Source organism: Marmota marmota, unplaced genomic scaffold, assembly GCF_001458135.2.
Source record: "Marmota marmota marmota unplaced genomic scaffold, marMar, whole genome shotgun sequence".
Taxonomy (NCBI): domain Eukaryota; kingdom Metazoa; phylum Chordata; class Mammalia; order Rodentia; family Sciuridae; genus Marmota; species Marmota marmota.
The window spans coordinates 3,997,932-4,068,478 of NW_026000164.1; the positions used below are offsets into that span (position 1 = coordinate 3,997,932).

The 70,547-nt window shown below is 45.3% G+C and overlaps 3 protein-coding genes and 1 non-coding gene across 7 annotated transcripts; all 4 read right to left on the reverse strand.

Annotated features, from left to right (window-relative positions):
* Positions 1–11,564: 11,564 nt before the first annotated feature.
* On the reverse strand, positions 11,565–11,636 carry Trnac-gca. Its single transcript has one exon. It is a non-coding gene; the product is annotated as a tRNA-Cys (tRNA).
* Positions 11,637–20,483: 8,847 nt separating this feature from the next.
* LOC107148966 (zinc finger protein 282-like) lies at positions 20,484–35,004 on the reverse strand. 3 transcript variants are annotated; one of them, XM_015493723.2, is made up of 6 exons: positions 34,594–34,729; positions 31,660–32,013; positions 30,389–30,515; positions 29,327–29,422; positions 26,124–26,240; positions 20,484–25,212 (listed from the first exon to the last, which is right to left on the reverse strand). In XM_015493723.2, exons 1-6 carry the CDS (start codon positions 34,609–34,611, stop codon positions 24,086–24,088), a joined length of 1,839 nt encoding a protein of 612 aa, XP_015349209.1. In that variant the 5' UTR covers positions 34,612–34,729; the 3' UTR covers positions 20,484–24,085. The 3 variants fall into 3 exon arrangements, with proteins under 3 accessions (XP_015349209.1, XP_048642701.1, XP_048642702.1); XM_048786744.1 differs by lacking the exon at positions 29,327–29,422 and having other exon boundaries at positions 34,594–35,004; XM_048786745.1 differs by lacking the exons at positions 29,327–29,422; positions 34,594–34,729 and having other exon boundaries at positions 20,484–25,207; positions 31,660–31,851.
* A 115-nt stretch (positions 35,005–35,119) lies between these two features.
* Znf783 (zinc finger protein 783) lies at positions 35,120–47,167 on the reverse strand. 2 transcript variants are annotated; one of them, XM_015493724.2, is made up of 6 exons: positions 46,422–47,163; positions 46,208–46,334; positions 45,927–46,055; positions 40,205–40,333; positions 39,055–39,165; positions 35,120–38,028 (listed from the first exon to the last, which is right to left on the reverse strand). In XM_015493724.2, exons 1-6 carry the CDS (start codon positions 46,797–46,799, stop codon positions 37,193–37,195), a joined length of 1,710 nt encoding a protein of 569 aa, XP_015349210.1. In that variant the 5' UTR covers positions 46,800–47,163; the 3' UTR covers positions 35,120–37,192. The 2 variants fall into 2 exon arrangements, with proteins under 2 accessions (XP_015349210.1, XP_048642705.1); XM_048786748.1 differs by lacking the exon at positions 40,205–40,333 and having other exon boundaries at positions 46,422–47,167.
* A 9,486-nt stretch (positions 47,168–56,653) lies between these two features.
* LOC107149077 (zinc finger protein 212) lies at positions 56,654–60,921 on the reverse strand. Its single transcript, XM_015493855.2, has 4 exons — positions 60,273–60,921; positions 60,022–60,148; positions 58,724–58,813; positions 56,654–57,964 (listed from the first exon to the last, which is right to left on the reverse strand). The coding sequence occupies exons 1-4, from the start codon at positions 60,522–60,524 to the stop codon at positions 57,102–57,104; spliced, it is 1,332 nt and encodes a 443-aa protein (XP_015349341.2). The 5' UTR covers positions 60,525–60,921; the 3' UTR covers positions 56,654–57,101.
* Between the last annotated feature and the right edge of the window lie 9,626 nt (positions 60,922–70,547).

Sequence of the window (70,547 nt, forward strand, 5' to 3'; positions counted from 1 at the left end):
CAAATAAAGTCATTTGGAGGCACTGAGTGTTAGGACTTCAACATGTCTTTGGGGGGCTGGGGAGTCACGAGGAATTAGAGGAAGACTGAACAGCCTGGAGGAAGTCCCTCAGGGAGCTACTGCCATCCTAGTCTCGGGGAGTCAGGAGAAGAGGTTGGGCCAAGGGTCCAGGCTCCCAAGGAGGTGCAAGTGTCCCTGAGCAGACGTGATGCAGGTAGTCCTGTGAGCCCTAAGCTGCAGTCTGCAGTCACTATGGATGCTGGGATGAGCCGTCTGCCAGGGTACTCTGATAGGAGCCTGAAGCAGGCCAGAGGAGGAAGGGCCTCTCCCTGCTCGGCCATTCCTGTCCCTTCACCGCCCTCTTGGCAGGACCAGTCAGGAAGCTGTGAAAGGAGGAGCATTGTTCACAGTGTCTTTGACCCAGGGTCCCAGATCGGAGCACAGAAGGCTGGACTTGAAGTTTAGAGAAAATCACCTCTTTGATGTTTTTTCAGAGGGTTGATCTTGCCCAGTAGATTAAAGGGTTGAATCTTGCCCGGAGCTCTGGGGCAACAGGAGAGTGACAGCCTGCATCCTAGGGTGTGGTTTTGTGGAGAGAGCTGTGACCTGGTGCCCAATGGTACAGGTTCTGTCTTTGAGGTATTTGCAGGGTTGGCCAGCCCAATGGGCATTCACATCTCTGCTTTGGGGTGCTCAGCCTGCCCTCACCCAGGGACAGAGGCAGAGGTCCCCAGTTCAAATCTGGGTGCCCTCTAGATTTTTGGCCCTTAAAGTTGGTAAAAAGAGTTCCAATTTCTCTCCCTTAATGAATCCAGGGGAGTCTTCCTGCAAAGACAGAAAAGTCAGAGAACACCCTTCCCGCCTCCTCAGAAGCTCCTGCTGCCGTGATCTTCCCTCTTTCTCCTTCCCTGAGCCCTGAGCTCTGCAGTGTGTACTTTCATTTCCTGTCTGAGTGGGAGGATTCAGCCCTTTGAAGGTAGCCAGAGAGAAATCTGCAATCCCCAGCTGCTGGCCAGCTCCTCAACAGTGGTGAAGGAAGCCAGGGTACAGTGCAGTCGAACACTGGATGTGTTGAAAGGAAACAATGGTCAGCTTGGAATTCGATTCCCAGCAAAACTATCCTTCAAGAGCAGTCAAAAGCTGAGAGAATCTACTACAATGGACCTTAAAGAAAACTCCAAAATATAGTTGTCCCTCAGTATTCACGTGGGACTGGCTCCAGGATCCCCACAGACACCAGAAGTATATGCATAGTATTTGCAGATAATCTATGTACACCTTCCTATATTCTTTGTTTGTTGCATGGTACTGGGGATTGAACCCAGGGGCTCACTTATGCTGGGTAAATACTCTTCCATGAGCTGCCCCCACCTCCTATATACTCTAAATCATCTTGAGATTACTCATAATACCTAGCACAGCAGAAATGCTATTTAGAGCAGTTGTCTTACTGTATCAGTTAAGGAGTGATCACAATAAAATGAGTCTGTACATGTTCAGTACAGATAAAAAAAAAATTCCAAATATTTTCCACTTGTGGCTGGTTGGATCCACTGATGTAGATCTCATAGATATGAAGGACTGACTGTTCCTACTTTAGAAAAAATGACAACGATCCCAAATGGGAGGAAGAGGTGTTTAACAAGGAAATTGGCAGATATGTAAGTATATTTAAAAATCATTGGTCATTTAACACACTATTATTGTCTTGACTATATTTTTTAAAGATAAAATAAAATACTGGTCAATGATAATATATAAGGAAAGAAGTCATCAAAGTTAAAATCTTCTAAAGTTTTTTTTTTAATAATTTGGGAGAAAGCCAAAGATATTGATTAATTTCACTTTTTAACTTTGCCTGCAAAGATTTCTAGTGTATCATTTTGAAAGTTGTGGTTTAAAGGGAGGTGAGGGACTGGGGATTGTAAATAAATCTGCTAGCAGATGTAATATACTAAATAAGAAAAAAATCCCCATGAATCCAAAAGGCAGGAAATGAACAATGGAAGAAATATGAGACAAATGAAAATAAGTCCCGATAGATCAGTTTACCCGGTATTCATTTCCTAGAGCTGATGTGACAAAGTACCAAAATGGGTCACTTAAAACTACAGCTGTGTGCAAGTTGCTCAGGGAACCCATGCACAGCTGCCTGCCCAGGAAGATACAAATGTATCTGATAGCACTATGCATCTACTTTTTTTATGTTAATACCATACAAGGAATATATATATGTGTGTGTGTGTGTATTGTATATACAATATACAATATATATTACGTACACACACACACACACATTTGCTTGTTGGTTGGTGTCAGGGATCCAACCCAGGGCCTTGCATATATCTTTCCATCTTTTTACTTTCACTCTTTCTGTGTCTCTAAGTTTTAGAGACACTTGTTCTTTTTTTTTTTTTAGTCATACATGACAGTAGAATACATTTTGATATATAATACATACATGGAATGTGCATACATCAATCATATTGTCTATTCTGTTCTGCTGCCCTTCCTATCCTCCCTACTCCTCCCCTCTTCTCCCATCCTTTCTCTCTATCCAATCTAATGTGACACTTTTTTTTTCTTTTTCTCATTACAACATCATATATGTATTCTGTATAACAATGAGGTTCTCCTCCCATCTTCTGTGCAACTCCCCTTCTCCCTCTTTTCCCCTCCTACCTCTCTTCCCTATTTAGTAGTAGTCTTCTTCTCATGCTCTTCCTACCTATCCCATTTTGAGTCACCCCCCTTATATCAGAGAAGACATTCAGCATTTGTTTTTTTAGGGATTGGCTAACTTCACTTAGTATAATCTGCTCTAATGCCATCCATTTGCCTGCAAATGCCATGATTTTATTATTTTTTAGTGCTGAGNGGTGTCATCATTTCCATTTCAGAGAATTTGTCACTGATATACAGGAATGCCTTTGATTTATTGGTATTGATTTTATATTCTTCCACTTTGATGAATTCATTTACTAGTTCTAGAAGTTTCTTGGTTGAATTTTTTGGGTCTGCTAGGTATAGGATCATGTCATCGGCAAATAGTGCTAATTTAAGTTCTTCTTTTCCTATATTTATGCCTTTAATTTCTTTCATCTGTCTAATTGCTCTGGCTAGTGTTTCAAGAACTATGTTGAATAGAAGTGGTGAGAGAGGGCATCCCTGTCTTGTTCCAGATTTTAAAGGGAATGCCTTCAATTTTTCTCCATTTAGAATGATGCTGGCCTGAGGCTTAGCATATATGGCTTTTACCATTTTGAGGTAATTTCCTGTTATCCCTAATTTTTCTAGAGTTTTGAACATAAAGGGATGCTGTATTTTGTCGAATGCTTTTTCAGCATCTATCAAGATGATCATATGGTTCTTTTCTTTAAGTCTATTGATGTGGTGAATTACATTTATTGATTTCCGTATATTGAACCAGCCTTGCATCCCAGGGATGAATCCCACTTGGTCATGGTGCATGATCTTTTTGATATGTTTTTGTATCTGATTTGCCAGAATTTTATTGAGGATTTTTGCATCTAAATTCATTAGGGATATTGGTCTGTAGTTTTCTTTCTTTGAAGTGTCTTTATCTGGTTTGGGAATCAGGGTGATATTGGCCTCATAGAATGAATTTGGAAGTACTCCCTCTTTTTCTATCTCCTGAAATAGATTGTAGAGTATTGGTATTAGTTCTTCTTTAAAGTTCTTGTAAAACTCTGCTGTATACCCATCCTGTCCTGGGCTTTTCTTGGTTGGTAGTCTTTTAATGGCTTTTTCTATTTCCTCACTTGATATTGGTCTGTTTAGGTTGTTTATATCATCCTGACTCAATCTGGGTAGCTCATTGCCTTAAGGAATTTATCAATGTCTTCACTATCCTCTATTTTATTAGAGTATAGGGTTTCAAAATAATTTCTAATTATCTTCTGTATTTCTGAATTGTCTGTTGTGATGTTGCCTTTTTTATCCCATAAGCTAGTAATTTGGGTTCTCTCTCTTCTTCTCTTTGTTAGTGTGGCTAGTGGTCTATCAATCTTATTTATTTTTTCAAAGAACCAACTTTTAGTTTTGTCAATTTTTTCGAATGTTTCTTTTATTTTGATTTCATTGATTTCAGCTCTGATTTTAATTATTTCTTGCCTTCTACTGTATTTGCTGCTGATTTGTTCTTCTTTTTCTAAGACTTCGAGGTGTAGTGTGAGGTCATTTATTTGTTGGCTTTTCCTTCTTTTAAGGAATGAACTCCATGAAATGAATTTTCCTCTTAGTACTGCTTTCATAGTGTCCCAGAGATTTCGATATGTTGGAGACACTTGTTCTTTGTAAACAGAATTTAGTTGTTTGATTGTTCTAACCCAATAAGATGATTTTTGTCTTTTAACCTTGGGTATTTAATTTATTTATTTACTTAAATTTTTATTTGTTCTAATTAGTTATGCATGACAGTAGAATGCACTTTGACATATCATACATGAATGGAGTACAACTTCTCATTCTTCTGTTTGTACATGACGTACCATCCCACCAGTCGTGAAGTCATATATGTACACAGGGTAATAATGTCCAATTCATTCTACTATTCTTCCTCCCCTATGCCTCCTCCCCTCCTTTTACTCCCCCTACCTAATCCAAAAGTATTCTTCCCTAGCCCCTGCCCCTTATTGAATTAGCATCAGTATCAGAGAAAACATTCAGCCTTTGTATTTTGGGGATTGCCTTATTTAGCTTAGCATGATATTCTCTAGCTCCATCCATTTACTGGCAAATGCCATAATTTAATTCTTCTTCAATAGTAATATTACAATATATATATATATACCACATTTTCTTTATCCATTCATCTGTTGAAGGACAGAATAGAAGATAGAATAGAAGACACAGAGACAAACCCACATAGATACAATTATCTCATACTAGACAAAGGTGCCCAAAACATTCAAGATAGCCTATTCAACAAATGGTGCTGGGAAAATTGGACATCCACATGTAACAAAATGAAATTAAAACCATATCTCTCACCCTGCATAAAATTCAACTCAAAGTGTATCAAAGACTTAGGCACTAGAACAGTGACCCTGTGCCTAATAGAAGGAAAAGAAGACCAAATCTTTACCATGTCTGCTTAGGACCTGACTTCCTTAACAAGACTCCTAAAGCACAAGAAGTAAAATCAAGAATCAATAAATGGGATGGATTCAAACTAAAAAGCTGCTTCTCAGCAAAGGAAAAAATCAATAATGCAAAGAGAGAGCCTACAGAATGGGAGAAAATATTTACCACATCCACCTCAGATAGAGCGTTAATCTCCAGGATATATAAAGCACTCAAAAAACTTAACACCAAGGTCTGGAGTTGTGGTCAGCGGTAGAGCGGTAGCACGTGTGAGGCCCTGGGTTCTATCCTCAGCACCACATAAAAATAAAATAAAGGAATTGTGTCCAACTACAACTAAAACAAAATATTTTTAAAAACAAGTTAAAAAAAAACTTAACACCAGAAAAAACCCACAAATAACACAATCAATAAATCGGCCAAGGAACTGAACAGGCACTTCTCAGAATATACAATCAATCAAGAAATATATGAAAAAAAATGTTCAACATCTCTAGCAACTAGAGAAATGCAAATCAAAACTACTGTAAGATTTCATCTATCTCCAGTCAGAATGGCAATTATCAAGAATACAGAAAACAATAAGTGTTGGCGAGGATGTGGGGAAAAGGCACACTCATACACTGCTGGTGGGACTGCAAATTGGTGCAACCACTATGGAAAGCAGTATGGAGATTCCTCAGAAAACTTGGAATGGAACCACCATTTGACCCAGCTCTCCCACTCCTTGGTTTATACTCAAAGGACTTAAAATCAGCATACTACAGGGACACTGCCACATCAATGTTCATAGCAGCTCAACTCACAATAGCTAAATTATGGAACCAACCTAGGTGTCCTTCAACAGATGAATGGATTATTTAATTACTTTCAATGTAATTGCTGATGTGTCTGTATTTAAATATACCACCTATATTTGTACTTTCAATTTGTATCATCCATGCTTTTCCTCCTTTATTCTTTTTAAATCTGAGATAATTTATATTTCATTATTTTATTTCTCCTTGCTAGTTTGAAAACTATCAATGCTATTCTGTTCTGGTGGTTACGCTAGAAATTCAGTTTTCATAGTTACTCCTCAAAATTTGGGTTTAACCAAGAATTTTACCCTTGTTTCAGTTAATTTGAACATCCTAGAACTTTTAATTCCATTTTCTTATATAAAATTTGTGTTTTTTTACATTATTCCATTCAACTTCATTATTTTTGCTCTATGTAGGCAATGCTTACTTAGATTTATTCGCACTTACTGCTTTTGCTCTTCTTTCTTTCTTCCTGCATCTCTGTTCTTCTAGATAATTTCCTTCTCCTGGGAATACACCCTTTGGAAATTCTGTTAGTGCCTGATGCTTTTGATGAATTGTTTCAGTTTTTGTTTGTCTGAAAGATTTTTATTTCACCCTTACTCATGAAGAATATTTTACCTGGGAACCCAATTTCATGTTGAAATGTTGAAATCAGTTTTCACAGTTCCACTGCTTCCTAGCTTTTATTGTTATTCCTAAGAACTTAGTTGTCAATCTAATTGTCACCCCATTGAAAGCAGTATGTATGTGGGGGGGTTGTTATTTGTTTTGTTTTTGCTTTTGCTTTTCCTGAGAATTTCTTGCTGTCTCTGGCTTTCTGCAAGTTTGCTACAGTCACTCTAGGAATGAGCTTAATTTTGTTCATCATGATTGAGATTCATGTCTTTCATGAGTTGCAAAATAGTCTCAGCCATTGTCTCCTCAATCTTGCATGCATTCATTCTCTTTCATCTCTTCTCTCAGGACTCCAATGATATGTACCTGAGACCTTCTCACTATGTCCTCTACATTTATCGCTCTCTCATCTGTGTGTGCCTTGCTCTCCTTGCTTTATAAGGGATTGTTTTTCCTCCCAACTTTCTAGCCTGTTGACTTTTCTGTTTGGATTAACGTATTCATTACATAGAGCATAGCCCTATTCATTGAGTTCTTAATTTTAGTTATTGTATTTTAAATTATAAAATTTCCATGTTGCTTTCTTTTCAAATCTTCTTGGTTGCATTTCTTGCTTTCCAATTTCCCATTGAACTTTTTGAGCTTGGCACAGTTAGCATTATTATTTTACAGTGTGTTTCTAGTAGTTTGTTGTTTGTTTGTTTGTGATATTGGGTATCAAACCCTGAGATAGGATCTACTTGTGAACATTCTCACTGAGGAATTGCTGACCCAGGCAAGGCACATAAAGTGGCAGAAGAGAAGGAAGAAGGGAGAATCAAGTGGCCAGAGTCTGAAGGAGAGGTGGCACCCTTCTGAAATTCCAAGACAAAGATTGCATTTTTCTTTTAAACCGGGGATCAAACCCAGGGGTGCTTTACCACTGAGCTATATCTCTGGCCCTTTTTAGTTAGCTATTTTTTGGAAACAGGGTCTCCCTAAATTGCCCAGGCTGGCCTCAGACTTGCAATCCTCCTACCTCAGTCTCCCAAGTCACGGGGATTCCAGGCCTGCACCACTGCACCTGGCCACGGACTGCTTTTGATGTGGTCTTCAAGTCATGACGGCCTCTGGGCAGCAGGACGAGGCACACATTCCTCCAAACTTCACAGAGGGCAAGAACAAAGGGACAGCTGTGCTTGCCTTCTGGACATGGTGGTGAGGTTCAGGAAATGAGATGTCAAGAAAAAGAAAGTGAAGTCTCTGGGAAGGTCATGGAGGGTGGGGTCTCCAGGTAGCCAAGGGCTGTGCAGCCTATTGGAAATGTAGCTTTGCCTGGAGTTAGTCAGGAGAGGCCAAGTCCAACAGTGAGATACCTGAGCCAACTAAATGAATAAACGGAATGTTTATTTAGCTCACAGTCTAAGGGATTCAAGTTCAAGATCAGGCAGTCTCATGGGTTTGGGCCTCTGGTGAGGGTCCTGGATAGCAATGGCAGGATCACATGTTGTAAGAAAGGGTCTCAACTTGAACTAGGAAGTCGAGAGAGAATTGTCAGGGTCCCAAATTCTTTTCAAGTGCATTCCTGCAATGACCTGAGGACCTTCCCCAGGGTATGACCACCTTCCAATAGCAGCACTCTAGGGACAAAAATTTTAACAGACCTTGGAGGCACTTTCAACATCCAACCCATTGCAGGAGGATTCCTGGAGCTTGTCCTAACCTAAACCGGACAAAGGACCAATATTAATTCAATGGTCCAATGTGGGAAGAAGTAGCAGAAATTCCATCATCTACTTCGGTGATTAAAAGGGGTAAAGAAATACAGAACACCTGAATTTGAACCAGAGACCTCTGGCTCTACAGTCAAATGCTGTGCCCAAGCTATGCCCCCACTTACGTGGAAGCTCTCGGTAGCGCCCTTCCAGCCGGGCACCACACCCAGGCTACCTGTGGTCTGTAATCCATTGTTTCTCTGCATGCCCTGGGAACGGCCAGCTTTCTCCACTGTAGTCTGCCCTCCTCTCTTCATCTCCAGCCTTAACCAGCCCCTCTCAGATCCCGTCATCTCTCAGACTGTGCTGGGGGCACGACCTCTGCACCTGGAAAGGACACGTGATTCCAGCGTTTCCCTAAGTCCAGTGATTGGACGAGCGCTGCTGGTCCGGGAAGAGCCTTCTCCATGCTCCAGGGCCTCGAGGAGGAGGCTTGTTACTCTAGTCCATCACTCATTCATTCAGCAAACACTCATTGAGCTTTCTAGACACTGGGCCCTGTCATCCATGTTGAGGGTACAAAGACAGGGAGGACGTTGTCCTCATTCCTCAAAGTGTCTTAGTCCATATAGGAGACAAACCCATGAACAAAATATTTCCACAGAAGGGGCAGGAGCCTAAGCAGAGGCTTGAGGGAACAGGAAGTAAGCAGGGATCCAGGAGGGGCTTCCTGGAGAGGTGACAATCCTGGAGATATGCCAGAGGAAGAAGTCCCCTGAAAGTCCACCCAGTGAGGGGCCTTTGCCTTGGAGGACAGCCTGTGCCATAGTATGACACAGAAGTGTCCTGAACAGAACCCAGAGCACAAGGTGAACACATTGCCGTTCATGCCCAAGGCACCACTGGGGATCAAGGGCCCATGTGGATGACGTGTGTCATCATGTAGAGACTCCAGCAAGGGGCCATCTGGATTTGAACCCAGGACCTCTTGATCTGCAGTCAAATGCTCTACCCCAAACCTGTCTTTGCAACCTAATTGCACCAACTGAACTGTGCAATAGACCGCCAGCCTCCCTGCAGAGCAGCAGCCCTGCGACAGCAAGGTCCCCACTGCCCTCACTCACTCTCTGAACTATAAACACCTGCTGCGTCTCCCACCTGCCAGGCACAGCCTTCCTCACCTCTGCGGCCCTGTTGGGTCTTCCTCATAGTGGGCAGGCATTAGCTTTAAAGCTTAACAGAACCCTGCTCCCTCCTCTGCTCCTGCACCAGGGTTCTGAGGGGCAGAGAGGACTCTGCGTGGATAGAGGAGGGGCTCTGTTAATCTTCCAAGAATTCCAATTCAGAAAATAGAATTCTTTCTGAGGTCGAGGGCTGGTGGTATGATTTTGAGTTAGGCAAAAATGTCTCAGATAGGACAGCAAAAACTGTTGCTAAATTGAACTTCATGAGAATCAAGAACGTTTGCGTTTGGAAAGCTATTATGAAAAGAATCAAAAGATAAGTCACAGACTGGGGAAAAAGTATTTGCAAACCATGTATCTGACACAATGCTGGGTCTTATAACAATGTAAAGAATTTCCAAGACTCAATCATAAGAAAACAAATGATCCCAGTTTAAAAAAAATGACAAAAAGATCTGGACAGACACCTTCCAGATAAGATAGTGATAGCAATAAGCCCATGAAACTCTGCTCAACATCATTAGCAATTAGGGAAATATGAATTAAAACCACAATGAAATACGACCATACGTGGCAGTAGATGTCAGTCAGGAAGATCATCCATAGCAAGCGCTGGTCAGGGTGCACAGCCATGGAACCCTCGGGCTGGTGGTAACTTAAAATGCTGTAACCCTGCTGAAAATGGCTGGCGGATTCTCAAAGGTGAACTACCTACCGTATGATCCAGCTTCTCCAATTCCAAGTATTTACCCAAGAAAAGTAAAAAGTTTATTCCCTGCACTTGTGTGTGAATGTTCACAGGAGTTTGATTTACTGAAGCTAAAAACTGGTAACAATTCAAGTGTTTTCAATAGGTGAAAGGATAAACAAATCATCATCTGTGTATGCACTGAATAAAAATAAATGAGCTTTTGGTACAGGCAACAGTAGGAGTAGATCTCAAATCGCTAACTTGAGAACAACAAAAACAAATCCAGGACTCAGGTACAATGCTATTTACATAAAATTTTAGAAAATGTGGTTGGGGTGGTGGCTCAGTGGTAGCGCACTTGCCTGGCACGTGTGAGGCACTAGGTTCGGCTCTCAGCACCGCATATAAATAATTAAAATAAACGTCTACCGAGAACTAATAACAATTTTTTTTAAAAAAAATTAGAAAATGCAAGCTGATCTGTGGTGCCAGAGAAGATCAGTGGTCCCTGAGAGGACTTGCGTTTTACTTGGAGAGAAAAGGCAGAGGAGTGGGAGACACAGAGCTCCATTTCCTATCTCCCCTCCTCCCTCCCTTCTCACCACCTCACCCTCCCCCAGCTCCACCACCCCGTGGCTTCCCATCCCTGGTCCTCCATCAGTGGCTTTCCCTGCTGGAAGGGGTGTTAGTGGTTCTGGGTCCTTATGGGGGAGAAGTGAAGAATGCAGAGCTTCCCATTAGCTCCAGCCCAGGAAGCCTGGCAGCTTGAGATCCAAATCCACATTTCCTGGCTGCGAACCCTGCACCTTGGCCAGCACCCTGCCTCTGGGATCTGGTGTCCCTGCCTCCTTCACCCCCTTCACCTCCTTCACCTCTTGCAAGGAACTCTGAGGGGCCGGCCAGCTGACAGGTGGAATCAGCAGCCTGTGGAGGGATTTGTCAGTCCACACGTCTCGCATTTGCCTCACTCCCAGCACTTTGTCCCGGGGCCTGTTTCCCTGCCTTCTCATTCACACAACCCCTCCCTAGGCTCATCATTGTCACTGTGCAGCTTCCAGGTATCTCCTGAAAAGTTCAGGGTTCTACAGATTCTCATTCCTCAGAGCCTGGTGCTCACCAACTAGACTATGAAAATCCCACGTGCCCACCCTGTCCCTGAGCTGCTTGGAGAAGGACTTCCTGGATTATGGAGCGCTGCTAATGGGTGTGTGGCCCTGAGTTCGATCCCTCACTGCAGAAAAGAGAAGGGCCTTCTTTTCATCACTGGACCTAAGAAGAGGTGGGGAGGGGGCCTTAGGAAGAGCAGAGGGAAGGTGAAAGTGACTGTGGAGGTCATAGAAACACAGAAAGAGGAGGTGGGTGGGATGAGGAGGTGTAGTAGTTAGTTCAAGCATTTGACAGATATTTACTAAGCCCCACCAGTTCAGTCTGTGTCGGGGACCATCTCCAGCTGCAATTGCAAAAGACAAGGGGGCACCCGGATTTGAACCAGGGACCTCTTGATCTGCAGTCAAATGCTCTGCCACTGAGCTATGCCCCCTGCTGGCCCCAGGGTGCTTACTAACATCATTTCACTTTAGAAGCATGCTGTATTAACAAAGGCTATAAGTGGCTGTGATTAAATTCCAATTGATAGAAAATAAAAGGAGTTCATTGGGCCGCAACAATGAAAATATCAGACAAGAAGCTGACTGCCAAGAATTCAAATGCTATCAGAATTTACTCTTTCCTGCTTTCTTTGGTTCCTCTTAAGTCAGCCATAATGTACCAAAGCAGCCTCTCTGGGTGCAACCTGCCTCCAACATTTGTAGGCTCACATCTCCACACTTGTTTCCAGAGAGAAAAAGGCTTGAATCTGAAAAACCTAGGGAAGGACTCTAGTCAGCTTGGTCTGGGCCACGACCCAACATTGCAATCAGAGGACAGGCTACAAGCAGTAGAGCCATTTCAAGAGTGAAGTCTTGTAAGTATACACCTACTCCTATTCAGAATATGTGTCTATAGCATGGACAGGAAAGGTGGTTCTCCTGAAGAAGTCCAGGATAGCTAAGACAAGACCACAGAGGACCATCCCTGCAACCTAGTGCCTTCTCCATTGAGACCACCATGTTAAGGGAGACTATGAATCTACTGCTTCTGCTGTACAAGGTCATCAGAGCCCTACACATCCAGGTTCCCTGGTGCTTTTCATTCATCCATCCAAAAAGCACTTAGTGGGCTGGGGCTATAACTCAGTTGATAGAGTGCTTGCCTCACATGCACAAGGCCCGGGGTTCAATCCCTAGCACAATACACACACACACACACACACACACAAGCACTTAGTATGTGCCTACTATGTGCTTGGTCCTAATAACCAAATAGTTCCTGGCCTTGGAAGCAAACAGCCTAGTGGAAGTGCCTGACACAACAGGCATTATGATAATATGGTGTGTGCTAAGGGAACGTGGAGGAGAGAGCATTCATTATAAGTTTGCCTGGAGACTCAGGTAATGACCCGGCTCTTGCACTGTGAGGAGCTTACTTAATAAACAGGGAGGTGGAAAGGAATCTCAGCAAAAGTGAATCTGGTGCAGTCATGGTCCCAGCGAAAGGTGGGAGAGGAGCCTAGAGATGAGGTGACAAGGCCCAAGGGCTATTTGTAATACAGCAGGGCCCCCAGGCAGAATCAGTGAGCACTGTGAGCCCTGAGTGTGACTCCCCTGGAGAACAGGGAGCAGCAGAACTGCCAATGCACTGGCGGCAGTTTAGGGCACTGACTGCGGGCAAGAAGCGGGAGCCCAGGCCAGATGGTTTCTCTCTATTCTGGCTTTCGCTGAGTGTCCTCGTGCTTTATTCACATGCTAACCTGCTTGGGAGCTGACCTCTGTGCTCGGGGGTGTCTTCACTGTGTGTGCTCTCCAAGAAACAAGGTCTCTATTACGGGTTGAATTGTATCCCCTAAAAAGATTGGTTAAAGTCCTAACCTCTAGTCCCTGTGAATATAATCTTATTTGGAAATACGGTCTTTGCAGATGTGACCAAGTCAAGATGAGGACGTTAGGGTGATCCCTAGGACAAATATCCTTGTAAGAAGAGTACGGACACAAACATAGGATGTCATACGATGAAGGAGGTAGATTGGAGAGCCAGGGAATTCCAAGGAGGGACAGCCACCACCAGAAGCTAGGATTCTAGCAAGAAAGATTCTACCCGAAGTCTGAGGAAGCAACCTTACTGACACCTTGATTTCAGATTTTATTCTCAAGAAATGTGAGAGAATAAATGTTTGCCGTTTTGAGCCCCTAGTCTCATGGCACTATGTCCTGGAAACCCTAGGGAACTAAGACAGTTCCCATGCCCAGGGTTATGTGGGTCCTGAGTCCAGGGCAGGGACTTGGTCTGCCTCAGAGGGAACAGTGGAGAGGTCTCTTGGGGCCTCGGAACCTCCAGAAAGTACCAGCTTCTTCAGCTTCACCAACCAGCTCAGACGTGGGGCCGCTGGGATTGCTGGGGCTGTGGCCTGTCTGGCCAGGAAATAGCTTTCCCTGGAGACACTTACTCCCCAAGGTGATGGCAGGGCTGAGAAGCAAAGGAAAAACTCAACTCAGACGAGGAAAAATCGAATTGCATCCTTAGCCTGTAGAGAGCATGTGGTTCCCTCCTGAAGGGGAGAACCACCAACTCCCATGGAGTCCACAGCTCGCACACTGCACAAAGCCCAGAGGGCTCCTGTTCACCCCCACCCCCACCCACCTGCAGGAAGAAAGCAAGTGAGCAGGAGGCTGCAGCACCCTGGGAAGATGGGGGAAGGGGTGGGTCAGCAGGGCCTGTTTCTGGATGGCTGCCAGGATGGCCCAGTGGAGAGGTGTGGTCACATCCTCAAACAGTTAACTGCAGTTTCCTGTCTAGGCCTCCATCCCATCATCTCATAATGAATGAGACCCTTTAGAGCAGGGACTGGCAAACTATGGCAAACTATGGCCTGCCAGGGGTGTACAACTCTGTGAGCTAAGAATGGGTCTTACATTTTTTATTTCCCACTTTTTTGTGTGTGCTGGGGATTGAACCCAGGGCCTTGTGCATGCAAGGCAAGCACTCTACCAACTGAGCTATATCCCCAGCCCTATTTCCCACTTTTATTGGTACCTTACAGTTGTCCATAATGGTGGGATTTACTGTTACATATTCATACATGCACACATTATGATGATGTAATTTGACCAATGTCACTCCCCTGCACTTTCAGGGTTTCCATTTTTAAATGAAAGAAGATGGGACCTCCTACTGAAAGGAAAGTGACGACGACACTCAGAGCGACCAAGAGATCTTTTGGTGGTGGTGTCTGATCAACAGGAAAAAGAGGAGGGGGGGGAGGGAGTGGGGAGGGAGGGAGGAAGAGAGAGGGGAGGGGGCTTGGCAGGAGAGAGTTTTTATAGCCAAAATCTAATGGGGTCTCTGGGTCTGCAGGCTGCCTTGTTGGTGCACAGTGATTGGATCACACAGTAGTTGCTAAGGGTGTCATCTTCTGCCTTCGGGTAGACTGGGCAGGGGCTAGATGAGGGTTTCGGTGGCACCAGACCGGTGGGGGTGGAGTGTTCAGCCCACTCTGCAGCTAACACCTACAATTTTGGAAGAAATAAATGAAACAATGTTTTAATGATAGAGAGTATGTGCTCATATTAAATTCTGCTTTATAAAATTATTTTATGGCACAAGAAAATAATATGAAATTCAAAAGTCAAAGTCCTTGTCTCATTGGAACACAGCTTTGCTTGTTCTTTCTTTGTACTCTACAGCTGCTTCCCTGCTTCAAGGGCAGAGTTGAGTGGCTGTGACAGAGACTATATGGCCCTAGAATTTTTTTAAAATACATGTACAAACTGGTGTTTTTCAGAAAGCATGCTGTCTCTGGGCTTGGAGTCCAGCAACAGCTTGACAAGCCAAGCCCAGGGTTGGAGCGCAGAGCGCAGAGAGAGAGCACAGAGGCCCCCCACCCCCACCCACCTGCAGGAAGAAAGCAAGTGAGCAGGAGGCTGCAGCACCCTGGGAAGATGGGGGAAGGGGTGGGTCAGCAGGGCCTGTTTCTGGATGGCTGCCAGGATGGCCCAGTGGAGAGGTGTGGTCACATCCTCAAACAGTTAACTGCAGTTTCCTGTNCCCACCCCGCAGCTGCACCCTCCCCTGCACCTTCCCGTTTCCCAGCATCATCCGCAGCTGCAAATCCTGCTCTGTGTCTGGGCTTCATTCTCCAAGACCTCCAGGGAAACACTTCTCATTAAGATGCTGAAAGCAATCGAGTCTGACCGTCCACTAGGGTGGCGTGGGCATGCCGGAACAGCTGTTTCTGCAATGGCAATAGCTCTCATAATTAAAGAACGTAACTTTGACCCAACAATTATGCTTCTACGAACTTGGAGGGATATGAAAACATTTGTGAAATCATGTTTGTATAAAATTATTCCATGGTTACATTATTCTTCATTATAAAACATTGGAAAGAACCCAAATGTCTGTAACTTGAGGACTGGTTAAATAAATTATACAGGCAGCTATTAAGAAAATGGTGAGGGGCTGGGGGCATGGCTCAGTGGTAGAGCTCTGACTGGCCTAGCATGCGCAAAGGTCATGGGTTCAACCCCAGCACTGTGAAAAGAAACAAACAGTGGTGGTGCTATTGATGTACTGCTATGAACAGATTGCCAAGAAAGAAAGACAATACTTATAGACCATAGCATGCTACCATTAGTGGGATAAAAAAGAGAAATATATTTACTTATTTATGTGAAAACTTCTGCAAAGATACATAGGAAACTGGCAACCTTAGTTGCTTACAGGGAGGGGGCATGGATGACGGGGGGAGGACAGGAGGGAGAAGGGGTACCACTGCATATGCCCTGTTGTACCATTTGAATTTTGAACCATATAAATATTATTTTTTATACTTTATTACCTATCCAAAAAAGGAAGAATGTGTAACAAGACAAAAATCTAAGAAGTGCCACTTGTGTGACATGGTGATACCTTGTCCTTCTCACATCTGCCCCTTCCTACTGGGCTTCCATCTTCCCCTGTACATAATGATCTTTTTTTTTTTTTTTTTAGAGAGAGAGCGAGCGAGCAGGAGAGAGAATTTTGTTAATATTTATTTTTTAGTTCTCGGCAGACACAACATCTTTGTTGGTATGTGGTGCTGAGGATCGAACCCGGGCCGCACGCACGCAAGGCGGCGCGCTACCAGTTGAGCCACATCCCCAGCCCACATAATGATCTTTTAGTACAGAAAATAAATACAGAGCCAGGCACAGTGGTGCACATTTGTATTCCCAGCTGCTTGGGAGGCTGAGGTGGTAGAATCCATGAGCCCAGGAGTTCAAGACCAGCCTGGACAAGGTAGACCCCATCTCAACAACAAAAGTAAACATAAAAGTTATTGAAACACAAAATGTTTTAGAGACACTAGGAGTCTAAACATTTCCCCAACCTAGTTGTTTGTAAATTATAATAAAATACAAGACAACATACATACTGGTAACTTCTAAGCACTCTGGGTTAAATTTGCTGACACGCTGGCTCTAGCTGGAGAGTAGTCATCTGTTGACTTACAGAACACCCAGCTGAAGCAAGCACCCCAACGGCACCACTCCAGGCCTTATTTGCTTGTGTTGCTCCATCATCTAACAGAGAGTTTGCCCACGACTTGGGTTCAGCAAATAGTTCCAGAACCACAGAAGCTAGTCCTGGTCCTGGTGGAGAGCCCTCTGCAGCCCAGCAGGCAGAGGGAGACAAGCCTGGGGGCATCTGCAGGGAGCGGAGTCCGTCACCTTCTCCTGCCAGCCTGCAGCCCACTCACTCTGCCCATGAGCCACTCACCCCACCTGCTATCAGAGTTGACCAGGACTGGGTGGCTGCACATCCAAGACCCAGGTGTCAGCAGGCTTCGTTCCTCCTGAGGTTTTTCCTCACAGCTGACAGATAGCCTCCTCCTCACTGTTCTCAGGTGGCCCTTTCTTGGTGTATGTGCATCCCTGGTGTCTCTTCCTCCTCTGAGAAGGACACCAGGTCCATTCTACAGCCTCACTTTAACTTCATCACTTCTTTAAAGACCTTATCTCCAAATGGAGTTATGTTCTGAGGTGCTGAGGTTTGGGATTTTGATGACTTTGAGGGTGGGAAACACAAATTCAAGCCAACCAAACACCTAAGAAACGACTGGTTATATGTTCCTTCCCAACTCTACTCTTGGTCAATGGCACGGACTGTTTCTATACCCCCAAATTCATGTGGAAATCCTAATACTCAAAGTGCTGGTATTTGAAGGTAATTTGGCTAGATGACTATGTGATCCCCATAAGATGAGTGCTCTTATTAGAAGACAGGAAATACCAGTGCCCCCCTCACCTCCACCCACGAGGACACAGAGGGCAGCCTTCTGCTAGCCAAGAGCAGAGTCCTCATGAGGAGCCACCTGTTGGCATCTTGACCTTGGACCTGCAGCCACCAGAACTGTGAAGAACTTCCACTGGTGAAGCCACCTGGTTTTTGGCATTGTTACTGCAGCCCAAGCTGACTAATAAAGTGCACTAATTAGTTTTTTGGTTTTTTTTGGTTTAGTTTTTATAATCTACTGCTGACATTTTAAGATGAAGGCTAGAAACAAGGGACTTCCCACATATTTTGCCCTGCACATCTCTTCCAGAACAAAACCATATTTATTGACTCATCATTCCACTTCTGAGAATCTGTTTCAAAGAAATAAACTAAGCTGGGTGCAAAAGGTGTGCACCTGTAGAATTGCTTGAGCTCAGGAGTTCAAGACCAGCCTGGAAAAAAATAGTGAGACCTCTTCTAGGGAGGGGTGGGGGGAGAAACAAAGGAAAAAAGAAAGATCCACAGAAAATAATAAGTATCATCACAGTATTACTTGTAATTTAAATTTTTTTTACAAAGCCCTAACTGTCCAGTAATAGAATGGTTAACAACATTCACTCAATAGAATGCCATGTAGCCATTTTACAAGATCATTAAACTTTTATTAAGTACCTGCTAAATGCCAGGCACTGTGCTAAACAAGACAGATACAGAGATAAGAAAAACAATGCTTGCTTTCAGAGAATTTACATTGTTATTCAAAACGAGAGAGAAACCCTCTGGAGAAACCTAAATATATCTGGGAATGAACAGGAATTATAATCTAGGATCTGTGCACAATGAGATCATAGGAATATCCAAGGAGGTGAGGGCAAGGCAGAGCTTATTAAAGCAGGAAGTTGACACCCACTGTCTGGAAACAAGTTTATCAGTCAGAAAGGCTCCCCACAGGGGCTGGTTATTAGTCACAGGCAATGCTAATGGTTTCTGGGAAGTTGTCTTCACAGAAGCAGCTCATCTGGAAATGTTTCATGCTGTCAGACAGTCCGTGCACTAGTTCTTATCTCAGGTATATATGTAGAAAGGTACCGCAATACTTCTTCTCTGTCACACATGCGTGAGATCCCCTCTCATGACCTCCTGGCTCCACTGTGGTTTGTAGTTTGGGTCTGATGTGACTCCACATTGTCTTCAAGAGCCTTCACATTATCCCCTTTTGATCAAGATCTGTACCCAAAAGCATCATCACCAATAGTTTAACTTGTGGTTAGGTTTAGATTGTCCCTCAGTGCTGAGATGGACCAGTCCCAGTTGGTCTGATATGAAGCTGGGGGAAATGACCAATAGTTATGTTGATGTCAAGACAAGTCACTGTTAGCCAGTTTTGAATGACAAGGAGATTTAGAGGGAGTGGCTCTCCGGCTAAGTCTGCCTAGAATTTACTGATAGGTTTAACTTTGTTCCACAGGCACTGGCTGTCATCTCTCAGTGCTGGGCCAGCATTATTCTGTTAGAAGTTGTATTTCTACCAAAATTGACAGGCAACAGGTTTGTATTTCTACAGAAATCTGTCAGGAAGCAAAGTTTTTAAAATAATACAAAGTAATAATAATGATCCTATGATGATTCAGATTGCATAATAGTTTTTAGATCATGAACGCAAGCCTGAAGGTAACTGACTAAACAAATTGAATGATCTTAGAGAACTGGGAGAGACTTAGATATTAGGGGAAAGTAGAATTTATCATCTATTCCAATCAGGTAGAAAATAACTCAAGATCAATGAACAAAGCTACAATCTAATGAAGTTTTCATTTGAAACATAATTTTTCTGTCTTCAGTTCCCCCATAAGTGACTCCATCTTGCTATCAGCAGCTTTCACAGCATTTTAGTAGAGACACAAAACATTTATCCAATCACTCAAACATTTTGTAAGCATCTACTATATGCCAGGCACTATTCTAGGCACTGAGCAGGAACAAAATAAAAACCTAATCACATGGAGCTGACTTTCATGGAGGAGGGTAGATAATAAATGATTATAGGTCAGATGAATACCTATGAAGAAACATGAGGCAGAGTGAGGGGAATAGACAGGGCCAGGGAGGCAGGGGACAATTGCTATTTTAGGCCCAGTGATCAGGGATGACATGTGAAAAACCACTTAAAGTGCCTAGGGAGCGAGCTGTGTAAACATATGGGGGTGGGGGCTTCTGGGTGGGCCCAGAGGCAGAAGCATGGCTGAGCATGGCCAGGTAAAGAGGATGATCCCTTCATCCTGATCACAAGAGGGCCCTGGCTGGGCAGCACAGACTAGAGAACTGCACAAGCTCTTGCTGTTGTGTGACATTGGATGCCGTGGGGAGGGTGGGTGGTAGCAGATGGGCTTGAGGGGGGCGGGCTGGTAGTTGAGGACTTAGGACATTATTCACACCATGGGGAGTCAACGAATATTCAAGCTGGCGGTAACACCGTCCCCTTTCACTCCAACCCATCATTCTGATAGATACATAAAGGAGGGAAGAGAGTGGGCAAATTTATGAGAAGCACTTAAACATGGAAGGTGGGATACTTAATTGCTTATATTTTATATGTGCATGTACAAAAACACGAGCAGAAAAGGCTAGAAGAAATGACATCAAAATTACAGTAGTGGGCTGGGGTCGTGGCTCAGTGGCAGAGCGCTCGCCTAGCACTTATAAGGCACTGGGTTTGATCCTTAACATCACATGAAAATGAAATAAAGACATTGTGTGTCCAATAAAACTGAAAAAAAAAAAGAAGAACAGGCACTCTGCTGGGCACAGTAGCACACACCTGTAATCCCAGCAGCGGGAGGCTAAGGCAGGATCTCAAGTTCAAAGCCAGCATCAGCAAAAGCAAGGTGCTAAGCAACTCAGTGAGACCCTGTCTCTAAATAAAATACATAATAGGGCTGGGGATGTGGCTCAGAGGTAGAGGGCCTCTGAGTTCAATCCCAAGTGGCCCCCACCCCCCCCCAAAAAAAAAAAGAGAGAGAGAGAGAGAGAGAGAGAACACTTCGTCTGAAACTTTATTTGGCAGTGCTTGGAACAGGTGAAGCAAAAACCTTTCAAACACCATTAGGACCACTTTGTGGGCATGGACCTGTGCAGTAGCACAGCCCTCAATGAAGGGCCTACATTTGGCTTAGTTCTCTACCGTCACCATCTTGAAACTTGAAATCTTAAACTTGTATCTCTTCTCCAGATGTGCCTCTAGAACCTCACTTACCCCAGGCCAATGACCAGTCACACCTTAGAAATGATTTATGTGCCAAAGAAATGTGGGACCTTTACCTCTCTAGGGACAAAGTACCACAAACCAGGGAGCTTGCAACAATGGAAATGTATTCTCCCACAGTTCTGGATGCCAGAGGTCTGAAATCAAGGTGTCAACAGGGTCATGCCCTATGAAGGCTTGAGGAAACAATCTGTTCTGGTCATCCTCTTAGTTTCTGGACTGGCTGGCAATCACTGTCATTCTATGGCTGGTAGACACATCACTCAAACTCATTCCATTGTCACATGATTGCCCACGTGTCTGCATCTTCATGTTTTCTCTTCTTAGAGGGATACCAGTCTTACTGGATTAAGTCTCTTCCTACTCCAGTATAACTTCATCTTACTGAGACCTCAATTATATCCACAAAGACCTTATCTCCAACCTAAGTTACAATCAAGATCCTGTACTAGGACAGAACATATCTTTCAGTGACATAATTCAACCCACAACAATGTGCCATCAACAATTGGAGCCAACCACTTGGGTGGAGATCATCAGGGAGGGGGTAACTATAAGGCTGGATAGGAGGAACTCTTGACATGACACCCCCACCCATGACTTGGGATTCTACCTTCCAGCAAGGAGACCTGGGACCAGTCTTAATTATTTGCTGAAATGGCTCCTTAAAATTTGGCCATGAAGACAGCCTAAAGTAAAAGGAGTGGAAAGTTTAGAAAGGTATAGTAACAAGGAAGGAATCCAGAAGCTTTGGGGAGGAAGGTGTCTTACTCAGCCCTGGCTGCCATAGACTGCAGAGCCTAGACAATAGGAATTTACTTCCCACAGTTCTGGAAGCTAAAGGCTGAGATCACATTGCTACACAGTTGCGTCCTGCTGAGGCCTCTTCTTCTGTCTTGCAGACCTTCTCATCCTGTCCCCACCTGGCACAGTTCTGATCTCTTCCTATAAGGCCATTAATCCTACAGTGGGGACCCCATCCTTGTGATCTCATCTAAACCTAATCACCTCATCCAAAGGCCCCATCTCCAAAAACTACACTGGAAGTTTGGGCTTTTAACACATGAACTTGAAGACACAATTCAGTCCACAACAGAATGTTAGATGAATTTACTATGTGAGCCCAGAGAACCCACTACCTTTACTGTCTGAAGGTCCAGAGAACCCACCCTGCAGTCAGTAAGTATGCACTTAAGGCCAGCGAGGGTTATTGTTGTCTGCAGCCTGGAGCTGGTGGTAGGAGTTGCTGCCACAGAAATGAACTTCCTGGTGCCAAAAGAAACAATGGGATTCCAGATGGAAGAGGCAGAGTCAAACTCAAGAGCAGTCCTGGGTTGCAATTATTGGTAGCCCATGCTGACAGAACCCAATGCTGTTGCTGGTTCACTTTTATACATTTAGGCTCTTTGTCTAAAAATAAATCTTCTGACCTAGCATTATCAAGAATAAACGAGTGACAAACATTCAGCCACCGAGCTAGCAACCAATTCTTAAAAGGACACCTGACACACATGTATTTTTCCCAACTTAGGGACATGTCTCTCATGGGACACACTTAACATCCTGCATTAGTAACAGAGTCAAAATGAAATGGGTGTGTTTTTTTTCCCTTGCTTAGTGAAACAGAAAATAAAGGTGTGTCTTACAATTGATGGATTTTAGATTTGATGACATAGTAATGTATAAAAATTATTCAAGGTGGGAAATGGTAAAGCAGTGCTAAACTTTGCATTTCAGGTCCACAGCATTATAATTGGGCATCGTGCCACATGTGGGTCCACTCATTCACCCCACAGACACAAGGCTTTCCATGCACAGACCCAGGGCTAAATGCTGAGGCCCCGCCCTCCATGCCCACTTCCACTCTGCCTTCCTTTGGAACCCTGTCCTGGACTGTTGTCCATCTGGGACTTTTCTTCAGAACTTCAAAATAGAAGCACAGTTGAAAATAACTGTAATTCACCACTGCTCACCAGAACCCGAAGTCAAAAGAGTTACAACATCACAAATAAGAATGATGTCCAGCAGAGTCAGGAGGGGAGGGGCTTACAATCCCTCATACACGTCTTTACAGAGGTTTTAAAATTGTGGTAAATTTAGAACTCTCCAAAAACCCAACACCAGATGGAGACATGGAAGCCAGAGAGCAGTACAGGAGCTGCCACACTCGCCTGAGTGCAGCCTCTCAGAGTTCAACCACCTCTGCTCCCATGCACCCCAAAGTGAGTCCTCAGGAACACACATGCCTACATTCCAAGTACTGGGGATTTGGGGATTAGGGGATAATCTGACAGCTGAGGCTTAGAATCCCAGGGGATCTTGGAATCCAGTTTGGGCTGAGATCTCCCATAGTTGGGGTGAACCTTATCAAAATGACAGGGCCCCAAACTGGCCAGCTATGCATAAGGTCCTACCTGAAAAGCCCATGTTGCTGGCCTAAATTGTTGAGATGGAGACTAACCAGGGATTCTTCAGCTGCTGCCAGACCACATACACTTTCCTCCTTCCTTCCTTCCAACTTTCAGTGCTTCTGCAACATTCACTATGCCCATGCCACATGCTGGAATTTATGCCCCCCTACCCCCAGTGCCACAGATGGGAGATATCCCTCCTAGTCCCAGCGAAGAACAAGGCCTTGGTTTTTGTATTCATCCCCAGTGAGGCACAGGTTGGAGCTTTGCCTGCCAGCTCCAGCAACAACTTAAAGGCAAACTTTACACCAGCCAAACAGGACCTCATGGGGCCCAAAATGGCCACGTATGAGCTCTGAGCCAGAGAGCCCAGCCCTTCTGGGCCATCCTGGCCCATAAAGTTGCCTTTCCAGGTTGAAGGGAGCAGGAAGTTGGGAGCCACAGAAAACTCCCATGAATTTTACAATAACTCACCAAGGCTCTTGGTTCTGCACCTGATGGACGCTTGGACCCAGCTTATAAAGGGAGGCTAGGTCAGGCCTGGACACCACCTGAGGAAACACGTTAGAAACTGCCCAGTTAGTGTGCAGGGAAGCCTAGGGCTACACCAGGAGAGGGCAAGCCCACACTCCCCTACAAAGCACTGAGCACTACCTTGGAAGTAGGTCTTCCAATTTCACTCCCTTCCTGGAGAGGTCCAAGTAAGCCACTCCCTCCCCACCCAAACAGTCCCTCCCTACAGAGGGCCCTGCCTCCAGTCCCCCACATAGCCTCCTTGCAGCAAGAAGTCTTCTGGGCACTTTGTCTACTCAGTCCCTGGAAGAACAGCCCCCCAGGCAAGTCCTACCGGGCAGCACCATACACTCCACAGAACCAACATGCTCCCCTTAAGAGCGGTAGCTTGGATCCAAGGGGCACTCAGGATCTCTGTGTCCTCAGTAGTCACCTTAGGGAACTCTCTGGGTGCTACCCGGCATTCTCCATCTTCACACTAGAAAGAAAACTATGCAGGGACCCTCGCAAATCTTCCTGATCACTGCCACTCAGCTGACTGCCCCCAGGGTGCACCCTGTGGTCCCACTCAGTTCCAATATCCTCGGATCTGGGTGGAACAGAAGGGTCACTGGGGGACCTTCCCCATGGTGCACCTCTAAGGAGGCCTGTGGGTGGCTCAGGATTTGGAGAGCCTCTCTCCCAAGCTGTACAAGCAGAGGACGAATGGCTGGCATGGCTGCCCTGGTGGCGCATGAGCCATGAGCGACAGCTGAAGCTCTTGCCACACTGGCCACAGGTAAAGCGCTTCTCCTGTGAGTGGCCACGCAGGTGCTGCAGAAAGGTGGGCTTGTGTGCAAAGCACATGCCACACTGGGTGCACTGGAAGGCGTGCTCCCCGGAGTGCACGCTCTGGTGCACAGTCAGGTTGGCCAGGCGTGTGAATCGCTTGTCACACTGTGTACATGGGAAGGGCTTCTCACCCGTGTGTGTACGACGATGCTCCACCAGTGTGGACAGACGGCCGAAACATCGACCACACTGCGTGCATGGGAACGGCCGCTCGCCAGTGTGTGTGCGACGGTGTTCCAGCAGCGTGGACAGGCGGCCAAAGCGCTTCTCGCACTCGGCGCACTCATATGGCTTCTCCCCAGTGTGCGTGCGGTAGTGTGTGGTGAGCGTCGACTGATGAACAAAGCTCTTGCCACACTGGGCACAGGTGTAGGCACGCTGGGCTGTGTGCGCACTGCTGTGGCTGGTGAAGGCAGCCTGCTGCGGCAGGCTCTTGGGACACAGAACACAGGTGAAGGGCTGGGGGTCGTGGTGTGAGCGCGCCTGCTGTGCACTGCATGTCATGGGGCTGTTGCTGAAGTTCTGGGCATGCTCAGCACAGGGCCAGCACTGCTCTGGCACAGCCTGGCTCTGGGGACCTGGAGGGCAGGAGGTCATCTCTTTTTCCCTTGTGGCATGAGGCAGATCTCCACAAGTGCCCCCCTGCACGTCCTCCTTGCCAGTTCCCCCTTCAGCTGCCCAGGCTGGCTTCAGGACCTCGGACTCCCCATCCAGGCTGTTCTTCTCTTTGCTGGCTAGCCAGGTCTGTGCTAGGAAGGGACAAAGCAAGTGAGTCATCTCTGGAACCCTCGTCCTTTGCTCTCCTGTCCTCAGTAGCCCCCGGTTGCCTCCACTCTGGACCCAGCCAATCAGTACTCATGGGGGCCAAAGTGGCTACTTGTGAGCTCTGAGCCAGAGAGCCCAGCCCTTCTGGGCTGATCTCCCACCTGCCTTCTGCAGATTTCCCACACCAAGCTATTCTATCAAATGTCACCTGAATGCCCTGTTCATCCCAGCTCTGTTCCTCAAGAGTCCTCTCCACCTACAAGGCCTCTTTCTCTCACCACACTTCAAGCCTTCTCAGTCTGTGCTCGCCCAGGAGCCTCCCAAGACCAACGCAGTGATATTTTCCCCTGGAAGCACCTTGTCCATGCCACACATGGCCACAGGACGTCCTGTCTGCCACAGCTCAACTGCAGCACATCTTTGCCTGCACATTATTAAGCAGATGTACTTTTTCTTAGGAAAATTTCCATCATTTTCACAAAATCCCAAAGGGCTCTCTGGCTCTCTTCCTCTTCTTTCTTTATACTGTTTATCTGTATTAACCGTCTCTCTCCTCCTAATTGTTTAAGTTTCTTGTGGGGACAAGGGGAATCTACATCTTATGCATTGATGAGTCCCTTTGGGCCTAGCACCACACTAGCTAGTTTGTAAAATGAAGTTAGAAAACATTTTCAGGAATAAAAGGAGAATGAGTTCATGCAACTCTACAAGACGACACCCCCAGCAAACAGATGAGGCCACAGAGATACAACACAATACGGGCTGACTGACACTGCCTCCCCTTCAGGACACTCCTGCAGGAGAAGGCTCTGCTGGAGGTGCTTGGAGGCTCCCCTCAGGACCCACGGTCCAAGACCCAGGGATGCAGCTTGCAGCCCTGCCCTCTGAGCCTTACCTGAGCACGGGAGTGCAGGGTGTGCAGTGGTCGTCTCCTGCAGGTTCCTCCCACATTCTTCTTCCTCTTGCTTGATCCAGGGCAGACTGCCTGGGGGAGATCCCAGCTGTTCTGTTTCTAAGGGAGAGGGGATAAGGTCCTGAGGGCATCAGAGGTCATGGGGCTTCTCTCCTTTCACAGTCACAGTCTGGGACCAGCCATCAGCAGGCACTACCAGCAGAACTACAGGTCCCAGTAAGAGCAGAGCAGACACAGGATTTTTAGGAACACTAACAAGTACTATAGCAGGGAGTCGGGAGAACTGGGGTTGCATGGCCTGTGACTGGCTGGCTAAAGGCTGTGACCAGGTGGCCAGCAGCCTTCCACCACCACCTGCCTTCCACCTGTAGTAACAGAGTGCCTGGTGTTTGGCTGGGCCCATGGAACAGCAGAATAAAGACCATATTTCTGGGCCTTCCCTGCCAGCAGACAACAAATGGGACGAGAGGGACTCTGCTCCTCTAGTTACATGAACTCTGACAACTTTATCTAAACAGGAGGAACCAAGGCTGTAACATTTTTAAATGTGCTACTTTTAAACAGAGAGAGCATCCCCTTCCCCTCTTGCTGCTGCTTCACCCATTTTCTCCCATTGTCCCAGACATGAAACACTTAAATTGGGAAACAAATACACCACTTACAGTAACATCAAAATACTTATTATTTTTGCAGAACTGAAAACTTGTGAATTTAATGGGTTAATGGCTGAGACATGGCAGTGAGCCCTGGGGACAAGACCCACCCTAGGAAAGGTGGAGCAACAAGCTGGAAGGAACTTGGGCCTGTGACTCTGACCTGTCAGGAGCTAGAAACCAATCACTATCTTATTTAAGCTAGGATCTCATTGTTTAGGTTCAGTTTTTTTCCGGTCTCCATTTTAGAAGCCTTCAAAACACAATGTCCTTCAGGGGCCACGAGAGCTCACCAATCTCTAAGGCCTGCCTTAAAAATAGAATAATTACTGCTCCTTCTTCCTACTCTGAGTTTGATATGGGTTAAACATAATTTTTTATTAAATAAATGAATGAGTGGGTAACATTACAAGCCACCAACATCCACATCACTCAGTTATGTGCCAGGTTTTATATTCAGGGGCACACATGGTCCCTTTCTGTTGTACTGAGGCACCTCTGATCCAATCACCTGAGAAGATGCCAGCCCAGCCACACATGCCTAACTGCCACATGCCAAGCTGGCCCCACAATTAACAAGGGCCCTGGAAACCATGTTCCTAGCAGGTTCCCAGCAGCCCAGTCTTCAGAGAAGGAAGCGGATCAAATGTATCAACACAAAAAGATCCTTAACATAAACCGTTGAATGAAAACAGCATAGTATATCTGTTTTAAAACCCTATATTTTTCTACATTACATGTATATATGTAAGAGCATAAAAAAAAAAAAGCCTAAAAGGTCTTATACCAAAATGATCACGGTGGCTATCAGGATCAGGCAGGTGGCCCTTCCACTTCGCACGCAATCTCTGCACTGCTTAGTGAGAATGTATTCCTGTAAGAATGCATATGCACTATTCCTGTAAGAATTCATCTGCATCATCAAAACATAAACACTCTCAAAGGTTAGAGGCTGGCCAGTTTCTGATGAGGGGATCTCTGCAGCCTGCTTCTCAAAATTCTGACTGCATCCATATCACCTGAGGAACAGGTTGAAACTGCGGTGACCAGATCTAGAGGATTCTGTTCACATCTTTCCCGGAATTCTGATAGAAGGAGCCCGTGTGTGTAAAATTCTAGAAAATAAAGCAGACTCACACCCACATAACCTAGGCCCACAGCTCCTAGGAACAAGCCCCTGGAGGAAGCAAAGCTCTTTCCAGATGAAAGTAGAAAAGCTTAGAGAGTGGAGTGCAAGAAAGTGCTAATGCTAAGACAGCAGTGACCCAGGACACTGAGGACACCTTCTTTCATTTCCTGATGCTTACTCTAACTTCATTCCAGAGCAAGCCCCAGCTCCATGGGGGAGCTGTAGGCACCTCCAGGGGCACCTCTAGAGACATGTAGGCCAGGTCCAGCCCGCTCTGCATCTGCCTGGGAGCAGCACAGTCTCTGAATGAGCCCTGGTCCTGCCCACATCTGCAGAGGGTACCAAATCCCCTCCAGGTGGAGGGAGTGCCACCTGGATCTTGCAGTAGAGCCACTGCCCACTCAGCATTCACTCACAGCTCCCCAGCATGCCTGCCACATGGCCTGGCCCCTGACTTGGCTCACTCTCTCTGCAATGCCCCACTCCCTGCAGGGGTCCAAAAACACTTTTTAGCCTCAGGCCTACATGCCAGCCACTCAGTACCCATGTTACCACCTTCCTTCCTTCTTCCTTGTTCTAGGGTGACTCTGTGACTTAATTTACCTACTCAGAGAGTCTGCTTCAAAACAAAGCCTTTTTCCCAAAATAAAGCACAAGATTCCAAAAGCAAGGAGTGGTTTCTAGGCGTGATCCTTTGTGTTTTGAGTGAACAGAGTTCCCATCCCAATGACCTGAGCAGTTTCCCTTTCCCCTGTTCTGTTTCTGAATGTCATTTGAAGAAAGGATTCCTCACCTTAAAAAAAAAAAAAAAAAAAAAAAAGCAAGCAAGCTTTGAAATCTGCATTTGATCCACTACTATCTGAAAAATAAAGAAAACTGAGCTCCTTATCTGGCTCACTGTTCATTTGGTAATTACTCATTATTTATTATCTAAGTATATGCCAGGCACTATGTTAAATGCCATAAGGGGACATTATAGTAATACTCAGTCCTTTCCTGAGGACAGTGCTGCCTGGAGGAAGCTCAAGATGAAGCCTGCTCCTCAGCAGGGAGAGCAGGTGCCAAGGGCCATGGGGACAGATATGGCATCCAAGGTTTCAGAGAAGATCCTGCAGGCACTGTAACAGCCTCCTGATTCTTGGGTTACTAGGTATATACTCTGCCCTCAGCCTGTCCCCACAGCTCTCATAGAGTGGTTTCAGGCCATGGTGATGGCTCCAAGGGGACATTCAGGAGACATTTAATGCCTCCACATTTTCCAGGCATTACCAGGATCTGCCCGACGGTGGGCTGTGGCGTGCAGCAGCTCATTTCCCTGCTCTGCTTCTGTATTCACGTGGGGATTACTGACACTTGTTCCAGGTAAAACCAGGTAGGCACAGGCCCGCACCCCGGGAACTCACCAGTGCCTGGGCTCTTGCTGCCCTCTGCACTGGGCAGGCTGTGGCTGCCCACCTCATCTCCCCTCTCCACTGGGGTCACGTGCTCTGGTCTGGTGTCTGTGGGGAGAAGAAGGTAGTGACAGGACTCTCCTCTGTGGGCTGAGAGCAAGACCCACTTGCTCCCTCTTCAAGAAGTATATGGTGTGGGGTGTTGGGACATTGGATGGAATGGGATGAGGCCTCCCAGCCAGAAGTGTGAGCAATAAGAACAGGAAGAAAGGCTTCTATTATGTCCCTCAGTCAGGAGAAGCACAAGGTCACCTGATCCAGCTACCTCATGTGACACTGTGGGAAACTGAGGTCCAGGATGGGGAGCCAGTTAAACATGGTAGTCAGCTGCTGCCTTTCTTCCACATGCTCACTCCTGCCCCCTTAGCCAAGCACCATCTCTCACTTAGCATTCCTGCAGTACACTGGCACCCTCTTCTAAAAAAGGAAGCTTTGTGCTAGGAAAGGGAAGCAAAGTATTCTTTCCTGGGTTTCAACCTCCCAAGAGGCAAGAGGGGACAAATAGCCAACTCTTCACTTGCCCAAAGCAATGAGAGAATTCAGGTGTATAAGCAGGGTGGCAGGGGAGTAGGGGAGCCACAACCATCTAGGCCTAACCAAGTCTCACCCAGGCCCCTATGCACACCAGCCTGGAGGACTCAAGGGTTAGGACTGGCCCTCATTTTCTGGACCCAGAACACCTTTTAAAGCATGCTGACAATTAATTCTGCATTCAGCAGGAGCTTTCTAAGAACTCCAGAGTTCAGAGCATAGTTCAGGGAGTCCTAGGGGAATAAACATAAGTAGGGAGGTCGTAGTTCACTCCCCAGAAGTGAACTATGCCTGTAAGAGCAGCCTCTGAGTCACATGAAGGGCTGGTCAGTGAGGAGCAGATGCCAGTCCCTATTTTTCCTCCCTGAGGTCTTGGAAAAGCCATTCAACCTTGCTGTGTTTCACTGCATAAGACCCAAAAACGGGAAGCAAGGACACTACCTACCTGCGAAGGCAGAGGATGATCCCACCCTGGCCCCTCACCTGGAGAGCCCAGAGTCTTGCAGCTTTCCTTTGCCACTTGCTTGCAGAGCGCCTTCTTCCGCTCTTGTAAGCTACCCTTCTGCTGCTCTGAGAAACACATGGCCACCTCTTCAGTTGCCATGGGCACCTGGAAGTACAAGTCCCCCAGGCCCACAGTGAATTACCACCACTTCAGGGAACAGCTACAACCAGCTGTAGTTTCCTCTCCCTTCTCCCCAACCAGAGGGCACAGCTGGTCAAACCACTAGGCAAATGCCAGCTCCTCTCCATCATATTTGCTTTGGACAATGGGCAGAACCGGTGGCTAAGGGACTCGGAGTCAGGGCTCTTAGGGTCTACTCCTCTTTTCTTTTCCTTTTTTGTTGGCTTGGTAGTTTTTTTTTTTTTTTTTTTTTTTTTNTTTTTTTTTTTTTTTTTTTTTTTTTTTTTTTTAAATATATTATATATATTTTCAGAAGCAGCAGGTTTTTTTAATCAATCTAATTATTTTTTTATTTATATGACAGCAGAATGCATTACGATTCTTATTATACATATAGAGCAAAATTTTTCATATGTCTGGTTGTTCAACTCCTCTTTTCTAGGCACAAATGTATCTTATTCCATGTGGCTTTCATGGAAGGACTTTCGGTGACTTCCCCTACTTGGGCCAGTCTTACTCTCAGAGGTCGTTCTGGGATAAGACAAGTCTTTCTTTTTTGGGGATGAGGGTTTGAACCCACGGGTGTTTAACCATTGAGCCACATCCCCAACCCCCCCCACCTTTTTAAAATCTTTTTTTGGTTGTTGATGGACTTTTATTTTATTCATTTATTTATATGCAGTGCTGAGAATCAAATCCAGTGCCTCACACATGCTAGGCAAGTGTTCTACCACAACCACGGCACCCCCGACCCAGCCTTTTTTTTTCATATATAATTTTGAGATAGATAGGGCCTCACTAAATTGCTCAGGACTCAGTTAAGTTGCTGAGGCTGGCTTTGTACTTACTGTCCTCCTGCCAGAGCCTTCCAAGTCATTGGGATTGCAGGGGTGCACCACCACACCCAGCTAAGACATACAACTCTTACTGTACAACAAAATCCCTCCTAATAAACCCATTCCATCTGCCAACACAGACATCTTATTGGTGTCACAATTTCCTTCTGATGTTTTTAAGACCCTTAAAGTCCATGGTTGACTAGCATTAGGTGCCAAGAAATCAGGCTTCAGCAGTCAAGGGGCCCCTCTGCGCTTTGCCTGTGAGGACCCTACTGACTCAGTTCCTGTACCTTGGGTGCCTCCCCTTTGCTGCCAGGGGGCAGCTGCAGGATCCAAGAGCTCCCATTGCGCAGCAGGTTCTCCAGGTTCTCCAGCCGCCGCTGCAGCAGCCCGTACTCCTGCAGCAGGGTCCCCAGCACGGCCCACTTGCCCTCTAGGTGGTTGCTGAACTCCACAGTTGTCTTCTCATAGTCAGCCAGCTTCTTCTCAGCTATCCCTGTTCTCACTTCGAGGCCTTGAAGCTGGACAGCCTGGGATTCTATCTTCTTCTCCACAGCCTGAACAGCAGCCAGGATGGCCAGAAGGGAGATCTCTGCAGACTGAATCTGGGCCTCTCGCTGGAGGTTACTCCCCAGGTGCCAATCCTACAACCAGACACAAGAATGTGAGCCAGGTGCCAAAAGAGGAATCAATGCCATTCCCAGATACAAGAAATTTAAGGTTCTCTGGAATGGGGGAAACTTCTCCCAGGTGCCAGAAGCCCTTTCTGGTTAGACCACCAAACAGACCCAACCTGACAAATGGTCAAGTCAGCAGACATTAGAATCCACAGAGCCTTTGTGTGAAGAATCTTGAACCATAACTAGGAGCAATAGAAAATAAAATAGCAAGCAATATCATCACAAACAGTACAATGGATTCCAATACTAGTCCTTCTATGGAGTTTTATTAATTTAGCCAATTACTTAATTACTTTTTTTTTTTTTCCTACTGGGAATTGAACCCAGAGGGGCTTAACCACCGAGCCACATCCCAACCCCTTTTTATATTATTATTTAGGGGGCTGAAATCACTGCCTCACCTGCTCCTCAAATACACGACACCCTCACCTCCCATACTATGCTCAGAGGTCAGGAAAGACTGTTGTTCTGACTTTGATAATCCTGAAGGCCTTTCCACCTGATATCTGCCGGTGTGTGATTTCCTACCCTACCTAGGAAACTGGGTGCTTGTAGCCCAGGCGCCTAGTAGACCAGACCAGCCCTCAAGGTAATTGTTACCACACTGGGAGGCCATACCCAGCTGCCAGGGATCAGGGACCAGAAAAAGACAAATGATAGCACCTTAGAGTAGTCAGAATAAGGAAATAGTCAAAAAAAATAACCTGCCCACAGAAGGTGAACACTGTATCATGCGTTACTAGAAATAACAAAATAAAAATCCCAGGAATGCCTTAGTGGGGGTAGGGGGCAGCTAAGGTATAATGGCAGCACTCCTGGAATGGAGCTCTACTAGACCTTGAACCAACTTCTAACCTATCATCGGAATCATGCACAACCGGAGGTGAATCCCTTCTCTAGGGTTCTATTTTCTCACTTTTAGGGACACCATAGCTCTGCTACCTCCTAAGGGGATGGTGTGGATGGAATGCACTAGAGTTATGGAAAAGCACTCAGGATGTATAACAACATATAGCATACTATTAAAAACAGGTCATGGACCAAGTCCTCTTCCCAAACACAACTCAGTAAAGTGTCCCACACGTACAAACTACTAGTCACCAGGCATTTGTCCCTTCCTTCCACCTTTTACAGCACAAGGGGCCATCCCTTAGTCTGGGCCCTGACCCATACAACACAGTGTAGCCAGGAGAAGGCAGATCGTCTTCACAGATTTGGGGCAAACATCCTTATCTCTCTACAGTGACCGGCCACAAATTTGACATTTAGGAATGTCAATAAAATTTCTGCAAAGCTATTGCTACCAGGAGATGTCCTCTATCTTCTGAGACACAAAAAAACACAACAGTTTATTCACACCAGTCACGGAGGGCCTAGGTCAAACCTGAGCCTAAAACACTAACCATGCATAATACGTGCATAATGCAAATCTATTCCCAGTAACTGTATTAGGGACTTCCCAGGGAATCTTGGAAAACAAGGGCAAGCTCCAGCAGGAATTATCCTGACTGGAGCTCAGGTCTGGAAGACCTTCATGGTACTCTCAAGGTAGGGATAAGATTGGCTCCCAGGAGGATGTGAGGGCCTGATGAGACAAATATACCCTCCCCAGATGGTGGCACTAGACCTGGTGAAGCCAGATTTACAGTTAGGTAGTTAGTTAAATCGGGTCTAATATCCAATAAGATAAAGAAAATGGAGACCATTACCAGAATGGAATCCAGGAAAGCAGAGCAGCACTAGGGGAAATTGAAATATTAATGTCCCCAAGGCCTGGAACCCCATCCTAAAGAATTGTTAATGAAGCATCTCCCAGCAAACAGAGAGGTACTAATCAAAAACCACCCCAGGCCCTTCCAGCCTAGATTACTCCTTCAGCCCACCAAATCTCCCACCTGCATTCTATCACTGCAAGAAAAAGGGAAACAAAAGACATGAATGTGGGAAGACAGACTAAAAGAAGACGTTCGCTATAAAAAAGGGAAGACCTTCCCCCACTTCCACGGATTCCGCCTTTCGGGTCCCCTTCTTCCTCCGGGGAGAAGTCTTTTCTGCTGTCCTTTAGTAAAGCCTTCTGCTTTCCACTCTCCACTTTCCTCCGCGTGCTTCTCTGGTGCTATACTTCAGCATTGGGGAAGCAAGGACTTGTCACCAGTAAACAGCGGTAACACTAGCTTGGAAAAAAGATTAGATAATGGGGTGGAAAGTCCCTCAGAGATGGTCAATCGTGGTGGGGGTGGGGGGCTGGTCCCTAAAGGACACGTCCAGGAAAAGAAGCCTTGGAGAGCCTTGGGAGTGAGGACACCCACATTCCCTCCCCCCACACCTGGTCCCACAGAGCCAGCGCACCGGACCTCAGGCATCTCGTGGTTAAATCCGAGTGCTCTATTCTTTACACGAGGAAACTGGGGTCAAGCAGAAGGGACTTTATCTGTGGCCCTACGCATCCTTCCCACTACGGAAGGTGGCAGGGCCGGTAGGACATCCTGACGAATTCAGGACTCGGCTCCAAGCCCCCACATCCACTTTGAGGGGCGTCCTTACCGGAGCCGCCTGGGCCATGGTCCTGCGCTGTATAGTCAGGCTCGGAAGTCACTGTCGCCCGCTGCGCGTGGCCCCACACAGGCCGGCCCGCCCGGTCCTCTCCGCTGGCGCGTGAGCTGGGCCCTGCCTTCGCCACACAGACCCGGCACCGCGGAGCCACAAACGTTCCTAGACGCAAGGTAGAAAGCCAGGTCCGAGCAGGAGCGCCGCTTTCCAGGCACCCGGCCGCAGAGCCACAAGCTGGGTCCCGCCTCCACGCAGAGCTGGCTCCCCATTGGCCGACCTGAGAGGCTCCACCCCCAGCCTGCGTGCGTAAGGCCCCTGCGGCCCGGAGTCTGCGCCTCATTGGCTGGCCGGGAAGCTCGTCCCGCAGCTTGCGCCCCGGCCTTGCGCGCGAGGGCAGGTGTGAGTGTGGGGTGCAGGGGCTGCCCTTACCCGGGCCAGACAACCCACGGGCGTCGCCAGCTGTGACTGGCCAGTGCGTCCGCTCACTTCCTACAAAAAAGAAACCAGGTCACGTGCACAATTATGCCAACATGTTTATTAAGCACCGATTAAAGCAGGAGACTGCCACCTTCACAGTTGTTAAGGAATCTTAAGACCCAACCAGTTCTTTGTTTCACAAATGAGGACGCTGAGGCCCAGAGCTGGGTAAGTCTGGGACCCAACCAGGGCTCCCACCTCCTGATTGTGGGGCACCACTGGGCTACTGCACCTTGTAGCCTCCACTGTTCATTTCAACCTAAGGAACATTCTTTAAACACGTCCTATTGAGTGACAAGGCAAACCCAATATGCCTAGCCCAGAGCTGAGCACTGAATGCTTTGAAAATAAGGGAAAAACACCTGAGCCTTGCAATTGAATGCTTGTATTTACAGAGTGCATTTAGCATTTAAAATTTTAGAATTTAAAATTCTGAGCCCTGAGGCACCACCAGAATATCTGAGCCTAGCTCTTGTAGCTGAGGGTTAAGCTGAGCAGCCACACTTGTACCACATCCTGCCTGCGCACTTGCTGACATTTGTCTCTGACTTGTGGGGCTCCAGACAAGCAGGAGGCTCAAACAGGTGGTGCCTCTTCAGGATCTTGGCTAACCTGTCAGACTTTTATCCTTCCCCTTTCCCAGGGATGATGGCAATGTTACCATCTGCCCCCAACTCCATTCGGGACTTTGGAAAAGGGGTGAGGACAACAGGAAGTTGCCAGGAACCCAGAACCCACAGCCAATTGGTCTGTAGGCAGCACCCAAGGTGGTGTGATTAAGGAATATGAGAAACTAGGCATCAAGACTTCTCCGTGCAGCCTGACAATAGCATACTATCAAAAACAGGTCATGGACCAATGCTTTGGTACAAGGGCACTAACCCTCACTCTTCCCAGGGGATTCTGCCTGAGCAGGAAATCACTGGGGAAAAAAAAAAAAATAGGATGCCCTGAACTTGAAACTAAGAATATCACCAAGCGTCTTATTTGTGCAGTCTCTAAATTCAGTGCCAACAGCTCCTAGATGAGGTGGGATGCACTGGAGCTGTTACCCTTTGACAGACAAGGAATGTGAGCCTAGAGGGGGCTGAAGGATTCCCCAACCTCCTAGCCCTACTCAGCACCAGACCCCAAATTCTTTACCAGGAGAAACGAGGCCTGGAGAGTCCAGGCAGACTCCCCAGCCTCCCCCAGTCAGTCTTCCCCTTGAGGAAGGTCTTGGGCTCACAAGACTCTGCAGCACCCTCAAGGCATCTTCTGGGTCCAGTCAATGGATCATGCACACCTATGAATCCTGAGATCTGGCAGGGGAGGCCATCCACACCTGATTTCCTTTCCTCTTTTAACTGATATCAAAAGTAAATAACAGATGAGACTGCCCTGTGAGGGAAGGAGTAGGAAGACTGGGAGTCACTTGGAGCTCAGAAACATACACCTGGAGAGAAGCTCTGCTTCTAAGACAGCAGCCAAATTCTGCCCATCAAAACCCTCTTCCTGCCCTGCCAGACCCACAAAGGAAGTGGCAGAATTCCTGCCCTCAGGAGCTCCTGGTCCTCTTTGCAACTACACACAACGCTTACAAACACATTACAAAGTCTTCATTCAAAGAAAAAAAAGTCTCAAGCTAACAAAAGTAGAAAATGCAAATTTTGAGTGCCTTCTCTTGTGTCCTGTACTCTCTGCTGTTTTCTCATGTGGAGCGCAGACAGACCTCTATGCAGTCACTCCCAGTCCCTGAAGTCTCTATGGTCCATTCTGAAAGGACCACAGTCTCTGATCATCTTGACTGTAGCACCAGTCAAAAGCTACACCAAAAACTGGTGTTGTTTAAGCCTTCAGGGACCCTTTGCAGGTCAAGAATGTAGAAAAAGATAGCACAGAGTGACACCCTTAGGAAAGAGAAAGTAGAGGTACCTTGTCGCATATATATATGGTATCATCAAAAGGGCCACTGCTTTCCATTTGAATAAGGGAAACAATAAAAAAACAACTCTCTCCAAGACATCCCAGAATAAGGGACCAGCATCAGGCACAAGGGAAAGCCCCTAAGAGATAGAGCACAGGTCCTGCCAGGGATGCAGGAAGACAAGAGGATGCCCTGCAGGCTCCTGCCTGGTCAGCCCTCCTCTGCATGGCTGCGACCCTGCGGGGGTGAGCTCCCCTGGCCTGCAGAAGGCACAGGGAAATGCAGGCCCACCCGATGCCGGGCATGAGTCTGCATGTGCACAGCCAGGTGGTGGTTTCGGTTGAAGGCCCGGCCACACTGGGGGCACTGGTAGGGTCGCTCACCAGTGTGGATACGCTGGTGACGCAAGAGGTCCGAGGGCCGGCGGAAGGCCTTGCCACAGTAGGGACAGGCAGGCCAGCCCTGATTGTTGCCTGTGTGCAGGCGCTGGTGAAGCAGCAGGCTCTTCCGCTGCTGGAAAAAGCGCAGGCATTCACTGCAGTGGTAAATCTTGGTGGCTGTGGGCCTCCGCCCCATGAAGGCACGCCCTCCCAGGGAATGGTGGCCCGCGGGCTCCTCGGGGAGCCAGCGGATGACAGGGCCAGGCACTACCACTTCCCCTGGCTCCAGCGTAGAGTGGCCTTCCCCCCATCTGGTGGGTGAGCCCCCGGGAGCTTCCCTGTGCTCCTCCTCCACGTGAGTCCTTTGATGGATTGTCAAATTAATCTTCAAGCGGAAGCTCTGCCCACAGTCAGGGCAGGGGAAGGTCCGTTCCCGCCGGCGAGGGAGTACGCGGGGTGTCTCCCCAATGGCCCCTGGTGGCCGAGGCTCCCCAGTGCGCACCCTTGGCCTCCCCTGGGCGTGATGCCGCCTAGGGCCTCCAGTCCTGTTCCTAGGCCCTCTAGGTGTTCTACACTTGGTCCGGCTTGGGGACCCCAGGCGGAGCTGCTCAGGCACCATCTCGTCCTCAGACTGAGCTTCTGTCTTGATGGCCATGCCACCACCACCTGGCAAAGGAATCTATGTTGGTTCCAAGTCCTACTCCCACCTCCCCTGAATCCTTTCTCCTCCAAGGGCCCACAACATGGGAAGGGGTCCTGCTCATGGGGCCTCACCAAGCAGGCACTGCCCTGTCCCATCATTCAGTCCTGTTTGCTATCTTATTCCTCACTCCTGGAGGCTGAGCTGGGGAACCAGGAGAGAGGAAAGTAAGCCACAAAAAAACAGCTGCCAGATAGTCCCTGGGGTCAGAAGACAGATGGTAGGAGATAGGTAGGTGGGAAGGTGGAAGAGAGATCCTGGGCCATGGCAGAGGAGTTGGCAGGACCCTAAGAGTTCTGAAGTCAGTAATTATGATCTGTAAAGCACAAGGAACCCGTGGGCCCCCATTACCTCAGGACGAGGTGAGAGACCCCAGCAGCCTGGAGGAGGCCAGTGAATTAACCTCACACAATCCCTCATCCATATAACAAATGGGCCAATCCCTGCTTTCTGTGTGCAGAGAGCACCCTGCAAGGCAGCCTATGATTCCTGCCTGGGTCTCAGTGCAGGTATCCCCTGACTCAGGCAGGACTGAGTGAGGCCAGAGCCACCAGGATAACAGCAAAAAGCTTACTCTCGGGCTGGGGCTGGGGCTCAGTGGCAAAGCGTTTGCCTAGCATGTGTGAGGCACTGGATTTGATTCTCAGCATCACATATCTATAAATAAAATAAAGGCTGAAAGCCGGGGTCACTCCACAGGGTTGCTGAGAGGCTGGAATCAAAGCGGAACATCCTTTTGGTCACCCTTGACCACAGCCTGGTAGCCCGCAGCCTATTCCCAGCGGGGGATTCCCAGCCAGCCCAGACCAAGGGGGAAGACTAGGACCACAGGCTGACTGGGCCTGTGGGTCACACCTGGGGAGGGAAGGAGGAGGGAAGCCTCAGGATGAAGTCCTTCACCAGGTCTCATCCCCAGACCCCTGCTACTCCCAAAGGGCCCTCTGAGCTGTGTGAGGCTCTGCCTTGGTGACAGGTGCTGCCTATTTACTCACCTGGCCCCAGACTGGACATGATGTCCCTGGGAGGGGAAGCAGGTGACTCCCCCTCTGAAGATTCTCCCTCCTGTTTAATTGAGGACAAAATGCTGGTGTTTGCTGGAGGTCCTGCAAGACAGAGAATCCCATGGGGCTTTCCTGACATGGGGTTCTTGCAGAGTGGCATGACCACCTCTTCAGCAGGCTCTGGCCATACCCAAGGGCCTGCCAGGAACAGTGACCCCCAGGCCTCAGTCCAGTTGACTGCAGAGGTAAGAAGAGAGATATGAAGGCCACAACCATAATCTCCCCGCAAACTTAGGCTCACAATTTGTCCCTTTGCAACTGACTATCACCCTGATGGTCCTCAAAAGGAAAGAGGGTTTGGGGAGGCCTCAGAGCAGAGTCTCAGGTCTTCGATGGGCAGGGATACTGTCCTCCTCTGTCTGAGAAGGTCCCACCTGACTGATTCCATGAGCTGAATCCAAACTTATACACTGGCCAGGAAGGAGCACACAGGAAGGAAGGGATTTCACTTCTACCTGCAGAGGGTCACATTCAGTGGGGGAAATACAAAGAAACCACGGGGGAGAAGGCAACACACTGAAGCTGGGCCAGCTGCAAGAAGGAAGAATAGGGAGGAGGAGCCAGAGGAGCCAGTGTGCGCTGAGACAGAAAGCGACTCTCGGGATTAGAGGCCACATGCTCTGCTGAGTGTCCTCTGAGTTACAGTTCCAGCTCAGGATGGCAGGAACTGCCTGTGAACAGAAGCAAACAGAACTTGGGAGAGGTGACTAAAGCCAGTGTTCTCAGCAGGTCTTCAGAAAGAGGATGTTTACTGACACCTACAACATGCCTGCCACCCAGCACTGTGCTAGGCATGAGACATAAACTGCCTTGTTGATAGGACCACTGGAAGAAGCCCCAAGAGGCTCAATCCACATCCCTCCCCAAAAGCTCCATGCAGATATTTTCTTGCACCGAAAATCCAAAACCTACCTTCTTTTAGGGTCTACCTCAGGAGCCCCTTTCCCAGGAGCCCGTCCAGCTCAGCCCAGTCACATCCCCAGCTATCTTTCCTGCTGAACTTCTAGCACGGCTTGTGTTTGGTACTCATGCACTGCCAGAAGACACCATTCTTGTTGCTGTCCTGGCTGCCCTCACTCACCAGTGCCCAGCCTGGGTGGGGTCACTCCTGCTTCTTCGTTCTGTTGGTGTTGAGGGGCCTGCCCTTCTTTGGGCTCCTCCTGGGCATGGCTGACTGGGCTGGGGGCTTGCTCTGGATATGGAAGGAGACCTAAGGAATGCAAACCAGTGACACTAAGCACAACATGGAGATCTCCCAAACAGATGGTCAGGGACCGTCTGGGAAGTGTGTAAATGCAGAGTCCCAGAGACCTGGGACATCAGACCAAACACTGAGTGTGATGATGAGATGGCTTTACCTGTCATCCAGCCGCTAGATTCTCCTCTAGAGCCTCATGTCCAGGAGGACTGCATAGTGTGATAATTGACACAGGATTAGCAGCCAGGACATGACAGAGGGCTGCTGTTTAGGGTAGGGAGAGGAAACACAGTATTGTCTGTTCCACCAGCCATCATGGTGGCTGCTGGCCCCCACTCCAGCCCGCTCTCCACAGCATCAGAGAGCCCAAAGGCATGGCAGAAAATATACACCGCACATGTGGCCCTGAAGGTTCCCGAGTTTCCAAAGTGAAGTATTCCCTTTTGAGACAATGCTTCACCCTACACTTGTCCTCTTATTCAAGTCTACACAAAATGTCTGTCGAGGCTTGCCTCCCAGCAAGTCACAACAGCTCAGCCGTCACTGAAGTTGTCAAATCACAAGCCCCCAAATGAGCACATGTCACATGTGCCCCTCCCAGTAGAAATGGAACTCTACTTTTTTTTTTTTTTTTTTTAAGGAAAATACCCATGAAGAGAATGAAATGCATGATGAGTGAAAGGCTGACGGTGAAGGCTGATGAATCTACCATCCAACACAAGTTCAGCCGGAGGCCTACAGCACCAGGCCATGCGTGCTGAGTGCCGTGAGCAATCAGACAGCACAGATGTGCACAGGCAATCCAGAACCACGGGAAAGAGGCTCCACCTCCACACCCGGAACCCACAGTGGCTGTTCCGGAATTGCAGGATCCAGAGAACAAAGGTTCCTCAGAGACAAAAGCAACCCAAGCAGGGCCTGTCTGCTTGCCCTCCAATGGCATTCTTTTCAAAGGCAAATGGTTAACACCAACTGAGTGTAATCAGAGGGGAAAAAGAAGAATTCAGCTGGATTTGTAACTGGTAATGCTGCTACCAATTCCCCTCTTGAACAAGGGCACGACCTTGGATACCAATTGGTCACATTGTTCAGCAGACTTTATCTACAGAATAGTCATCAGCTTCCATAGAAAGCCTGACAAACAGGACAGTGAAATGTCAGTGGGTCATCCGAAACCTCATCTTTGGACCCTTCTTAGAACAAAGAGAAACCCAGTGCCCATCCTCGTAAACCAGGCAAAGCATCACGGACGTGAGGCTGTGCAAGATCAAGCCTCAAGAGTGAGAAAAAGAAAGGTCCAAATCAAAATATGAAATCCTGACAGTTCTCAAAAACCCCCAAGGATAGAAAGTGACTTAATGACAGTGGAAAGGAGAGCTAAATCCTGGTGCAGTCAGATTTGGGGATGCAGAGTGAACAAGAGAACAGCACTAAGCCGGGCGCAGTGGCACACACCTGCAATCCCAGCGGCTCAGGAGGCTGAGGCAGGAGGATGGCAAGTTCAAACCCAGCCTCAGCAAAAGCAAGGCCCTAAGCAACTCAGTGAGACCCAGTCTCTAAATAAAATACAAAGCAGGGCTGGGGATGTAGCTCAGTGGTCGAGTGCCCCTGAGCTCAATCCCTGGTACCGAAAAAAAAAAGAACAGCACCCTCAGAGCCAGAGCAGTGCTGCACACTGTGGTGCTCTAAGCAGAGGGGTGCCCAAGATGCACTCTGGTCATCAGAAGACCCATGTGTACCCTGGTCACCAGGCCCCTCCCCCACATTCCACTAAGTGAGGGAAGCAAAGAGAGGCCCCAAAGAGAGGTGGAGAGGCTATTATTTTGAAAGCACAGCAGGAGAGAGAGCTGCATCCTCTTCAAGATAACCTGGATTTTGCCAGTGACACTTCTGTCCCTGGTGCAGGCAGACCCTCAGCTCCTTAGGGACAGAAAAAACAGACCCAGAGAACGATAAAAATGATGTGCCTAGAGTTAAGTTTGGCAATGTACAAATCTTTTCTTTCTTTTTTAAATGCAAATGTTCTGAGCATGGAGACCCATATTAGAGGGCAAGAGGACACAAGTTTACTTTAATAATTTCCCTAAAAGAGGGCTTATTTATTTTGCAAACAAAAGCCTAAACATTAATAGTAATACTGGATACATTATTTTGAAATTATAGATACTACAGAATCTACTACAAAAATGTTGGGATCGGATATAAAAAGACTCAAATAAGTTATTATGCTAATAAAGGTGGGAATGTAACATTACAATGTAAAATTTTTAAAAAAGTGATATACAAGTTTATAAAATCAAAGATTAAATCTGAATCAGGAATGTCTATATGAACTCATTTCTTTTCAAAAATGCATATTTTTGCCAGGCATGGTGGCACCCACCTGTAATCCCAGCAGCTCAGGAGGCTGAGGCAGGAGGATCAAGAGTTCAAAGCCAGCCTCAGCAAAAGCAAGGTACTAAGCAATTCAGTGAGACCCCGTCTCTAAACAAAATATAAAATAGGACTGGGGATGTAGCTCAGTGGTCAAGTGCCCCTGAGTTCAATCCCTAGTACCCCACCCCCAAATGCATATTTTCAGGGCTTCCAGATAGCTAAACACATGCAGGTCCCAGGATGGTGGCACAACAGAGAGGGAGTCAAAGCCCCGTGCCCTTCCCCCAGGTTTCACCCTTTGTCTCTCTTCACCTGTATCCTTTATAATAAACCAGTAAGCAGGCAGCACATAGTCAGTGAATAAGGCAAAGTTCCAGCCCTCATGGAGACAGCAAATCAACTAGGTCTATCTAACATTCCAAGAGAAAAACATAAGACACGAACAAAAACAGCCACACAAATGGTTAACAGGGATATAAACAGAAAAAAACACCCAGAAGTAACACCTAAAATTCATAACTAGCACTCATCTAGGGTCTCTAAATACTATGCTTCACTAAAAACAATAAAAACTTCTTGACGAGGGGCTGGGGTGGACATCAGTGGCAGAGCACTTGCTCAGCACGTGGAGGCCCTGGGTTTCTTCCCCAGACAAAACAGAAAATCCTCGGAGAAACTGATTCCAGGCCCAGGGCAGGAAATACACAAAACAAATCTCGTGTATCTTAAGGTGTCAGAAACTCATCAAGGTCATGTTAAAATGACCTCTGGGCAAAACTTGAAAACGATTCCACTTGCCAAAGATGGTACAATTTAAATATGAAAATAATGGCTACAAAGGACTGGCACAAACAAAATATTTAAAAATCTGAGAAGTCATAATACTTGAAAACAATACAAAACAAAAAGCCCAAGCCTTTGGCCGCCTTTGGAGGCTACAAAGACAGAAAAGTCATCATTCAAAAAACTGATGTAGGAAAGAGTGAAGCATCTATCCTGCCTCTTCTGTACTGTAGTTCAGGGTAACTAAAAGGATTAATTAGAGGAACTATTCATCACAAAAGAGCTTTAGCTTTTAAGAACAGAAGTAATGACACTTTCACTATTTTGCTACCCTTAATGAAATAATGAAGCCAGGCAGCAATCTCCATGGCTAATTAAAGTCACTGGTGAAAAGCTGTCAGGAATTTCATAACAGAAGCATGAAGCTGATGATCTCAATAAAAAAGACAACCAGACCCCAGCGCCTGCTGGCCCACAGGAGTAAGGGGCACACAGCAACACCTCTGAAGAAGTCTTGTCAAAAACACGGAACCTGAGTCTACGTAAACTGCTAATCCACCTCCCAATCTGTAGGAAATGCAGGAAATAAGAGACCATGTTAATGACACCAAATCCAAAATGTGGGAAACAATAGCATTAAAAAGATGTAAAATAAGCCAGACACAGTGGTGCACACCTGTAATCCCAGCTGCTTGGGAGGGTTAGGCAAGAGGATAGTAAGTTTGAGGCCTGTGAGACCCTGTCTCAAAATTAAAACTTTTTAAAAGGGCTGGGGGTGTAACCCAGTGTAGAGAACTTGCCTAGTATATGCAAAGTCCTGGGAACGATCCACTGTAACACATACACACACACACAGATAAATGACAATAAAATGACAAAAAATAAATGGCATGGGTGGTGTCTATCAGCTAATGAATGATTAAACAAAGTGTGGTATGTCCACAAAATGGAATATTATTCAGTCACAAGAGAAATGAAGCACTCACACAGACTAAAACATGGATGAACTTTGAAAACATTATGCTCAGTGAAAGAAGACAGACACAAAGGGTCATATTATATGATTACATTTATGTGACACATCAGAATAGGCAAATTCCACAGAGGCAGAAGGCAGGCTAGTGGCTGAGAGGGTCTGGGCAGGGGGGAGGGCAGCAGGGAGTGACTACTAATGGGTACAGGTCTCTCTTTTTTTTTTTAGATGTTGATGGACATTTATTTTATTCACTTATTTATACGCGGTCCTCAGAATCGAACCCAGTGCCTCACACATGCTAGGCAAGTGCTCTACTACTACGGAGCCACAACTCCAGCCCCAAGGGTCTCTTTTGATCGGACACAAAAGTTCTAAAGTTAGATTGTGGTGATGGCTGCACATCTCTTAATATACCAAGAACCACTGAATTGTACGCTTTAATAGAGAAATTCTATGGTGTATAAATTATATCTCAATGAAGCTGTTGAAAAGGGGGATGACTTTTTATAGATTTAAGAAACAGGCTGGGGATGTAGTTCAGTGGTAGAGCACTAGACTGCCATGCAAGAGGCCCTGGGTTTGATCTCCAGCACCAAGAAAAAAAAAAAAGTCACTTATAAATCAAATGCAATGCATGGACTTTAGGTTATGATATTAGGGTCCAAACCCTACTGAAAACATTGTTGAGGGAAAGAGAACAAGGACCAATCATTAGTTGTTGTTGTGTTTTTTAGGGGAAGGGGTATAAAAATGGTATCATGGCTGTGTGTACAAAAAGGAAAGAGACAGATGAAGCAAATGTTGAAGAAACAAGATCATGTTAGGTCCCAGCAATAATTTGGAGGTTTACTGTCTTGTTCTCTCTGCTTTCATTTATTTGTTTTTTATATTCAAAAATGTTCCCCAGAGCTGGGGACATGACTCAGTGGTAGAGTGCTTGTCTGGCATGCACCAGGCCCCAGGTTCAATAACCAGCACTGCAAAAAAGAAAAGAAAAAAAGAGTCCCCCAGAGGATTCTGATAGGCAGTGTCACCTTTGGAGACTGGCTATAGGAGGATCCAGCCCCAGCCTCCTTCTCACAAAGGAACCCTAGTGCCACAGCAGCTTCCTGATGCAGGCTAAGCTGGGGAGCAGAAACGGGCAGGTGGACACAGACAGCACGGAAAACATCAAGAAGTGATGGTGATGTCACTGCACTGTCACATCAGTGATAATCAGCCCTATTTATCACGGTACAAGAACGTTCCCATGCTCTACATTTCCCTTTGTGACTACCCCTCCTACAGATCCGAAACCACAGGGCTCTAAAAAGAAGTCTTCCACCTGCCCCCACCTGGGGTGGCCTTGGAGAGCAGCCCACTCTGGGATAAGGGTCTGTGCTCCCTTCCCAGTTCTCAGATTATCTGGACACTTAGGAGGTGAGCCTGTGGTCCACTATGCCCCAGTCACTCCCTCTTGTACCCACTTACCAGTGTCCAGCCTCCTTGGACATGCGGCCTCTTCCTCAGTCCCCTTCTCCTTGCTTTGCTGGTCTTCAGGACAAGGCTCCTCTCCTCTCTCTATCCGGGTGAGGATGTCAGGTTTGGAGATGGCATAATCTGCATACAGAACAGGGACAGGATGGGGTAAAGATCTGGGTCCCATATACCCATGGAGAGGCTCTGATGTCCAAAGTAAAAGAAGCAAAGCAAAGACAGACTGCAAGAGCCCAACCTCGGACAAAGGCCCAGAGACCCCTACACATCCTTACCCAGGGAGACCAGTGTCTCATAGTTGCCCCTCATCACATGCTTGTAGAGCTCCTTCTGCCAGTCCTCCAGCTTGCCCCACTCAGGCTGGGAGAAGTAAACGGCCACATCATCAAAGGTCACTGGCACCTGGAACCACAAGTGTCACACTCGCTCACCCACACACTTACAGGCACATCCCAGGGGGCTCCCCACTCCAGGGCACCCAAAGGCTACCTTGGGGACCTCCCCCTTGCTGCCAGGGGGCAGCCGAAGGATCCAGAAGTTCCTGTTGCGCAGCAGGTTCTCCACGTTCTCCAGCCGCCGCTGCAGCAGCCCGTACTCCTGCAGCAGGGTCCCCAGCATGGCCCACTTGCCCTCCAGCTGGTTGCCGAACTCCACGGCCGTCTTCTCACAATCAGCCAGCTTCTTCTCTGCTGTCCCAGTGCGTCCCTCCAGAGTCAGCAAGCGGGCCAGGCAGGAATCCACCTTCTTCTCCAAGGCCTGAATAGCAGCCACCACTGTCCACAGCGTGATCTCTGTGGAGTAGAGGTATGAGTTCTTCTCGGCAGCTGGCTGGGGCGACGGAGGTGTTAGAGGTCTCTGGTCCTCCATTCGCTTGTCCCGCCCTGGAATCTGCTCAAAATAAGAGAAAAGAGAGATATTACCAAAATTATACAATCAAAATTTCCAACTCCAAACTCAGAATGACTCCTGCTCCAGTGCAGCCCCATCTGGGATCCTGCTGGCCAAAGAGCGGAAAAGTGGAGAAGATAGGAGGCCAGAACATCAAGCAGGAGTCCAGCTCTGGTAACTGGAGATGGTGGCTGCACCAGGGTGTTGGCAGGTGGTAAACAGGAGGAAAAACAGCCAAAGAAGGAAAGCATCAACAATCTCAGGTGACTCCCCAATCTCATTCCTGAGAATGAAGGGGCAAGGCTTATCACAGGGAGAAAGAACATGAGCCCTGCAAGGAGCTCCCAAGCCACACCCACACATTGGTTGACTTTAGGCATGGTTTTTAAAACACCTTCCAAAGAATTCATTTCCACATCTAGAAAATAGAATATCTAGAACAATAGTGTCTACATAATAGTATTTTGAAAAATGATGAGACAATCTTTTGTAAAAAAAACAGTGTAATGTATTTCACATAACAAATAACAGGGGCTGGGGTTGTGGCTCAGTGGTAGAGTGCTTGCCTAGCATGCACGAGGCCCTGGGTTCAATCCTCAACACACCACATAAAAATAAATAAACAAACAAAATAAAGGTATTGTGTTAAAAAAAATAATAATGTGAGTCCTGTATTGATGGGGCTAAGACAACAACGGTGATAGCCACAGACTGAATATTTGGGTCTCCCCCAGATTTGCATGTTGAAGCACTAATCTCCAATATGATGGATGGCATTTGAAGGTGCAGCCTTTGGGAGGCACATGGTGGGTGGAATAGGACTGGTGCCCTGAAAGAAGAGACATGAAAGCAATGATATCTTTCTCCACGGTGTAAGACTATGACGAGAAGGCAGCCAACCGCAAACCAGGAAGAGTCCCCACCAGGAACCAAATCAGTGGCACTGTGATCTTGGACTACCAGCCTCCAGAACTGTGAGGAGGAAAATTTCTGCTGTTTAAGCCACCAGTCTATTATACTTTGTTATAGCAGCTGGCTAAGATGATGATGTTGACGAGGCCATGCTCTGGCTCAGGGATACTCTAGGAAATAGTCACATGGCCTTTTTTCCCTCCATCTTGCATTCCATCATTCTTCAGCAGCTTGGAAAAAAAGCCCTGCAGGCCTCAGCTTAGCTGGGAGTATGGTGTGCAAGTCCTCACTGAACATGTACAATGCCCCAATGCTGGTTTGTGTTGCTAAAAGCCTTCTGGAAAGACAGGCTGACATCGTGGCAGTGTGTCCTTGCCCACTTCATGGTTACATCAACAGCTAGTCCCATTTGTTTGACTGCTGAAATTATCTCAAATCCATTCACTTTTCTCTTTGTCCACCACCATCGCCAAGCCCCGTCACCTTTCACCTGGGCCACTACAATTCCACCCACCTGGTTTCCCCACTTCAACCTTCTCCTCCATAATACACTTTCCACAGTGTAGTCAGTAATCTTTTGAAACACAAACTAGACTACTTCAGTCCTTGCTGAAAACTCTTCAGTAGCTCCCCAGCGCACCTAGAAAAAATGTGAACTTTTTAATATCCAGCCAGCCCCTCCAACCTGACATACTCCGTCATTTGCTACACTCCAGCCATATGACCTTCCATGGCTGGGATGCATCCAGCTCTCCTTCACCCTCTCCTGGGCTTTCCCATGCACCTCTCCAGGCCTGAGTCCCTTCACCTTTATAGTTTCCGCTTAAACACCATCTCACAGAGCCTTTCCCCAAGTGCTGCACTGACCAAAAGTCCCTGTCAGCCTCTTCCTTCACAGTGCTAATAATCTAAACTCACCACCAGTCTTATGGTTTTTCTCCCATGTGAACATAAGTCCCATGAGGGTGTGTGTCATTTACCACTGTGCTCCCAGCTTCATAAAGTGCCTCACCCACAGAAGATGTTTGATAACTATTTATTGAATAAATTCATTAATAATTAATGCATTCAGTAATAATGAGTGAACACCTATCATAGTAAAGGCAGGGTGCACAAAAAATTGATGTTTCTTCCTTCTCCAAGAGAAAAATTCTGTAGAGAAATGCAGTTGACTCTCTGTATCTGCAGGTTCCACATCCAAGGATTCTCCAAACCCAAGTAAAAACATTTGGAAAGAAAAAATTGGGTCTGAACTGAATGTGTACATTCAGTCATTATTCCCTAAACAAAAGAGCATAACAACTATATACACAGCATTCCCCTTGTATTAGGAATTATAGGCAATCTAGAGGTGATGTAGAGGATTGCTGTAGGTAATATGCAAATACTATTTTATTTCCTGGCTACCAAGATTTGAGACCTAACAATGTGACAGGATGGGCTGACAAAGTCCCTGAGCAAATCTGTCCTGTTGGGGAGCTTCTTGGCTCTCAGGTGCTGCAAGATGGCTGAGGGGAAGATGCAGATGAGTAGGAAAAGTCAGGAAGGTACTGAAGAAGGCTCCAGCAAGGTGGGGCTGATGACACCTGTACAGGTACAGAAAGGCCTCCTAGGGGTTTCCTAAGAACACGGTCATAAACCTGCGGAATCCCCGGCCCTCTCTCACATTCAAAACTCAGCCACAGGGACAAAGTTCTCCTAAGAAGGACCCAAGAAAACGAGGGTCTCAGAAACTTGGCTGAGATGTGTCAGTAGTAGATATAATAGTTAATAATAGTAGATAAACGTCCTTTACAAGCGTTTTTTCTACTATGTCAAAAATGCCCAAAGGATCATTTTCTCTGAATTGGCCATACTGCACATTTCAAACCAGCATTCTAAAACTGCAAAAACAATCCTTTTTTTAAAAAGGAATGAAAACCTGTTGTAAACAGGGGCCAGTATCCTTCCGTAGGTAAAATCCAGTAGAATACTAGATAGCCACAGTCCAGGCCTGGCCCAGGCTCAACACCCGCTGGGGAGGTGCGCAGCCTCGGCCGGCCAGTCTAGTCCCGGGCCTCAGCCACCCACCCTCCCTGCCCGATCGGGACGCGAGCCTCAAGAGAGACAATGGACAAGGACACAGCTACTCGGTTCACTCGCAAGATCCGTCGCCGTGTCNCGAGGGAGCCCGTGGGAAAGTTCAGCCCTGGGACCCAGCACCTGCAGGGGCCGCGCCCGCGCTGCGCAGCGTGTTGAGACGCGCTGTTCCAGCGCCTCCAGCTGACGAGCGGGGCGTTAATTAGTGTGGGGAAAGTATGTTTTAAAACTCCTTTCATTTTGTTTTGCAGAACAAATGAATAGACCTAAGGAGAAATGTTTCATTCAATTTTTAAAAAAGAAAGAAAAGCCTCTCCTCCGCCAAGTCCTGTTTCGTACGGTGTCACCTTTTCGGTATTTCTGTCACTCATCCTGGGGCCTACTCCCTGAGCAGGCGTCGTGGCTGTGTGTCCGGAGCCCTCCGTCCACCCAGTGCGACCTGCCCGTCGCTCGCACCCGGGGATCCCGCTAGCCTTGGCTCCAGGCCAGGATCACAGCCAGTTGACTTGTCTCCAGTTGCGACCCCGCTCCATCCGGAACGCTCTCTTTCTCTGTAAGGGGAGAGCCTTCCTCTGAACGCCAAGAATTCACACCCGCGCATAGAGTCACGTGTGCTGTGTGCAGCTCAGGTTTTTTTCTCCCTGCTTTTTCTGCATCTCCTATTCATCTTAGGGTCTTTTTCCAATAAGCCAGAAAATTCTTTATGCTAGATCGGAGGTTTTGTTTATTTTTATGTTTCGGTTTGTTTTTTGAGGGAGGCAGAGAATTATTTCACCCAATATTTTATTCTAATGTAAGTGTGGTCAATTAACATAGTAAGTACATAAAGAATCATCCTCTCTATGATGCACCTCTAGAATTTGGGGATAGATTAGGAGTGTTACTTTAAGGTAACAAATCAACATTTAGCATTATTCATTTTGGAAATTCTTTTTTTTTCTTTCTTTTTTTCTTTTAGTTGTAGATGGGCACATATCTTTATTTTATTTGAAAGCAAATGAAAGAGAATAAAAAAGAAAGGGAGGGCTGGGGTTGTGGCTCAGTGGTAGAGGTCTTGCTTTGCACAGGTGAGGAGGCACTGGGTTCGATCCTCAGCACCACATATAAATAAATAGTTGTCCATCTACAAATATGGAAAGAAAGGGAGACAGAACTCATCGGAGCAACAAAAAACAGCGGAGGGGCACATTTTCAACAGGGAAAATGGCAACAGGCAACAACAAGGGTCTGAGTTTTACAGGATTTAGCAGGGCCAGGTCCTAGGAGGAGTTGGTCTGTTACTTTTGGTGGGTTTACTGTGTGGGGAGGGGATTTTGGTAGATAAGGGAGATTGTGACAGGTCAGGTTGCAGAGCTCCCTTTTTCTGAGGGTTTTGTAAGTCTCCATTTCCTCCATTATTTATTTATTTTTCATATGGTGCTGAGGATCAAACCCAGTGCTTCACACATGCTAGGCAAGCACTCTACCACTGAGCTACGACCCCAGCCCCCATTTTGGAAATTCTTATAACACCATCTAAAAGACAAATTGTGAATGTGTGTTGAAGATATTAAGAACCTCACTAGGATCTCATCAAGGATCAGTGCAATATATTAAAGATTATAAAATGCTGGTAAGCTGGTAGCTTATCACATTATAAAATAATAATGTCCAATACAGAATATGGATTGGAGAGGAAGAAGATGTTAGTATTTAATGAGCTGTACTGAGGGAAGAGTGTTGTAATTTTAGCAGCTGGTCTTAGTGTTTTAGAAAGTTCCTCTAATCAGGGGTACTCAAATGTGAGTGGTTCATGTCTGCCCTGGGTGCTTGTTAAAACAGACTGCAGGGCACAGACCTGAGTATTTCTAGGTCTGAGGCTAGAGGGGGTGAGAGTGATGAGGATTTGATTTCTAGGAGATGGGTCAGGGGTCACAGTTTGTTGAGGAAGAGTGCCCTTTTTATCAGCTCCCAAAGCTACCTATCATTCCCATGCTGATTTTATAAATTTATTTATTTATTTATTTTAAAGAGAGAGAGAGAATTTTTTTTTTAATATTTATTTTTTAGTTTTCGGCGGACACATCATCTTTGTTTGTATGTGGTGCTGAGGATCGAACCCGGGCCGCATGCTTGCCAGGCGAGCGTGCTACCGCTTGAGCCACATCCCCAGCCCAGAGAGAGAATTTTTTAATATTTATTTTTCAGTTCTTGGCGGACACAACATCTTTGTTTGTATGTGGTGCTGAGGATCGAACTGGGGCGGCACGCATGCCAGGCGAGCACGCTACCGCTTGAGCCACATCCCCAGCCCTATAAATTTATTTTTAAAAAAAACACTTCGTACCATAATATAGTTTCCCAAGCAGAACTCCCAGATATCAGCCCAGGTGTAGCCTTGATATAAATTAAATTACCTTTATTCTTAATTATTAATCTGTCTCTTATGGGGATGAATTTTTTTTTTTTTTTTTTTTAAAAACAAGGAATGATAACAGGATGGTGACAAAGGACTTTGTAGCCTCCGCGGGGCCCTGACTCCTTGGGCATTTCTTTTTGATCTTTTGTGGCACTGGGGATTGAACTCAGAGCCCCACAAGGTAGCTTTTTTTTTTTAAGAGAGAGAAAGAATTTTAATATTTATTTTTTAGTTTCCAGCAGACACAACATCTTTGTTTGTATGTGGTGCTGAGGATTGAACCCGGGCCACATGCATGCCAGGCGAGCGCGCTACCGCTTGAGCCACATCCCCAGCCCCTTTTTTTCTTTTTAATCCATTTGCCAAGCCTGGGTACCTCTTGGGTGAACTGACAGCACTTGGCTTCCTCAAGTGGAGGCCAAGACCCAGAACCCTAGCACAGATGACTAACAGCAAGGTGCAGTCATCAGGGGTTGAGGGCCACCTAAGATCAACATGGGGTCAGGATGCTCAATGCTATTGTCCTACGAAGAGGTAGGGGCAGCTCAAGAAAGAATTCCCAAGGCCCTCCTCAACATACAGACCAGGTGTGTCACTGTGGTCACACAAAGAATGATAAGATGTTAGGAGGGAAAGCATTAGCAAAGGGAGACTGGAAGCATAAGCAAGTCCCCCTTCCTCCATCACACAACACTGCCGGCTTGTTCTGTGATGCCGACCATGCTTATTCATTCAACAAACATTTGGTGAACACCTCATGTGGGATCCATTAAGACATGGTCCCTACCTTCCAAAGAGTGACATCTGTTGATTCTACCTTAGTAACCTTGTCTCCTCCCTTCCCACTGCAGCTGCCTCCAATCCCTCACTGGTTCTTGCATAGTCTCCCTCAAAAACCTTCTAATATATTTCACTCCCCACTCCACTCCCCCCAAATAGCATGACATAACTCTTAAGTGTTTCCAAATCACAGCTGAATCAGGTCAGTCTTTTGCTCAGCATTCCTCAGCTCCCCTTTATCAATAAAATCCAAACCCCTCAGCGGGACCCCAGCCCACTACTCCACTTCTCACACCCTGCCCTCCAGCCAACAGGAGGAACTGCTGTTTATACATCCATGTATACTTGCATCCTACTTTGGTCAAGTCTCCTCCATTTAGTATGCCCTTCTTCCTACTTTTAAAAGGCCATTTCAAAGGTCACCTCTCAAGGGCAGGGCCAGGAGGAATTGAGGGAAGTTGCATAATGGGTCCCTAAATACAGTTGCATAGGAGAAATAAGTTCTGTGTTCTACCGCACAGTGGGGTGACTGCTGTTCACAATATATTACCTGTTTTATAAAGAACTAGAACCAAAGAAACAATGGTGGAAGAGACAGAAATGCTAATTACCCTGTTTGATCATTACACATTACCTACACATATTCTCCCCCAATGTCTCTAATTGTCCAGAATTCCTATAGCCTTTTTGCCTCATGTGACATATTCTCAACCTTGTATTAGCCTCCCTTAACAGTATTAAGCTCAAAAGCAAGACCTGATTTATTCTTTTCTTCCCCTTTTAAAATACTGCAGATGGTACTCAGGAGTGCACAAATGCCAAGGCTGAATGAATGTCTGGCTGAGGAAAGGGCAGTGTAAAGGGGCAGCACAGGAAAAAAACACACCTGATTTTAACACAGCATGAACTCAACTAGGGCTCTGATGTTTTGTTCACGAACGTGACCTAAGTATTTAAAACTGCCTAGATAACAGGTGCCATACATATATACACACACACTCTCTCTCTCTAATTTAAGAAATGGATAAGGAAGCATCCCCAGAAGGGGCTAATGTACAAACAGTAAAGACCAAATGGTGTTTAGTTCACAAAGGGCATCAAGAAGGGAGAAAGCAGGGCTTACTCAACAAGATGGGAAGCCCAATGTGGCAGTAGCATACTGAGGGGAAGGGGAAGAACCACAGGGTGGGAAGGCTGTGGAAGCTGTGGGTTCTATACTAAAACACCTGCTCTCTATCAGTAGCTGGTGAATGCCACTCCAGGGTTCTGAGGAAAGTCCATGTCCAGCTGTGCTTCAGAACAATAACTGGTAGCAGGAACATGTGAGGAGCAACCTGTTTGGTCACCAAGTAGCTCAGGTGAGGACCATTAGGACCTTAATTGTGGGAACAGGAAGGAGGATTAGTTAGGGATGCATGGCACATGTCACTATGTTTCCAGGTCAGTGCTCCCTAAGCTTCAGATAATCCATTTCCTGTTTTCTTTCTCAGTTCCTCCCTAAGCAGGCTTTCATTGCAGGATAGTTGAAGCAGGCAAGAGGTTAATTTGTTGTCACTTAGGACAGTGCCTAGTGCAGTGTCACCTGGAGATCTTACTCAGGTCTGCATTTCCACCAAGCTCCTAGGGGAGCCAGTACTGCTGGTGTGGAGACCACAGTTCTGGTAACAGGGCCTTAGAATCCAGTAAACATTGCATGGCACTGCACCTGGTCAAGTGTGTGGGCTCTGAAGCAAGATGGTCTGGACAGCCATCCCCACTGTCACATTACCTCACTCCTCAGGTCTCCTCCCACATCTCCTAAGTAAAACAGGGTGAAATCATCCCACTCCGGGCTGTATGAGAACTAGTTTTTATAAAATGAATTTACAAGAGTACCCCACACACAAGTGCATAATAAATGTTACAGGGGCCCTAACCCAACTGTTTGACACAATTATGTCCCTGCCTCAAGGGAGACCTGACTTTGCTTCTACTTTGCTTTTTCCCATTTCCAGGTAGGAGCCTGGCCAATTAAACCACTCAATAACTGGAAGGTAAGGACAATCAATGATGGGACAGAGTGGTTATCTATAATGTAAAGTTTTCTAACAGCTGCCTCATACTCCCTTGGCACCCACCAAACTTCACCTACCCATCTACCACCTCCCCAAAACCAACACCCAGATGGTCTCGAGCTCTCCACCACTTCATATGGGGTCCCTGGCTATTCTCATCCATACCCTCTTCTTGTTTGTCTAGATTTAAGTAAAAATGCAGGTTAACTGTGCCTTCAGTGCTGTCATTGCTCTAGGTGAGGCACCTCTGCACCCTTATGAAGCTAGAATTAGACAGGCAGTCAGCATAGACAGGTAAATTGAGTCAGGGAGGATCAAGAAGGCCAATTTTGAGTGAATCCTGTAAGTTGGAGACTGTCCCCTTAGGGATTGAAATGTTAATTCCTTCAGAGCCCTTCCTCCACCCTTACCAAGAACCTCTCACTGCTCCAACAGGTTGCCAAGGTAACCTGTCCCAGGAATTGCCTCTCCCTATAGGGAGCTTTAAGGCTGTTTATGGGTCCTTAGCTGCACCATTCAGCCCTTCCCCCCTTCAGCCCACCTGTTTTCCACCTTTTGGCCATCCCCCTGAGCATTCTTGGGCCTAGTCACATACCAAGGAGAAAGGGGAAGAAGGCAGGAGAACAAAGGAAGCCTAGGACAAACAAAAAGGGCAGAACACCTAGCTTCTTGGGATACCAGGAAACCAGCTATGGCCCCCTTCTCGGGTAGGGGGGGAGGGGAGTCTCTTACCCCTTTTTAAATAAACCCTGCTTTATATGCTTGCCTCTTGCGTGCTTCTCTAATGTTCAAACTTCAACATTTGAGGGAAACAGCGGTATCACTTGGCCCCAGGAAAGTGTTTCAACAAACGGACAAAAATATCAGATGTGTTTGTTTTTTTTTTTTATTCTAGGCAATTGTAAATCATCCAAGGGGACATTCACATATGACCCAGGAGCCCACTGCCATCCCTGTAAACAACAGTGGGGCAGGTCGTCTGTCAACACTCCTGAGACAAGCATCTGTGTGCTTTCTGCCAATCTCTGGGACAGAAGTGTAATTTGAACAACCTCAAGTAATGACTGGTGTAATAGGTACAAACTAAATAACCACTGGCACAAGCTTGAACACTTCAAGAAACAGACTAGTCTTCCACTGGGAGGCTGCACAAACACAGCAGGGTTGGGGCTCAGAGGGAGAGGGGTATGGTAAAACACCAGCACTCCCAGGACCAGAACCCTACTGGCCACTCCTTCACAAGAATCCAGCAGGGGGCTTCAGAGGCTAATTTTCCTCTTGGTCCTTCTGAGACAACTAGCCCCATTTAAGAGGGTCAAGCACACCCACAAGAGGGAGCCCAGCACTGTGTCCCCTTTGTTCTTTGCCTTAAGTGTGGCCAGGCTAAAACAGCCCCATAAACTATCCCCTCTTAGAGGGTAGGCTGAGTCCCCACGTTGGGAACAACTTCTACAACTCCTGAAATTAAAACAAAAACAAAACCAACTGTTGGGCTGTATATAATTTTTAAACTAGAATCTAACTAGAATCTTTAAATCAACTAGAATCTAACTCCAAAAAAGGATCTTCAGAGCAGGATAAGCAGTTCATTTAAATTATTTCTTCTCTGTTATTAACAAAGAGACTACAAAAAAAAAAAAAGAGGAAGTGGAGAGTCACTCTTCCCAAAACTCCTCCTGTACCTGCCTGCCTGTAGCCCATGGGAAGACGTGCAATGCTGGGACTGGCCCTGGAACTGACCACCAATCCCTGTGGGGTCACCATGCCAACCCCAGCCCCCAAGTATCAGATGGATGGGAAAACCAGACTAGACTGGGCCAAAGAGACAGCACTCTCAGTGGCAGGGTCAAGATGATAAGAGAGGCTGGGCCCTAGATTCCTCTTCTTCCACAGGATTTTCAGGGCAGCCTTTGGGTTCGGTCTGGCACTTGGTCAAGGGAAGGCAAATCAGAAGCAATGGCCCTCAGGAAGAAATTAGTCCCTGATAGCGCACAGTGTCTTTTCCGGGGGGACCAATGCCACCCCCCTCCGCCCCCGGACGGTGAGGGGTTGGCACCCTTAAAGAAGGCCATTGGGCCTTCCGGGGTCCAGGGTCAGTCCACCCCGCTCCCGCTGGTGGATCTTCTGGTGCTGTAGGAGGTGCTGCTTCTGGACAAAGCTCTTCTCACACTCAGGGCAGCTGTAGGGCCGCTCACCCGTGTGGATGCGCTGGTGCCGCACTAGGTCAGATGGGTGGCTGAAGCTCTTACCACAGTACCCACAGATGAGGGAACTCCGGCTTTTCCTCCAAGGGATGTGGCCAGGCAGGGCAACCAGGCTGTTGGGTGAGAACCTCTCCTGGACACGTGGGCTAGCACTAGGCCCCTCCTGAAGATGGCAGCGCTGGTGGGTGATGAGGTTCACCTTACAGCTGAAGCTCCTCTGGCACACTTCACACTGATGCAGCTTTGCCTTCTTGGCCTGTGGCTTCAGCCGTGGCCTGGGCCTAAGGCTCTCCTCTGGCTCTGTGGTGGGGAAAGACTCCCACCCTGAGTGGCTCTGCAGATGTGTGGCCAGTTGTTGCTTGTAGCGGAAACTGATCTCACACTCAGAACATTCATAGGAATTGGCAGTGTCCTTTTTTAGCTTCAGGTTCTGCCCACATTCCTGACCCAGCTGGACCTGCCTGTGGGATTTCTGCTTTGTGGAGCAGCCCAGAATTCTGCCACTGGTAGGGTCTGTACTCCCCTCAATGGGATCCTTAAGATTAGAGTCCCCAGGGCCTGTCTCCAGAAGAACAGACCCACCCTGGCCATCCCAGAGCTCAAAATGCTCTGAGCGGAGAAGAGCCTGCTCTTCAGTAGCACCTGAGAACGTGCCAGGGGGGCCTGCAGAGCCCTCTTGCTTGTACAGCACCTCCTGCTTGACCACAGCCCCGTCCACTGCAAAGAAAGAGGAACAACAAAAAGATCACATTCTAGCACCTTTGGTCTCTTCAGAGCCAAACAAGTATCTGAGAATTTCAGAAGGGCTCAAATCAAAGTCCCATGGGAACAAATGAATTAGGACAATCTGGAAAAAGATGTAACTAAGTTCCAAGAATTATTAAAAACTAAATCTATATTTCTGTATAGACAGGTAACTGGAAATCTGAATACATTATTCTAAAAAAAAAAAACAATGTTATAAAAGGTAGCTCTCCAAACTTGTTTGCAAACTATTTAATCCCTGTGAAAAATGACAATACACTTCAACAAATATATTAATTTAGGAGAGTGTTGGAATAATAAATTTGAATAATTAAAGAAAAATACACTAGAGCTACAGCTTAAAAGTTGTGTCCAGCTCTCTCTTTCCTGCATATTCTGCCCAAACACCGTGCCCAAACATCCTACATTTCCTTGCCTCCTGATGCTCTGGCCCGCCTCTCTCCATCATGTTCTGATGATCTATTACATCCTCTATTCTGTAGAGCATTAAGAAATGTGGTATGTAGTCTTAAGGATCCACAGACTGGTAGGAGTAGACAGACATATGACTGGCAAAATGGTAGTCATAAAGGTATCTAGAACTAGCATATGCCAGATGAGGTTAATGATAGTCATCGTTTGGCAGTTCAACAGTGGGAGAGCTCCCCATGAGCTGCAGAGACCTGCTTCAAGGGAGAGGGGGACAGGAGAAAATATTCTAGAGCCACTCACCAGGGTGGGCAGCATCAGGGCCTTCCTCCTCCAAGTCACCCAGCATTTCTGTACCCAAGTCTGCTTCTCCCTCTGGCTGGCCAAGGACCTCTAGGTTGGAAATGGCACAGTATGAGCCCAGAAGAGAGTAAAAGCTCACACAATGGTTAGTTGCTGATGAACACAGTTACTACTGGCAAGGAGCAAATATTAAAACTTCAAAAGATTCAAAGACTACTATTATTGTCACTCTCCCAAGTGCTCTGGGAAAATTAGACAATTCTGGCCATTGCTAAGCATTGATTCAGCTAGCTGCTGCCATTACTGCTCCTCTATAAGGGCCGCCGGTCTCAGGCACCAGGCTGCAAAGCCCCTGCAGTACACCTAGCAGACTACCACCACCCCACACGCATGGCTGAGGACTTGCCAAAGCCCCTTTCAGGGCATCTAATTTCATCCTTTTTTTTTTTTTTTAAAGAAAGAGTGGGAGAGAGAGAGAGAGAGAGAATTTTTTTAATATCTATTTTTTAATTCTCGGCAGACACAACATCTTTGTCTGTATGTGGTGCTGAGGATCGAACCCGGGCCGCACGCATGCCAGGCGAGCGCGCTACCGCTTGAGCCACATCCCCAGCCCCTAATTTCATCCTTGCTGAGGGACTGCCAGGTGACAGACAAGGAGACAGCTCTGAAGAAAGCACATGACCCAGCTAAGGTCACATGGTCACTTCTCAGGCCCATTGCTACTTCCCTCTTCACTCACTCTGGTCCAGCCACACTGGTCATCCATTTCTCCGTGGGCCTACATTTTAAAGAGTTTGTTTACCAAACAAAATGTATTAGTTATGTAATAGGGAGTATGTGAGTTAAAATTTATACACATTAAGCAGCACTTCTAATCTACATGAAATACACATTTAGACCACAATGACTGGCTAGCACTCCAGCCAAACTCCAAGAAAAAGGGTTTGGTCAATTTGTGCTGCATCCCTCATCCCAGGTAATGTAAGACTTCTAAACAAGTAGTCTTAACTATTAAAAGCAACATGAGAAACCCCAGCAATACTACCATGCATCAGTAAATCTTCTCAAGAAGTGGCTGTGTAACTGCAGAGAAGAAATACTAGAAGGCATAACTCTGAGACGTTTCCTAAGGTTTTGTAGGTGGGAGGACCTGGAGACTCCCACTTTTCCTGACACAGGCCAACAGGGGATCCCAAGTCAACCTGAGACACAGGTGTAGTCAGAGGCACAAGCCACTGGCCACGGTGTATAAGAGAATTCCAGGGGGAAACTGGAATCCTAGTACTGCTACTCACTCAGAGAGACCAGTGTTTCATAGTTGCTCTCCATGACATTCCTGTAGAGCTCCTTCTGCCAGTCCTCCAGGTTCTCCCACTCCTGCTCAGAGAAACAGACGCCATCATTCTCAAGTGACCTGGACACCTAAAACCAAAAACGACACACAATGAGCACCTCGGAGTCATGAAGGCCAAGCCAGCAATTCAAAATAATGACCAATAGAAGCTGAGCTCCCCTTCTTGCCTAACTTAGTGCTCTGTGGTTCTACCTTAGGGGCCTCCCCCTTGCTGCCAGGGGGCAGCCGCAAGACCCAGGAGCTCCTATTGCGCAGCAGGTTCTCCACGTTCTCCAGCCGCCGCTGCAGTAGCCCGTACTCCTGCAGCAGGGTCCCCAGCACGGCCCACTTGCCCTCCAGCTGGTTGCCGAACTCCACGGCCATCTTCTCATAGTCTGCCAACTTCTTTTCTGCTGTCCCAGTGCGTCCCTCCAGGCTCTGTAGCCGGGCAGCCTGGGACTCCATCTTCTTCTCCACAGACTGGATAGCAGCCACCACTGTCCAGAGTGAGATCTCTGTGGTCTGAAAATATGAGCTTTTTTCTGTTGCTTGTGAAGGAGGTGTCGAAGTTGTTAAAGGGGCAGAGCGCCGCTTTCGTCTATGCTGAAGGATCAATCAAAAAAGATACAGGGTCAGTCAGACAATGCTATTCCGAATATCAAGTAAAGAAAGCAATGTCAAAGTACAAAAGAACTCAGAGCTACCTAATTTCTTTCTTCTTCTTTTTCTTTCCCTCTTACTTTATCTTGTTACTGAAGATCGAACCCCGGGTACTTTACCAATAAGCTACATTCCCAGTCCTTTTCGAGACACTGTCTCACTAAGTTGCTGAAGATGCCTCAAATTTGTTATCCTTCTACCTCAGCCTCCGAAGCTGCTGGGATTAAAGGCCCATTTTTAAAGTATGCACTTTTTAATTCTGATATTGAAAATGTGTATATTGTAATAACTTTGGAGAATACTGTAGAAAAGTTATGTAAACTGTCTGAACTTATGTAGATTATACATATGAGCTTTTTAATTTCTTTTTCAGTGAAATCAAAATCATATTGCACATATTTTGCTGCCTGCATTTCACACTTAGCATATTTTATGAGACTTTCCTGTACTGGAGTTCATTTTTTAAACAGTTTCTTTCTACTTTATGTTTTGAACTATATAATAAATGATGTCATTTATATCCACTTTGCCTCCACATTCCTACCTGACATCAATAGTTGATCAAGTCACTGCTGCTGCAAACCTTTCAATGGCTCCCCATGATAAGAGAAAATTCCTTAGCAGGACCTGCAAGACTTAACTCATTCCTTATGTATCCTAATAGTTGATACAGTGAATAACACAAATAAATCCTTAAAAAAAACATTTGCTGAAATGACTTGACTAAGCCTGCTGACATTTTCCTTATAATTCTCATTTTTATGGTCTTATAATTCTCATTTTTTGGCTGAAGCTCAAAATTTCTAAAACCAACACTAGGGAAATCTTTCTGAAGCTGCTTTCTCACACACTGTCCTACTCCATTTTCATTTCAGTCCTAAACCCTCAAAGCTTGCTCCTCTTTCATGTGGCACTTTATTTAAGGCTGCTTATCCAACCCATTCTGGGGGAAATGAGACCAAGAGGAAATCTCTGAAAGAAATGCTGGGGGAAGGGGTCACAGTCTGGCCTCAAACTGTGGACAAAATGAAACTGACTGGCATAGAACTGAACATTTAAGTTTGATCAAGACCTATTTTAGCTATTCATCATAGAACACACAGACAAAAGCTTACATATTCCCCTAAAAAGACTTAATTCAATATAAATTATAAATTCATGTGAAACCAAACATTAAGTTGGAAAAATTAACCTCATCACATTTGTTTTGCTTTTGTAAGTCTCTGTGTCACTGGCTTTTTGGAAGCTCATCTTTCCTCCCTGGGGCCACTGAGTGCTTAGTGCTTGCTAAGCACTTCTTCCAGACAGGGTGGTAGGTCAGGGTCTAAGAAGAAGAATGAACCCTTCCTCTTCCGCATAATAATAAAGAGTTTCTTCTGGGGCTGGGGTGTGGCTCAGGCGGTAGAGCGCTCCCTTGGCGTGCGGCCTGGGTTCGATCCTCAGCACCACATACAAGTGGACATGTTGTGTCTGCCGAAAACTAGAAAATGAGTATTGAAGTTCTCTCTCTCAGAGTTTCTTCTTTTCTTCCGTTTTGAATTATCTAGCATAACTGAAAAATTTAAATGTCCATCACCTGACCCATGGATAAACAAACTATGGTCCACCCATTCATGTTATGGGTTGAACTGTCTGGTCAAAAAAAAGCTGGAGAGCTGGGGTTGGAGCTCTATGGTGGAATGCTTGCTTCCCATGTGGGAGGTACTGAGTTCATTCCTCAACACCACATAAAATAAAAGTATTGTGTCCATCTACAACTAAAAATAATTTTAAAAAAATTAAAAAGATGCTGTAACGTGAACATCAGAATTTGACCTTGTTTGATAAAAGGGTCTTTCTGGAGGTAATCAAGTTATGATTATATAATTATGGTGGGACCTATCCAAAGGACCAGTGTCCTTATAAATCAGGGGAAATCTGGACAGAGACACAGAGATGGACAATGATATGAAGATACACACAGGAAGATGACCTGGAAGAGATGTCTGGGGTCACCAGAAACTAGGAGAGGGGTATAGACCTCATAAGGAGTCAGTCCTACGACACTTTGGTTTCAGAAGTGTAATCCAGTCTGTGATTCATGACTTTGTTATCACAGCCCTAGGAAATTAACATGCCACACAGTAGACTAGTCCTCAGCAATTGAAAAGAACAAACTACTGACCTAATATTACTACATGCAAAGTCCAAGAAGCAAGACACAAAAGGCTCTATACTGTATTCCATTTAGATGCCATTTAGGAAAAGGCAAAACTATTGGGACAGAAAGATCAGTGGTTGTCAGGGGCCAGGAGTGGGAGGAGATTGATTATAAGTAATATGAGGGAAATTTCTGGGATGATAGAAATATTTTATATTTTAGTAATCTGATGTCTAAACATTTATCAAAACCCATTGAAGTATATGCACAGAGTGAATTTTACTGTATCTCAATAAACAGGATTTAAAATGTCTATGTAGAAGAAAATGTTAGCTGTCATAAAAGTAAACAAAAACAAAATCTAAAAACAGAGAAAATATTGTGAAGAGAATATGAAATAGAGAGATCAAAGCATCTAAAAATAAAACTGCAGACTATAAAGCATTTATGAAAGCAGAAATGTAGGCAATCAATTAAATGACAACAGCTTTAGCAGTTAATGTGAATACAATCAAATGCAACCATTTTTCACCCATCAGATGACAAACATGGAAAAAGAATATAACATTTAGAGCTGATCATGATACGGTCAACTGATACTTCCAAGACCCTCCTGGAAGTCATGGAAAATACTACAAACCACCTTGTGAAGGAGACCTCAGGAAAATCTTTAAAAATCCTTGCCAGGACCACGTGTAATCTCAGCGGCTGGAGAGGCTGAGGCAGGAAGATTGCGAGTTCAAAGCCAGCCTCAGACAACACAGTGAGGCACTAAGCAACTCAATGAGACCATGTCTCTAAAATAAAAATACAAAATAGGGATGAGGATGTGGCTCAGTGGTTGAATGCCACCAAGTTCAATTCCCGGTACCAAAAAAAAAAACTTTACCTGGCAATCCCACTTAGGGAACATAGCTTACAAAAATAAACAGTACTTGATGACATACCCACGAAGATAACTAATTATTAGTTAAGATACTTTGGAACAGTCAAAACCTGGAAATAACTTAGATGTTTGTTAATAAGGGAATGGTAACATAAATTATGGCACAACCCAAGATGGTTTTACATAACCATTAAAGAAATGAGTTAGACGTGTATGTATGGTTTAGAAAACACACATCGAGGGCTGCGCATGGTAGTGCACGCCTGTAATCCTAGCAGCTTGGGAAGCTACAAAGCCAGCTTCAACAAATTAGCAAAAGACCCTGTCTCAAAATAAAAAATAAAAAAGGGCTGGGGATATAGATCAGTGGTTAAGCACCCCTGAGTTCAATCCCTAGTGCCAACAACAACAAAGAAAACATATTGATAAGGTTAAAAGTCCAAATTTTAGGAAAATATAGGTATTATCATCTCATTTTCCTATAGAAAACATTTACGTAAGCTTGTTTCATCACACAGAAAGGTTTGAAAAGATATTCAACATGCAGTTAACAAATGGGGTTGCACCTTCATGAGGTTGAGAGAAATGCATTTTACTCTTTCATTAAAAAAGTTATTGCTCATTTGATTTTTTTTTTTTTTTTTTTGATACCAGGGATTGAAGCCAGGGATGCTTCCCCACTGAGCCACATGCCTACCTTTTTTGTATTTTATTTAGAGACCGGATCTCACCGAGTTGCTTAGTGCCTTGTTTTTGCTAAGGCAAGATCCTCCTCCCACAGCCTCCTGAGCTGCTGAGACTACAGGTGTGCACCACCATGCCTAGCTCATTTGACTTTTTAATAAGCATGTATTCTTTTGTAATTTTTTTCTTAAATTCAATTATGTAAGAGTATTTCTGAAGACAATGAAAATACAAAAGTACATTATGCTGACCATGCTTCTGAAGTTTCTGGCACAGTCCTGCCTTTGAATAACATATTGTCAGATCATGAGTCAAACAACTGACATGTTGTTATGGTCCAAAACATTACCATTAAGTACAAGATAGAGTCCCAACTGTTAAGAAAACCACAGTTAGCTTGAGTTAATGCAAAGCAAATAACATTCTAAAGTGATACTTAAGTTGAACTAGATGGTATCTACAATCTTTCCCAACTAAGAGATACTATTACCTTTTAATATCAAATAGTTGAAAATTGAACACATAAAATGTATAAAATAGTGACAACAGCCAGGTGCAGTGGCACACAACTGAGACTAGGGAGGAGGATCAGAAGTTCCAGGCCAGCCTCTGCAACTTAGTAAGACCCTGACGCATAATAAAATTAAAACAGAGAGCTGGGCATGCTTGTTGACAGACAGGATTAATATTGTTAAAATGGCAATGTTATCAAAAGCAATAAATAGATTCAACACAATCCACATAAAAGTACCAATGATATTCTTCACAGAATAAAACAGTCTTAAAATTAATTTGGAAGAATAAGAGACCCAGAATAGCCAAAGCAATTCTAAGCCACAAGCAAGGCAGAAGGCATAACAATATCTGACTTCAAATTACACCACAGAGCAATAGTAAAAAAAAAACTGGCATAAAACCAGACTCACAGATCAATGGTACAGAGTAGAAAAGACAGAGACGAATCCACATATCTACAGTCACCTTATCCTTGACAAAGGTACCAAAAACATAACTGGAGAAAAGACATCCTGTTTAACAAATGGTGCTGGGAAAGTTGGTTATCCATATGTAAAAGAATGAAACTAGATTCCTATCTTTCACCCTGAACAAAAATCAACTAAAAAATGGATCAAAAATCTTGGAATCAGACCAGAAACTATGCAACTTCTACAAGAAAACATGGGATCAACACTCCAGCATATAGGTATTCTCAATTGAACCCCTAAAGCTCAGGAAATAATGCCAAAATGAATGGGATGGCATCAAATTAAAAAGTTTCTGCACAGCAAAGGAAATAAATAAGAATGTGAAGAGAGAACTTTCAGAATGTGAAAAAATCTTTGCTAGCTACTCTTCTGACAGAGGACTAATATCTAAAGCATACAACAAACTCAAAAAAACTTAACAGCAAATAAACTACTAGCCCATGGGTAAATGACATGGGTAAATGACTTAAACAAACACTTCTCAAAATAAACACAAGTGACCCATGAATATATGAAAAAACTGTTTAACATCATTAGAAATTAGGGAAATGCAAATCAAAACTACACTGATAATTTATTTCATACCAGTCAGAATGGCAGTCATGAAGAATACAAACAAGGGGGGCTGGGGATGTGGCTCAAATGGTAGTGCGCTCACCTTGCATACGTGAGGCACTGGGTTCGATCCTCAGCACCATATAAAAATAAGTGAAATAAAGGCATGCTGTCCATCTACAATTAAAAAATAAATATTAAAAAAAAAAAAGAATACAAACAAGGGCTAGGTGCCATGTCGCATCCCTTTAATCCCAGTGGCTCGGGAAGCTGAGGCAGGAGGATCACAAGTTCAAAGTCAGCATAAGCAAAATTGAGGCACTAAGCAACTCAGTGAGACCCTGTCTCGAAACCCACCCCCGCCCCACACACAAAAGAATACAAACAATAATAAATGCTGGAGAGGATGTGAAGAAAAAGGATTGTAAACTGATACAATCACCACAGAAATCAGTAAGGAGGCTCCTCAAAAGACTAGAAATGGAAATACCATATGACCCAGCTTTTCCATTCCTCAGTATTTATCCTAAAGAATTACTCATCTTACTACAGTGACATATGTGTACCCATGTTTATAACAGCACAATTCACAATAGCCAAACTATGGAATCAACCTAAGTATCTTTTTTTTTAATATTTATTTTTTAGTTGTTGTTGGACATAATATCTCTATTTTTATCTTTATGTGGTGCTGAGGTTTTAACCCAGTGCCTCATGAGTGCTAGTTGAGCACTCTACCACTGAGCTACAACCCCAACCCCACCAGCCTAAGTATCTATCAACAGATGAATGGATAAAGAAAATGTGATATATATGTATATATACAAAATTGAGTTTATTCAGCCATAAAGAAAGATTAAATTGTCATTTGCAGGAAAATGGATAGAATTTGAGACCATTATGTTAAGTGCAATATGCCAAATGCAGGTCAAGGGTCTCTCATATATGGAAGCTAAAGAGTAAAAAGGAAAAGAAAAAAAAGTTGTAGGGGGTGATCAAATGAAAAGCAAGGGGAGATCAGAAGCGGAAAGGAACAAGGGATAAGGAAAAGAAAGATGGGGGCAGATCTCATGAAAATCAAAGAGATCAACAGAGGAAAGAAACCAAAGGGTAGGGAATGGGGGGAAGTGCTGGGGGGGAACACTGGCCAAATTACCTTGTTATATTGTATACATACACTACTAATAAGTAAGAACAAATTCCACTATTATATACAACTATAATGCAACAATTTTAAAAATGTGGAGGAAAAAACAAAACCCAAGGGACTGAGGATGTAGCTCAGTGGTAGAGCACTCCTGGGTTCAAACCCCAGTACCACTTACAAACACACACTCAGAAAGTAGTGACAACAAATACTCATGGTTTCACTACTCAGTTACACACACACACACACTTCCTTTAATGTCTTTTGTGTTATTCTCTAACTACTATCCTTGATTTTTTTTTTTTTACTATTAATTGCCTTTTTCCATGTATTTATATTTGTTTCCAAGACAACATATTCGTGAGTTTTGTATGTTTTAGGACTTTCCATGAATTGAATCATTCTCCCACAACTCCTGGGAATATTCTATTGTTGCATGTGGTTATGATTGATGTTCACTGCTGTATCATATTCATTGTATAATACTGATTATTTTTCTATTCCACTACTAATGTTTCTATCTTTTTGTCATTACAAACACTGCTATGATGAACAGGACTATACATGGGTCCTAAGTCCTAGGAGACACACCTGGGCAAGTGTTTCCTTAGGGTACAGTTCTAGGAAAGGGATTTTTCCATCATAGACTATGTATGCATCCTGAACTTACGCAGATAATGTCAAATGTTACATCTTTATATGTATTGGCCATTCAAAATTTCCCCTTCAGTGAAATATCTGCTTAAGTATTTTATCCATTTATTTTGGGTTGACTTTTCCTGTCTCAAAATTTCTGAATTAATTCTGGAAACTAATCTCCAGCATAGATAAGTTACAAATATTCTTATTTGTGCATAATGGGTTTTTACTTTTGTGGGGGGGTGGGTACTGGGGATTGAATTCAGGGACCCTTTACCACTGAGCTACACCCACAGTTCTTTTTATTTTTGATTACAAGACAGGATTTTACCAAGTTACTGAGGCTGGCCTTGAATCTGCTATCTTCTGCCTCAACCTCCCAAATCGCTGGGAATTCAAGCATGTACCACCATATCCAGCTTACTTTTTATTATCTTAACTTTAATATAGTTATGTTTTATTTGTGTCCTTTTATGGTTTCAACTTTTGTGTCAGAGGTTAAAAATAAACTTAAATTCCATAATATCATTTTCTAAACTTTTTAGTTTTGCCTTTATCTTTTAAATACTTAAATTCAATTAAAATCCATTTATGTGTACAGCACAAATCCTGACTTCCATATGGGTAATTCAGTCTTTTACCATTATAAAAGTAGTAGTAGCCTTCTGTAGCAATATTTACATATACTTAAGCCAACTTTCTTTTCGTTGGTTTTGGCCTGGTACATTGTTTTCACATCCTTTTATATTTAGCATTTCTTTAGACTTATCTTTTAGTTGTATCTCTTATAAATCATACTTGGGGGGCTGGCACTAAGGCTCAGCAGTAGAGCACTCACCTAGTACATGCAAGGCCCTGGGTTCAATCCTCAGCACCACATAAATAAATAAAGGTATTAAAAATGTAAGCATAACATATTATAAAAATAAATAAATAAATAAATAATACTTGGATTTGTTTCCCCTCATCCTAACAATCTCTGCCTTTTTCTTTAATATTTATTTTTTAGTTTTAGGTGGACACAATGTCTTTATTTTTATGTGGTGCTGTGGATGGAACCTAGTGCCTCATGCATGCTACGCGACCACTCTACCACTAAGCCACAATCCCAGCCCACAATCTCTGCCTTTTTTTTTTTTTTTAATATTTTTATTTTTAGTTTTTGGCGGACACAACATCTTTGTTTGTATGTGGTGCTGAGGATTGAACCCGGGCCGCACGCATGCCAGGCGAGCGCACTACCACTTGAGCCACATCCCCAGCCCCCACAATCTCTGCCTTTTAACAAGAACATTTAGTTCATTTATATTTATTGCAACTACAGGGTTTTTTTTTTTTTTTTAACCTTTTAAGGTACTTGTCCCACCTTTCTTTTTCATCTTCTTTCTTGCTTCCTTTTAAATAATTTTTTTCTTATTCTATTAGCCCCCCTTCTAAGTATTCAATTTCTAGTATTTTAGCAATTGGCCTTGAAATTATAGGAAGCATACTTACAAAGATCTTTAAATATTTGAATTGTGATCATCTCTATATCAATGCTGTAATGTGCTGAAATTCCCTTTAATTCTATAAGAAATTATTAGTTTTATTCAGCCAATATTTATTTAGATTTACTTATTTTCACAGATCATCACAGTATCTTCCATTTTCAGAGTTTCCATTTCGGAAAATTTTCCTTTTACCTAAAGTATATTCTTTAGAATGTTCTTTAACGAAAGTGTATTGCTAGCAAATTGTTAAATTTCAATTTATCTGAAAATATTTTACCATTGTTTTTGAAAGATATTTTTGTTGAGTATAAAATTCTCAAAACATGATTATTTTTCTTTCATCCTGACAATATCATTTTACTGTTATCAGACTTCCATCATTGCTGTTGAAAGGTTGTTCCCCCTGAGCCTAGATTTCCTTTTTTTCCTTCATTTTTTTTTTTAAGTTCTAGTACATTTGTTTTATTTATCTATTTTTTTATGTGGTGCCAAGGATGAAATCCAGCAACTTGCATGTGCTAGGCGAGCACCGTACCGCTGAGCCACAACTCCAGCCCCAGAGATTTCTTTTATATCTATCCTGATTGATGATATATCATTATTTCCATGTACTGGCATTTGTCAATCCTACAATATCATCAGACATTAGCAACTCATCATATATGGCCTCCAGTACATGGAGAGAAAGTCCAAGTGACAGCAAGTGTGTGCATGCAAGTGTTTTCCTTCTAGTTCCAGTAAGATGAGTGTTAGATTTTCTTTTTCCATTTTTTAAAAATATTTATTCACGATACCTTTATTTCACTCATTTAGTTTTTTAACGTGGTGCTGAGGATTGAACCCAGGGTCCCGCCAGTGCGAGACGAGCCCTTTACTGCTGAGCCACAACTCCAGCCCCAATTGTTCCATTTTTCTTCTCTCTTATCTTCTTCTGACATTTCCCTTCTCTTTTTTTTTACTTACTCTGCATTGTTTTCTGGATAATTTCTTCACTTCCACCAGTTGATTATCGGTGTGTCTAATATGCAAATAAGTATAGCTTTCCACTGACTTTAAAATTTTAATTATATTTTTTATTCTTAGAACTTCTATTTTAGAACTATAGTTGTAGCTCAGTGGTAGGGTGCTTGCCTAGCACATGTGAGGCACTAGGTTTGATCCTAAGCACTACATAAAAACATAATTATATCCATCTACAACTAAAAATATTTTAAAAAATAAATTCTATTTTACTCTTTTTCAAATTGGGTTGTTTTCTCTCTTGACCCTTATTCATATTTCCCATTCTTTCTTTTATCTTT

Coding starts and splice junctions, on each gene's coding strand:
- LOC107148966 (XM_015493723.2), bottom strand. Junction 30,516..31,659: donor GCAAAGGGGAGGCACCCAAG/GTACAGGAACTG, acceptor TTGTACTTCCAG/GTGCCCATGGCAACTGAAGA. Junction 25,213..26,123: donor CCCTGCACTCCCGTGCTCAG/GTAAGGCTCAGA, acceptor GTCCCTTCCTAG/CACAGACCTGGCTAGCCAGC.
- Znf783 (XM_015493724.2), bottom strand. CDS start 46,799: ATGGAGGACCAGAGACCTCTAACACCTCCGTCGCCCCAGCCAGCTGCC. Junction 46,335..46,421: donor GCAAGGGGGAGGTCCCCAAG/GTAGCCTTTGGG, acceptor TTGTGGTTCCAG/GTGCCAGTGACCTTTGATGA. Junction 40,334..45,926: donor TCCAAGGAGGCTGGACACTG/GTAAGTGGGTAC, acceptor TGCATTCCTTAG/GTCTCCTTCCATATCCAGAG.
- LOC107149077 (XM_015493855.2), bottom strand. CDS start 60,524: ATGGAGTCCCAGGCTGCCCGGCTACAGAGCCTGGAGGGACGCACTGGG. Junction 58,814..60,021: donor TGAAACACTGGTCTCTCTGA/GTGAGTAGCAGT, acceptor TTTCCAACCTAG/AGGTCCTTGGCCAGCCAGAG. Junction 57,965..58,723: donor CCCTGATGCTGCCCACCCTG/GTGAGTGGCTCT, acceptor CTTTCTTTGCAG/TGGACGGGGCTGTGGTCAAG.